The 72,089-nt window shown below is 42.9% G+C and overlaps 2 protein-coding genes across 3 annotated transcripts in view; both read right to left on the bottom strand.

Moving 5' to 3' along the window:
* The window catches only part of LOC146036024 (cytochrome P450 2A4-like), a 24,491-nt gene extending 9,785 nt beyond the window's left edge, over positions 1-14,706 (bottom strand). Inside the window, exons 1-7 of one of the 2 annotated variants that reach the window (XM_083159788.1) lie at positions 14,609-14,706; positions 10,022-10,216; positions 6,775-6,937; positions 6,526-6,675; positions 5,292-5,452; positions 4,805-4,979; positions 2,645-2,788 (exon numbers count right to left, since the gene is read on the bottom strand). In XM_083159788.1, the coding sequence (XP_083015914.1) occupies positions 2,645-2,788; positions 4,805-4,979; positions 5,292-5,452; positions 6,526-6,675; positions 6,775-6,937; positions 10,022-10,198 (970 nt within the window). In that variant the 5' untranslated portion in view covers positions 10,199-10,216; positions 14,609-14,706. Of the gene's footprint in view, positions 1-2,644; positions 2,789-4,804; positions 4,980-5,291; positions 5,453-6,525; positions 6,676-6,774; positions 6,938-10,021; positions 10,217-13,124; positions 13,149-14,608 lie in introns of those variants that run through there. The other variant, XM_083159787.1, reaches the window with a different exon arrangement.
* Positions 14,707-20,457: 5,751 nt separating this feature from the next.
* On the bottom strand, positions 20,458-68,243 carry LOC146036025 (cytochrome P450 2C23-like). The gene is made up of 10 exons (XM_083159789.1): positions 68,165-68,243; positions 48,565-48,759; positions 47,449-47,611; positions 47,200-47,349; positions 44,550-44,710; positions 43,869-44,043; positions 42,588-42,731; positions 25,363-25,550; positions 24,019-24,160; positions 20,458-22,737 (listed from the first exon to the last, which is right to left on the bottom strand). The coding sequence occupies exons 2-10, from the start codon at positions 48,739-48,741 to the stop codon at positions 22,547-22,549; spliced, it is 1,491 nt and encodes a 496-aa protein (XP_083015915.1). The 5' UTR covers positions 48,742-48,759; positions 68,165-68,243; the 3' UTR covers positions 20,458-22,546.
* Positions 68,244-72,089: the final 3,846 nt, after the last annotated feature.

The following is a 72,089-nucleotide window of genomic DNA, read 5'->3' as shown; positions in this document are numbered from 1 at the left end:
GCTCCTCCCACTTGACTAATCTCAGGAGTCTACTACACTCATAAGATTGTATCCCATTATTCTATAAGGTTATTCTTACTCTACTTATGACATATATGTTTGATGTTGTGTGTCTGTCAGTCTAAAAATCCCCATTTTTAAATGATCATTAAAAGTTACATTTTATAAATATTCCTTGAAACACTATCTTATTGACAATTTAAAGAGTGCCCCCAAACAAAAGAGAGTACTTTTTCTTCTCTTACTTTGGTACTTAATCTTACTCTCAGGGGAGCACCGCCACGTCATCACTTACCGTACCAGCGGTTCACTACTTCATAGTGGTAATCACATCTGTTATATTTTTCTTTTGTAATATTTGCTATTACACTATAAACAGAAATTTCTAGTGTCACTTGTGCTCAGGTCATCTCTCTCCAAAATCCCCTCCCATCCCCTTCTCCCTTATCAAATACTGCTGGTGACATGATATATAACTGGCACTACTGGGGACATCTGTAATGCTGCTTTCACACTGCAAAACCTGCTTAGATCAGGTATTTAAAACGGGTCAGAGCAAGTTTAACCCCTTTCACATCGCATGTAAATACCTGGTCTAAAGCAGGTTTGCGGTGTGAAAGCAGCGATGGGGAGAGAGGGGATCAGTCACCAGAGCCCACACCTAGACTGCCAGCAGGAGTTCCCGCACCGCAGGCAGGGAGGAGAGCTGCAGGATGCTGAAAGGGTAAGGGTAAGGGGTCTGACAGTGAGAAGTAGCTGATCTACTCTGAGCCAGTGCAGCGCATATTTAATGAGCCGGCCGCTCATTACATATGCGTATATGTAATAAGCAGCTGATTACATATGCTTACAGTCACTGGCGTAGCTACGTTTTGGGCGCCCCCCCCCCCCCCCCCGCCGTTAGGGGGGGGGCGCCCCCCCATCGCCGCCGCCCCGCCGAGCACCCCTACCCCGCCGCCCATGCAAACCCCCCCTCAATCCCCCACAGCCTTACCTATCGCGCTGGTCCCGGCAGCTCCGTTCTTCTGCTGAGGACCACCAGAAAATGGCCGCCCCCATACAGCAGACAGTTTCAGAGAACTGTGTGCTATATGGGGGCGGCCATTTTGTGGTGGTCCTCAGCAGAAGAACGGAGCCGCCGGGACCGGCGCGATAGGTAAGTCTGCGGGGGATTGATGGGGGCTTAACTATAGCACCGCAGCCCCCGGCGCCCCCACATGCACAGCGCCCCCCCCCCCCGCGGTGGCGGGGGCTGTGGTGCTATAGTTACGCCCCTGCTTACAGTATATGTAATGAGCGGCCGGCTCATTAAATATGCACTGCTCTGGGGACCAATAGTGTTCACTGCTGCCTTGGTACCGTTTAGACTCGTTCAGACAGCAAAAAAAACGGGTCTGAAACGGATAAAACCCGCTTTTTTACCGTTTCCAAAATACTTTTTTGGGAAACGGAAAAATCACTCTGCACCTTTCAGACCGCACATATTACCATTTTAAAACGGTTAAAAATCGTCAAAATACCGTTTTTTTTAGTGCGGTCTGAAAGAGGCATAACTGGTACTACTGTAGACATGATATGTAACTGACACTATTGGGGACATGGTATGTATCTGGCACTATTGGGGACATCTGCAACTGGCACTACTGGGGACATGATATGTAACTGGTATTACTGAAGACATGACACGTAACTGGCACTACTGGGGACATCTGTAACTGGCACTAGGGACAGATACCATCAGATGAGCAGTGGCGGCCGGCAAAGATGCAGGAGCGCACAGTAGCGGGCACTGCTCATCGCTGACCCGTACACACTGGGCAGCTTTTGAGCTGAAAGCAGTTCAAGCAGCAAAACTGAGCTGCTTTCAGCTCAAAGTCACCCAGTGTGTATGGGCCTTAACTCTCTCTGCACATGTTACGTTTGCCCCGCCTGCAGTGCACATGGTTTTGCCCATTTGAGAAAGCTTTTGCGATCAAATCTAAAGGCCCATACATACTAGGTAATTTTGAGCTCACATTAGCCAACCTTTCCCGTTTTGAGCTACTTTGAGCTCAAAATCACAAATGTTTATGGGCGGGTGATAAGTGGTAAATGATGAAGCGTCTATATTCCAGTATTACAGGATGGATGAACCACTTTCCATAGTGTCCTACTCTAGAAAGTGGTTCACGCCCCCCCCCCCCCTTCCGTGAAAATCGCAGGGCCTGGGGAAAAATCGCTCAGTGTGTATGCGCTGAGTGATTATCGGCCAGCGATTACTATAACATCGTTCTCGTGCAGAAATGCCCAGTAAGTATGCACCTTAAATTAGGCTCAATGTCCTTTTACCGCTTAAGGACAAGACAAGGTTTTTTTATGGATTGCTTACACACCTAGTCCAACACTACTGATTATTGAGCAAACAAAAAGTTTAAACAAACTCAAAAGTCAAAGATATTTTAAATCTCTTATCTAATCTCTTACTGGCTGAGCATGTAACTATTGCAAACGTAATTATTTAAGTTTTACACATGTACTACCTCCAGCACCAGTGCACATTGACTAAATTCAAAGGTCTTAATGGACGTGGATGTGAAGTTCCTTTAAGAATAACAAAAAAGTTTTATAAACAAATACAGTATATAATACTTCTCACAATAGCTACCTAGAACGTCCGGGTACTTGAGCAAGATTCTGAAACCGTGTCTCAAAGTCATGCTGGTAGTTTCTGTGCCGGCAAAGAAAAGGTTCATCACGGTAACAAAAAGGTTGTCAAAGTGGAACTCTGTGTTAGGATTTTCCCTTTGCTGTAAAGGGAAATAAAGTCATTAAAACCTGAAGCAAGATTACGTTTGGTTTGATCCAAATATCGGCCCTGTTAATTTATATATAATATATACAGATGGAGCCCCTCTTTCATTGCCGACGCTCACCAGAACGCCTCCGCTGGCAGAGAGGGACTCCATCATTCTGGGACGCATGAGCGTATCATATGCACGCGCATCCCAGTCAGTCGCCGGCTGGGCAGCAGGACCCTGCCCATCACCGCTTCAGGGAGACGGGCAGGGTTGGGGGGGGGGGGTTTGGGGAGGCAGTGGGGACCGGCGGATGGTAGCGAGGAGATCTGCTGGAACAGGCACGCAAGCGTCTCTTACACGCATGCCCACCTTCCACCGGCTGGCAGGGGCTGGCGATTCAATCGCCAGCCCCTGAAAGCATGACAGGCGCTCTATCTGTATATACTCTGATTAATGAATGCCCTGCATATTCCCTACCACATATACACGCACACAGACATTCTAGAGTTAATTTTGTTAGGAACCAATTAGCCTACCAGTGTATTTTTGAATTGTGGGAGGAAACCGGAGTACCCGGAGGAAACCCACGCAGGTACGGTGAGAATATACAAACTCTGCACAGTTAGAGCCAGGGCTATTTTTCAGTAGACTCCAGCAGGAACTGAGGCCCTTATTCTAGTTCACTCTTTCTGACAAAATATTTATTAGATGGACAAAACCATGTGCACTGCAGTTGAGGCAGGTGTTACTTGTGCAGAGATAATTAGATTTGGGTGGGGTTTTACACCTGCCTCACCTGCAGTGCACATGGTTTTGTCCATCTAAGAAATATTTTGTCAGAAAGAGTGAACTAGAATAAGGGCCTCAGTTCCTGCTGGAGCCTGCTGAAAAATAGCCCTGGTTAGATCCATGGTGGGAATAGAACCCATGACCTCAGCGCTGTGAGGAAGTAACCATAACCATTACACCATCCGTACTGCCCAAAGTGAAGTAGAATACACATCTTAGTAAATTTCCCCCATAGTGTGTCTGTTGGCTACAGATAGTGGAGACAATTTGTTGGAATTTTGTTACTGTAGGAACCAGTGGCATCTCTAAGGAGTTTGATCCTATTGAATAGAAAGGTTGAATTGTTCTAGGCGCTGGTTTTGTTCAATTCACAGCACAGTATATTGGTGCACTTGAGAAAACAAAATAATCCAATAAAACCCAAAGTGCAGCTATCGCTGTGTTAACAGAGTCAATGTCCCAAAAATTACTGAGAGGTACAAACGTGATGTGGTGAAAGTGAATACATAATTATTTATTTGTTGGTTTCCCCAAGAGTGCTTATGTATCTGTTCACTTTCACCAATTGCATGTTGATGCACTTAAGACCACTTTACAAAAAAATGATCTGAAATAATAAAAATACCCAAAATTAAACTGGTATCGGGATTATAGGTCAGTGTCTAGGTTGACAGTCAATAGGCTGACACCAAAAGGTTGACACAAGTAAAAAGGTTGACATGTCAATGAACAACACATGAATAGGTCGACATGAGTTTTTCACAATTGGTGGGCGCGTGCAATGGACTACAGCGGTTCCATCTGTACATTAATTGTTGACCTATTACATGTCGAGCTTTTGTCAATGTTGACTTATAGACTCTTGATGTAGACACTGTTGACCCTTTGATCCACACCCCTTAATCCAGGGGTGACCAAACCTGTCATCAAGAACTACCAACAGTTCAAGTATCTCAGGCCACCTGTGGATCTATAGTAGGAATGATTTCAGCACATTTGAAAATGTGACATTTAGACAATGACTACAGCTGTGCACCAGCTCGATGATTTGGAAAACGTGGACCATTGGTAGATCTCAAGGTACAGTTTAGCCAGCCCTACCTTAAACTATACAATGTAGTTTGATGTGTAGATCAATGCTGCTCATTTTTAGTCAACAAATAACCAAACTCTACCATTACTATTTGACTGCCAAATAGCCACAGACAATAATGTGATTGAGTCTATCTTACGTCCCTCTGCCATCTTTATAAGGAAGCAATCTATGAAATCCCTGGGGCAGGTATTGTCCAATGTCTTCTGATGTTCCATCACTTGGTCCATCACAAATGCTTTTATAGAGTTAATATTTCTCAACACTTTCTGGTGAGGTCCAGGGATGTGATGGAAAAGTTTTGCAAAAGAGTTGAACAGCTTAAAAAAGAAGAAAAAAAAACATGACAATATTATATTTTCATTAAATTATATTGTAGATCATAGAAATTGGTAGGTATTATCTTAAAGCTTCTCTACATTGTAGTGTCCATTCATGGAGCTCCTTTGTATTTTATTAAGAATTAATGTTTTTGAATATTTCAGGTAAGGTCAGTATTTTTTAAAGCTCCATCCACATTTGTAACTGGTTCTATTTAACTAAAATGTAAAATATTTCTTAATTATGACTTAAATATTCCTTAATAATCCACAGGCAAGTATAAAAAAATATGTATAAATGTATGTTCTTACCTGCCCAATAGATGAATTCATTATCCTGATGGATTCTTTCATCATGTCAAGAAGACCAAGGAATTTCTCATCATTGTATTTAAAACGCTCTCCAAAGACAATAGAACAGATGACGTTGGAAACAGCCAAAGTTATGAGATAAGAGGGGTCAAAAGGTGCACCTAGGATGTGGATAAAAGTCCTTCTAATGTCACGTGGGGTAATTAGAACTTTAAAGAGTAAAATAACAGATCCTTATGAAAACTTTTAAATAAAAAGATACCACAACATTTTTGAAAGGGACAAAAATGGAGTTGTACCCAATGAGTGCTGAGAAGATGATGACATGATAGGGTGTAGATTGGATTGGAAAGCCATGTCTACATGCTGACACTTACATGCTAACTATACACAAAAACATAATCTATTCAGTTCACTTCGCTCGGACGCGTGTACGGGCTGAAGCGAATGTACCAAACCGCGCCTAACACATGGATCGCCCGCGCCGCACATTCACACGCTGAATTTGGCCGCTGGGTATGCGAACGGATGTTTTATGTGAACATTCATTCGCATGCCTGTGGGAACCTCCCCCATCATTCGATGGTCACCGAACATCTAATGATGTGGAAAGCGCTCGCCCATGTACGAGTGGTCTAGACACACTGGGGATGTTTGTAATCTTGCTACAGTTGGATCTATGGGCCTGATTCAGACCTGTTCACAAGGCTGCGATGACTGACCATTGAATTATTTTTTTTCCCATTGGCTGATAAATGTCAGTCTAAAATTACTTTTATCCTGGCCGGAGATGGCCGAATTTGGGGCGGGTGCTGACAGCCGCCCTCCCCAAGCAACATGCCTGCGTTCGGAACGCCCACCATTTTTATTGGCTCACCAATAAAACGCTAGGCGTTGCCCTGGAACTGGATTGAGAACCATTGCTTTAGCTAACCGTTTCCTCAGAGGCTTGAATTTGAATCAGGGACACAACCACAACTGAAAGCAGCAATAAATGTGTTTTCTTCCTCGACCACATGGAGTCTACACATATTCCAAATGCTCTTTTTAATGTAGTGTGGGATAAATACGCCCAAAGACACATGCACATAATTTAAATATGTATGCGCATTTATAGACCTTGATAGAAATGAAGTTTAATCCTTTGTTTTGCTCTAATTTCTGACCATACTTTCATCTATCTCTGCTTTTATAAATTGAACCTAATATAAAATATATTCAATTTTAAAATGACCTTTTTGTTTTCTAAACTCATCTCCAAGACATTGACACTCCTCCTGGATCCTCTCCTCAATGCTCCTCTTCCCCATTCCAAAATTCCTCAGGGTGGTGATGGAGAAGCGTCGGAGCTGTTTCCAGCGCTCCCCATTGCTAAGAATGATTCCTGTGAACAGAAAGATCATCTCATTTTCCATCACATTATGTTACATTAGAACTGTGCTTGTGCTGTTGATGTAAAGATTTAGGAGGATTCGTTACCTACCGTAATCTTTAAACAGAAAATCTACTGCAGGAACTTTGCCTCTGTGGCTGAAAACATTGGCTTTCTCTACTAAGGCCTCAGTTACTGTATCATATCCATGTAGGACGACCACGGTCCTGGTCCCCAGATGAACAGTAAATACATCTCCGTAAATCTTGGCGAGCTATGGTAAGACCAACACATACATGTAATAGTGTTTACAGGAACATTTAAACTCACTTTCTCCTAAAAAAAAGCAATAGTTTAATTAAATGGGTTGTGTTTGTCAAATACATTGTAAAAACATATGAAAACACAATAAAAGATGCTTTGTGATACTTTTCTGCGATTGTCATTAGTACCTTATAACTCTTTAGTCATAGAGTATCATTAGCAATTACTGTACACTGGGGGCCATTCAGCACCATTTGGAATGGTGCTAATTCGGCCCTGTTCCGATGGCGAGGGGGTCTGTGCATTCACGTATTTGTGCATTCGCAGACCACGGGAATGAACGGGTTCGGCATGTTTCACAGTCGCCGAGCTGTTCGCTCTAGAGGGAGTGGTCAAGGGCAGACGATGGGTCAAATCAGAGGAATACCCAGCATTTTATGATCGTCCCCATGAAAATGCTGGATATTCCCCTGGGAACGCGGACGGGCTGATGCCTGCCGGTGGCGAGCGGCTGATATCACACAAAGTCAGCGCCCGCCCCCTCTTCATCAGACACTGAAGGTAATTAAAATCAGTCTAGACTGACATTTATTTCCAAAGGGGAGAGAAATCATTCGTTGGTCAGCGACCATCGAATGATTTCTACCCCCTTTGGCGGCATGTGAGGGGATGTGTTTTCCCCTCGCAAGATACTGAGGGCTTTGGAGGCAGGGAGGGAGGGGGCAGGCATTTGTGCAGCCCGGAGCTGGGCAGGGGGATGCTGTGAGCAGGCGTGGGGAAGCAAAGAGGTGGGCAGAGGACGCTGTGAGCGTGTGGGAGGGGCGTAGAGAGACCATTTATCCCATGCAAAAATCGTATGTGGGCCCTCCCGGGGAGCTGCCAGGGACATCAGGTCCGACTTGTTCTTCGGACATGTCGGCCTAATGTACGGGGGCCTTAACTCTATGTCCACTTGGATGGTACAGTATGAAAAATCACCTTTAAAAAAAAAAAAAAGTGAAAAACTCATCTTTATGAAAATACACATATATTATAGGAGATTTTAATTTATCATGTCTCAGTGGAAAAAAATGACTTTCATTGTTTGGCCACTCAATGCTCAAAGGGGGCAGCTCTGCTGGCTGAGTATGGGGAGAAAGCAGGAAAAATATTCACTCTGAATGAGGCTTGTCCCATGTAATTACCCCATCCAGGAATAGTGTTTTGTTTTGATTTAATCTAAAATTCTAGTAAGAGGAGCTCATCCCTGTTTATGTAAGAAAAGAGATATGGGGGGAGGGGAGAGAGAAGGAGCAAGGAATTAGGAAAGTGAGGGTCAAAACAGAGTGTAAATGATATTATGGGGCATCTTTATTAGTCGATTCTGACCGGAGAACTACAGCAATGATTATGTGATTCTGATTATGGTAATTAGTTTAGTTCCAGTTTACATTACTGTCTCACAATACCTTTGATAAAGCTGTATTTTTAGACAGCGAAACACGCGTCAGTTCAAACAGTTGACCCCCATATTCCATAATTTGCTGATACGGATCTGAACCAGCCTGCCCCTCGTCTTTCTCCATCATCATTGGATCACTATTGGACTTCCTCTTGCTAACCACCAAACCGCACCATAGGAGGACTCCTGCTGCACATGCTTTCCTTGAAGGATTAATTACCTCTAGCGGCCTGGTAAATATGTGTGAGGACACTCATAAAATCTGAGTTAGTACCCCTCTTTCCAACAAGTGGTTCCCTCAAAGGATTATCGATTTCAGGCGGCATAATAGGAACAGAACTCTATCAGCAATATTCACAATATCGGTCCACTCCACACCATCTGTTGGCATATTTTTGCATCCCTATTTTTTTTTTTAAATGCATTTTTAATTTTTTTTTTTTTACTTGTGATTATTCATTATTAATTCTTATTTCATTAAATACTAATTTGGGTACTTGTTTCCTAGCACGGCCACAATCGTATGGATCGTGTACCTTTAAGTTAAGGTACACGATCCATACGATGGACCCGATTTCCTTTGAAATCAGGTCCATTTGGCCGGCTAGGACAAAATATCGGGGGCATCGCGTCGGTCGGGACCGTTAACAATGGTCCCGACGCGACCGACGCGATGCCCCCGATTTCCCCATAGGCTTCAATGTTAAAAAATATTTTAACATTGAAATAGTGTCGGGAAAGGTAAAATATCGGGGGCATCGCGTCGGTCGGGACCATTAACAATGGTCCCGATGCGATGCCCCCGATTTTTCCATAGGCTTCAATGTTAAAATATTTTTTAACATTGAAATAGTGAAAAAATGTGAAAAATGTTAAATGGGCCAATATGACCCATTTCACATTATAGATGTCCCCGTCGTCACCCCACGATAGACGCCAACCCGAAGCGTGGCGAGCGCAGCGAGCCCGCGAGGGGCGGCGGTGCGCGTCCTCCGACCTTTTCATTCCCCTACTATCCACGTCGGTGTGGAGTTGAGAATAGAATAGTGTGGCGAGCACAGCGAGCCACCGAGCCCGAAGCGTGGCGAGCGCAGCGAGCCCCGCGAGGGGACGCGTATAACTTCACAGGTATACGCGTCCCCTCGCGGGGCACGCTGCGCTCGCCACGCTTCGGGCTCGGTGGCTCGCTGCGCTCGCCACACTATTCTATTCTCAACTCCACGCCGACGTGGATAGTAGGGGAATGAAAAGGTCGGAGGACGCGCACCGCCGCCCCTCGCGGGCTCGCTGCGCTCGCCACGCTTCGGGTTGGCGTCTATCGTGGGGTGGGGTGTACGCCGTTAAATTTGGGGGGGTTGGGAATATTTTACATTGAATCCCAAAAAAAAATCGGGTCCAAAATCGGTCGGTCGCGTCGATCGCATCGCATGCGACCAAATCGCATGCGATGCGATCGACCCGATTTTTCCGACACGACCACCCCGATGTAAATCGGTGTGGCCGTGCTAGGAAACAAGTACCCTAATTTGCATGTTCAGCGCCACTTCTCTTTTGTTTTGACTGTCTCACAATACTGTCAATACCATATCTCTTTAACCAGAATATAATTCAGAGTTTATTACAAGTGGTTTGTAAGAGAGGAATTTTTCTTACCTTTAATAATGACTGAGGCAACTCTTTGATGTTCACCTGTAGGATGTTTCCCAAGAAAGGAAGAGGCATAGGCCCAGGTGGCATGTACTTACGCTTGTGTCTGATGGCCATGATGAGGTACATGAGGCAAGTGGCACAGAGAACCAGAATAAGCATTCCAGTTCCACTGATGTCCATTGTCACAGTTGGGTGTCCCTGAGTAACAGTACAATATAAGTTATGAGTTGGGTGTCCCTGAGTGATAGTACAGTATACTGTAAGTTATGAAACAAGCAGAATACATTCCCTTAAGACCTTCCTGGATAATCTCATGTTGTAACTTTATCCCAATATTTTCTCCGTGAATCAACGAATGTACCAGTAATAACTGCGCAACTGCATTCCTTATTCCATAGCCTTATTTTATTAACCCTTTGAGTGCCAACATCTCTGTGAGAGACGTTTAAAATATCCGCTAAAAATGCCATCGTCACTCACATTTGTTATATAAAATCGAACAAAAAATGTTGTGCTAAAAAGTTTATATTTCCTATATAAGGTAAACATTACAGGTTCATTATGATGAATAAAAATGTTTGATTGCCAATTTTACCACTTTTTATTTATTTTTTTAATCCACTTGGCACTCAAATGGTTAAATATTCTTTATTCTGTTATCTCATGTTAAAAAAGTGACCTTGTAATTTGGCAGAGATAGTAGAGTGTATGTATAATATGCAGCAGTGAAAAGTAATTCATCACTCTCCTAATGTGATAACAGGACTCAGTGACGGGGCTGCCATGAAGAGATTTCAGATTTCTCTCCAGTGCTTCCATACACTAGTGTGGAGAGATTCAGAGAGGAAATATAGGTCCAAATGTAATAGGGTGTGAGAATCATTGTTTTAAAAGTGGCAATCAATTACATGGCAAAATCAATCTGGTTTTGAAGTGTATCTGATTGCTGCTTTAAAATTTTTTAGAAAACTCTCCCAAAATCTCGAACTTTCTGATTCTCACCCGCTATTACATTTGGCCCCACATTTACATTTCACTTCTCAATTACATTCTGCCATCAGGAGATGACTTTCAAAACCCCATCTGCTACCATCTCCAACTGTCCGGTGTTTTGCAAACTGCGTGTGTGGATTCTGAGGTTTCCATTGCTCTTCGCTGGTTTACGCTGCTCTCTGCTCATTTGCCACATTGTGTCTTCCAATGGCATTCTCCAGCCAGTTCTCCCTCCTGAGCACCACCATCTTGGAATGGTCAGCTGAGTTGGATATCCGAATTACATCTGCCCCTGGACATTTGATTCCAGCCCCAATTGGGGTCTGGTTATGGTATAGCGGATCGACGGTGTCTAGATCGGCCATATTATGTTCGACCACTCTTAGTTGAAGGCATCTAGTTACACATCTAAAGATAGTCGACAGCATCTAGGTCAACAGTAACAAAAGTTACACACAAGTGTTAGGTCGATGGGAACGGGATTGACAATCACAAGATTGACATGAGTTTTTCACTTTGGACACCAAGGGTGACATTTAAAGGGATGAGATATCTCAACATTTGTGAATTTTAGTCAAAAAATAATCAGAATCTGAGCATTTCTCCGAAATCGACAACTTCATAGGATGCGAATTGCGCTAAAAATCACACTTTTTGAACTGTCAATTTTTCAACACATTTCAATTCGCATCCAGCTGTTTTCCCATTATAAAGTACACAACTTGCAAATTTAATAGGATGCGATTATGGGAAGACTTTACCAAAATTCGCAACACAAACAGGTTCTGATAGATTTTGATCTTAAAAAATATGTAAAAGTTAAAATAAAAATAAAAAATGGCGTGGGGGCCCAGTTTTTTTGTCCACCGTATTTTTGGAACCAGGACCGGTCCAAGAGTCGCGATGGTTTCAGAAACACCGGGAACCCCTACGCTTTTTGTCCCTCGTATTTTTGGAACCAGGTCCGGCTCAATGAGCTTGGGGCTGGATATGCTCAGGAGGGGGGACCCCACGCCATTTTTTTCACTAAATACCGCACACTTTCATGGCTTAAATCAAATGTGAAAAATTTGCACATTATCTTTACAAAAAATTTGCACATGTCCACTAATTCGCACATTTTCAAGGTATGAACCAAGTCGGTCTAAAGCCAAAAAAAAGCGAAAAAATTATGTCAACCTTATGAGCGTCAATCACGTTCCCGTTGACCTAAAACTTGCATCCAACTTTTGTTACTGTTGAGCTGTATGCTGTCGATTATCTTTAGGCATCTAAACTAGATGCGTTCAACTAAATGTGGTCGATTATAATATGGTAGATATATATACCGGTGATCCGCTATAGCATAACCGGCCCCTAACTTTCATTACTAGATGCATTCGATTAAGTATGGTTGACCATCCATCGACCGGATATATCAAGGACCAGTAGCATCTACAGTATAAAAGACTTGCTGAAGTATTGCCAAGTTTTTAGTGCAATGTTGCTCTTAGAGAAGTCACCCAGCTTCACATCTTCTTGGTCAGCAATCAGCTCTTCTCTTCTTATACAGCACTACTGGCCTGAGACAGAGAATTATTTCCTGTTCCAGACTGGTCACTTTGAAGCACTACTGCTCTCAAAAAGTCCAGTTTAAGCCTGGTTCATTTCAAATGCACTACTGATATCAGCCAGTGAATCTACCTCCTGTTCAGTCCTGTTAATCTCTGTACCACTGTTGGTCCCAATGAGCCAGTAAATCTACCTCCAGTTAAGCCTGGTTATTCTCTGCAGCAGTACAGGTACCAGAAAGTATAGCAACTTCCAGAATGATACTTGTTATTTTATGCAGTTTTCATACTATTATCAAGTGTACTGCTTGATCAGTCAGCCCGGAACCAAGCATAGCAGTTCTGAGCCTGGTACCTTGTGTAGCTGGTTTAAGTCCGATACCCTGTGCAGCTGGTTACAATTGATAGATCTACAGTATCTAGCTAGATGGTCAATAGGTCCAGGTGCAATACAGTAGCTTGACATGCAATAAGTCTACATGGTCAAAAGGTCGACACTTAAAGCGGTCAACATTAGATTTTCACAATTTAAAAAAACATTTGGGACTTTTATCATACTTTACCATCCACATGGAACTTCATTTGAGAACAGTAAAGTGTGCAGGATGAAATTCCAGTGGAGCGAGGCACCAAGCCTGAAACATGGTGAGCAAATTATGGGGGTCCTTGTTAACACAATTTGTTTTTAAAAATCTAATTTTGACTATTTCATGTGTTGATATTTTACATGTCAACCTTTAGACCATGTCAAACTTTTGTCCATTTTGACCTTTTTCACATTGACCTTTTGACCAAAGTGACCTACTGCATGTCGACCTTTTGGTGTTGAACTATTGACTGTTTATCTAGACACTACCTATCTAATGATTCACACCCTTGCATAGCTGGTCCAAGCCTGGTACCATGTGTAGCTAGTCCCAGTCCCAGTCTGATACCCTGTTTAGCCAGTCCCAGAGCAGTATTCTATTTAGCCAATACTAGCCTGGCATACTGCATTGCTGGTCCAAGCCCTGATGAGCTCATTCCATAGTTCCTGCTAGGGATGGCCATCGACGCTATTACCATAGATGGTTGCCATTGATAGTGATAGTATGCTACCATCAATTGTCATTTGCACTATGTGATGTATGACCACCAATGGTTTTAACTATAAATGACCATCCATTTTATTTGATAAGAAACTGGGGGTGGGCTTTACGAGTGTTGGGGCAGAGCCATTCTCCTGGCCCCTTGGGTAAGAAAAAAAACTTTTGGTTAAGCTTTGTCATTAATGGAGGGAAACCATCTGGTTCTCCCCCATCAATGGCAAAACTATTCTACTTCAGTCATAACCATCGATAATTTTGAATCATCAGTAGTCAATGGCTGTCCCTAGTTCCGGCTTGATTCTCAAGCAAAGGAATTTCAGAAGAACTGCCAGCTTCTTACACTCAAACTCCTCACCAGTCTCCAACCCTAGTCCTGGAACACAATCTTTGCCAGTAAAGACCATAGCAAACACCACTCTCCCTACCAAAGTACTTTATCTTCAGCTCATTTTGCAATGAAGTTCACTGCACCTGCTTCTTCTCCGTCACTCTGCCCCGTGTGTCCAGAGTACATTGGAAAGCAAGACATTCTCGGGGGGCATAATTACTGTACAGAAACCTTAGCAAACTTCTGATTACGTCAGTATTCATTTTCTAGGATCGCTAGATGCAATTCTTACTATCTGTTCTAATTCTCAAGGATCTAGGAGTAAATATTTATTCAGAATAAGTCATTAAGTTGCATAGTATACATTATTATTACAGTCAGTACACTTGGCATGATAAGGGTTGTAGTACTCCAAAGACGGCATCCGCTGCTAGCGAAAATGAACTGGCACAACAGCAATACATTGGGGAGAATACTTTAAAATGTGGCCAACTATACAAAAGATGGTGAATTTTCATAATTAGAAGTCAGACACTAAAACTATTGTTACTTTTTGCCCAGGAAACAGCTGAAGTTTTAACATTTCTTCTACTCATTCCCTTGCTCTGCTGCCTACACTTATCTTGTTTACCTGCTGCGTTGCTGGTCACCTCAAATGCTCCCTCGTTCTGTGACTTGCTCTCTATTTCCTGCTTAATATCTATGTACTACAGATTGCCAGGACCGCCTCCACTGTGTAACGGCCTTTAACCCAAAACACAGCACATCCAGGAGTGTAACTATCACGCCTCCTCCACTCACTCTGTATATAAATCACAAGTGGCAGAACACAGGTTTGTATACATGTAGTGCAAAGGTGCAGGGCTTGAGTCACACAAGCCCAAATGTAGATCACATACAGTGGCTCTGAGAGGGAGGTACTAATAAGCCCCAGATGGTTGGAGGGGCTCTTGTGCCTCCCTCTTGGCGCCACTGTACTGTACATGAATCATCTATTTTTGAAATTGTGTGAGTCAAAAAGGAGAGTGAGAACTTCTCTTTGTCTGCTGTGTTGAACTACTCTGGGTGTAGGGCGGTTGCTGTCACTCAGTGCAGCAGTCTCCTCTGCCTGCAGGGGGGTTAGGGATTACAATGGTTGCACTCCCATGTTTATAAAAAGGGTGTGTGGTCAAACCTGCGGCCAGGGGTCTTCAATCCATGGTCTGCTGAGCTGAGTATCAGTGAACCCCCTTCTGTAGCCTACATTGTCTTAAAGGTTGAATACCCCTTATTTAGACCATGCCTCCTGCTTTAACGAGGAGCATCTAGGCTATCTACAACCCTGGTCAGAGGATATCTGCATGCAGTGCATGTGCTGCACCATGTATACACGTACAGATGGAGAATGACAGTGTGAAAAGACTGATGGTGACAGTATGATAACACAGACCTGATACCTCTATTGGGAGTGCCATCGGCATGTAGGACAACTTCTGTGCTCATTCGTAATATGAAGGTGGAGTTGGGACACCTGCTCAAAGTGGATCTTCTGCACACAGCATGTGGAGATTGTAAGTCCCCATACCTACAACATCATCTGTGCTGCATGTTGACTATATAGTCAATGATGCAAACTAGAAGTGATGGGGCATGGGGACACCACTGGACAATTTTGGTGATGATATCATTTAAGGCCCCCGTACACAAATAGTGGGCCCAGAACATGCTCCCCTTACACTCACTCTGGGGCAGATTTATTAAGCTCGGTGAAGTGATAAAGTGTCCGGTTTTTATCACCGGCCAATCAGCTCCTAACTGTGAAGTTACAGGCTTGGTTTGAAAAATAACAGGTAGGAGCTGATTGACCGGTGATAAAAACCAGACACTTTATCCCTTCACAAGCTTAATAAATCTACCCCTCTGTCCCTCTGCAACCCTCCCCTGAGGCACTGGCAATGGTGTCTATGGGAGGCCCACATGTGTGATCAGAGGCAGGTTTATTAGCTAGGCACATATCTTAAAAAAAAAAAAATGAATGTAGAAATGCCCTGCTCGCCAAAATTAAATCTCTTGAACTAGTTCACAAATCCGCACTTGCCTCTGACACATACGTAGAACTCCAAAACGTGCGATCTGCACTTAACAGTTTGCTCAGTGACGGAACCTGGAGGGCATTTTGTTGACACAAGTATTATAGATGGGGGAATAAACCGGGAAAACTTTTAGACCGCACCCTCAGAGCCCAACGATCGCTTACATACATCTTTAAGCTTAAAGATGCCCAGGGAGTTACCCATGCCACAGACACAACGATTGCTAAAATATTCCATGACTATTATAAAGAGCTGTGCAATTTGACCTCCCAGCATTCAATCCCAGCCCAAACAGTACATGAACAAGTAATACGATGATATTGCTTTCCCTACATTGCCTGAAGGAGTTACTCAAGCCCTAGATGAACCTTTTACAAATGAGGAATTCTTAGCCGCTCTTTGGTCATCACGGACAGGTAAAAGTCCAGACCCTGATGGTTTTACTATAACATATTACAAGGCATTTCAGGACATAGTTCTCCCTCTCTTGCTGCGGGCCTGTAATGCTGTTCATCTGAAACCCGTTTCTCTGACCAATCCCTTGGGGCCCATATCACTGTTATTCCAAAGGATGGCAAAGATCCGTCACTCCCATCAAGTTATAGTCCAATATCCTGTTAAATGTGGATGTTAAGTTGTGCGCCAAACTTATAGCCAGCCGCCTGGGGCCGTTGCTGTTGAGTGCTGTCCACCCTGACCAAGTTGGCTTTGTTCATGGCAGAGAGGTGAGGGAAAATACTACCAGAGTGTTTGACTTGATTGCTCAGGCTCAAGCAAAGCAAATGCCCTTAATGCTTCTCTCAACGGACGCAGAAAAGGCATTTGATCGGGTGGACTGGGCCTTTATGGAGGCGGTCCTGAGGCGCTTGTGAAATTTTTTTTGCAAAAAAATATCCATCGGCCCAGGTCAGAGTAAAAGGGACACTCTCAGAACCCATACGCATCACAAATGGTACCAGACAGGGTTGCCCCCTCTCGCCTCTGATCTTTGTGCTGTGTATGGAGGCACTAGCGAGAGCAATTAGGGGGAACCCTAACATCACTGGCCTGCAAGTGGGTAAGTTAGATTGGCACGCTTTCCTCTGCTTTACCGCTCCCTGCAACCTGCACCCGGAGCCCCAGAAAGCCTGCACCAACACCAGCATAACCCCAGCAAGCCTGCAGCGTCCAGCTAAGGTACACCCAAATAAGACGAGTGAATGAGTGAGATGCTCACATGCCCCTGCCAACTCCACCAGAAAGTGCAATATGGCTTGCTGGTAGTCTGGCTGAGAGCGGCTCCATCTGTACATGCAAATGAACAAAGCAAACCAAACAGTACAATAATATTATTACCAAACTAAAATCCCTTGATTTGCCCCCACATTCTTGCATACAGAGCTTAATTTACCTCACACCACATCACACATACACTTCAGTTTCCCCCATTGTGGACTAAACCCAGAATCTGCTACACAATCCCAAATACCCAGTGGCGTAGCTACGTTTTGGGCGCCCCCCCGCCGTTAGGGGGGGGGCGCCCCCCCCGTCGCCGCCCCGCCGAGCACCCCTACCCCGCCGCCCATGCAAACCCCCCCTCAATCCCCCACAGCCTTACCTATCACGCTGGTCCCGGCGGCTCCGTTCTTCTGCTGAGGACCACCAGAAAATGGCCGCCCCCATACAGCAGACAGTTTCAGAGAACTGTGTGCTATATGGGGGCGGCCATTTTGTGTTGGTCCTCAGCAGAAGAACGGAGCCGCCGGGACCAGCGCGATAGGTAAGTCTGCGGGGGTTTGAGGGGGGGTTTTACTATAGCACCGCAGCCCCCGGCGCCCCCACATGCACAGCGCCCCCCCCGCGGTGGCGGGGGCTGCGGTGCTATAGTTACACCCCTGCAAATACCCCATCCAGGTAGACCACAATACAAATCCATCTCCTAAAACAATACATTAATGCTTCCCTCAAAAGTCGACCTCCGGAGGTCACTAGCAATCCCGTAATTAATTTCACCTGTTCAATTTGGAACCAGCGTATTAGAAAATATAACATACTGTACTGTCTGAACCATCTCCCCTTACCCTACTATGGAATAATAAATCTTTTGAACAGGGGCGGGCAACAGCTATATCAGCAAAGTGGATTACCAAAGGAGTTATTTTTGCAGCAGATGTCCTCCAAGGGGGAAAGTGTATGAGTTTAGGTGATGTGCAAGAAAATATTCTTTCCCAGAATGGAATGCCTTCACGTTCCTACAAATAAAGCACTTTGTAGATACCCTTCACTTCCCCACCCAAACTCTAAAGTCTCCATTGGAACGACTATGGGGTTTATTCTAGTTCATTCTTTCTGACAAAATCCTTCTTAGATGGACAAAACCATGTGCACTGCAGGGGGGCAGATGTGACATGTGCAGAGAAAATTAGATTTGGGTGAGTTATTTTGTTTCTGTGCAGGGAAAATACTGACTGCATGATTTTACACTTCAATATAGATCTCACTTTGAAGAAAAACCCCACCCAAATCTAATTCTCTCCGCACAAGTGACATCTGCCCCACCCGCAGTGCACATGGTTTTGTCCATCTAAGAAGGATTTTGTCAGAAAGAATGGACTAGAATAACCCCCTATGTTTGGTTGAACCCCTCATGAAGGGAATGATCTCCTCATTATATAATTTAATATTACATTCATCAGAACCCCCCCGCTCCCAATTTTGAACGTCAATGGGAGGTAGATTTAGGAAATCCCCCAGATGAAAATTCTTGGTCCCTAATTCTTGAGAGATTATCTAAAAATGCAATCTCTACTCTGATTGAGGAGAATGCATATAAAATGTATTATTGCTGGTACTTGGTTCCAGTTAGACTAAATAGAATTTATAGCTCTGCTTTACCTCTATGCTGGAGAGGCTGTGGTGAATCGGGCACTTATTTGCACATATGGTGGACTTATTAGAAAGAAGTAGCAAATTTATTGAGTAAAGTGTTACTAAATAATGTAAATAGAGATCCATTGTCTTTCCTGCTAATAACTTACCTAGACCCTCTTTCAGAAAACTTAGCAACCCAGATATTAAGTGCTGCAAGATGTCTAGTTGCATCACACTGGAAAAGCCTGGACCCCCCTTCTGCTCAAACATTGTCAAATAAGATATGGTTTGTGGCTTCAATGGAGAAGATAACAGCATTTCTACAGAACAGATCCATAAAATGTATTCAAATTTGGAATCATTGGTTTGTTTATACACAATCACTATATGGCGGGAAAAAACTTGCCCAACTTGAAAAGTACTGTATGTATTCTGAATTTTAATTATGACCTCTTCCATGGTAAAAAAACATCACTTAACTGCTGATTTCACTATAAATTCCGCCCGGGCAAATATTGTCTTTATTTATTTTTCTTTTTTTGTTGTTGTTGTTTTTTTTTTTTCTAATGTAAGAGTAAATATGTATATAACACTTTTGAAAGCTTCAGGAACATGTCCCAAAAGATAAAGTATAATACAACACTTGTGTCATTTCACAATTTTAGGTTAGTTAAGAACAGAAATCGCCTTGCTCTTGAATGTGGCAGTGTTCTTTGCAAAATTTGGAAAGGTGATTATTCCGTTTTAAGTATGTATGTATATTTTTTTAAATATTGTAAGCTGTATATCAAAAGTTGAATTGAATAAAATATACTGATTAAAAGAAAAAAGGGATCATCACCAAAAATAACCTTCTAGAAATGACATATATTGTGAGATCTGGACACAGAGCCGGCCTTAGGCAAAGGCAAACTAGGCAATTGCCTAGGGCATTTGGAATGCCTAGGGGCATTAGCAGCTTCTGCTGATTAAAATGATATGCAGCATGCCTATATTTTGTGTGTGAGGGAGGCTGTATCTGCATATGAAATAGTGTAATCATGGAAATCACTGTAACATAGCATTCTGTATGCAGGTACAGCCACAGTCGCACACAGAATATAGGAATGCCGCATATCATTTTAATCATCGGAAGCTCCTTGTGTTTCCTGGTCACATAACAATGCAAATAAGACGAATTTTCAGCAAAAAAGGCACCCAAAGTTAGCAGAACAAGCCAGGAGCTGCATGGCCTATTGAGGCAAGATGTATGAGGAAATATCTGTATCCAAGCAGAGGCAGAGGTCACAGTGTTAGCGGCTGTGCGAGTGCTTTCTGTGGGTGGGTTGGTTGTGCAATAGTTTATTGAGCAAAAAGACTGACCTAGGTCAATCTATTAGAGCGCCTCTATATGGGTATGTTTCCTTATAGAGCAGCCGATTCAGGGGATGGTCAATTCCCCAGGTAAATAACAGAAAACAACAAGACAAAAGGAATCGGCGCTCGAAGAAATACAAATTTAAGAGCTTGCATCAATTTAAAATATTTAATAGAAAATATACATAATAAATTCCTCACAATATAATCAAAATAGACAATAAAAAAAATATAAAAAACACATAGGTAGTTAATTAAGAGCAATGGACCTGTTATGGAGGGTTTTAGTATAGTCACCAATAATAGTTGATATGACCTGCTCTGATCCAGGGGCTTGTGTCCATAAGATGGTATAGGAACGTCCGTATTGATAGGGCCGTATACAAGTTAGTAAGTCCTGTATGTTGCCTTGGAAGTCCGCCCGTTGGCAATAGATTGGTTATAGCCAGCCCGGGGTATCCATAGATAGAAATGGCGTTCAGGATGAATAGGCCTCTTACGGTTCCAGTGTAGCAAATGCTTTGGACAGGATCAGATAAATGATGCAGCAGGTGGTCAACCAATCTTCAGGGTGAATCCCTCTCTCCAAAGGTGGTCCAATAAACACCAACGCGTTTCGCTGTGTTGGCCCACAGCTTTATCAAGGTGGTATTTTGTGTGTGAGTGAGGCTGTATCTGCATATGAAATAGTGTAATCATGGAAATCACTGTAACATAGCATTCTGTATGCAGGTACAGCCACAGTCGCACACAGAATATAGGCATGCTGCAAATCATTTTAATCATCGGAAGCTCCTTGTGTTTCCTGGTCACATAACAATGCAAATAAGACGAATTTTCAGCAAAAAAGGCACCCAAAGTTAGCAGAACAAGCCAGGAGCTGCATGGCCTATTGAGGCAAGATGTATGAGGAAATATCTGTATCCAAGCAGAGGCAGAGGTCACAGTGTTAGCGGCTGTGCGAGTGCTTTCTGTGGGTGGGTTGGTTGTGCAATAGTGTTCGGCATATGTGTAAGGGGCATTATGTGTGTCATGAATAAATGCATTAATAATGTGCGACATGTGTAACAGGCATTATGTGTGTCATGTGTATAAGGGCATTAATAATGTGCAACATATGTGTAAGGGGCATTATGTGTGTCATTATGTGTATGAAGGGCATTAATAAAGGTTGGCATAATGTGTAAGGGACATTAATAATGTGTGTCATGTGTAAGGGGCATTACTGTGTGGTATTATCAGGGGTGCCGAGAGAAAGGGGTAGGGGGTACAAATTACCCAGGCCAAAGTCTGATGGAAGGGCCCAGTGGGGGCCCCGGGCCCCCTCCCCTTAAGTGACAGCAGCAGCTGCAGCTCTTCTCCTCTGCCCATCACACACTGCTTTGTGCTGGGTTGCAGTGTGGCCATGGAGGTGATTAAAATACATTATTTTCTCAGGATTTTTTCTAAGAGTATAATGTGAATAATGTACATAAGGTAAAGTGGTACTACTGTGTGATGTAACGTGAATAAGGGACACCATCGCATGATATAATGTGAATAAAGTTGCACTACTGTGTGGCATAATTTGAATTGGGGGTACAATTGTGTGGCCATGCCTCTTCTCAGCAAGAACACACCCCTCTTTGGGCTGCACACCGAATGTGTGCACTGTTTCTATTTAAAATATTGCGGGTAGGAGCACCAAAATGATGACTGCTATGATGAGGGTTGATGGTGCTGGGAAAGGGGAGCAGGGTCAGAGGCGGAACTAGTGGCGGTGTTAGGGGGCACCAGCCAAAATCTTGCCTAGGGCATCATTTAGGCTAGGGCCGGCTCTGTCTGGACACAGCATGGTGCAGTAGACAACAGTGTGCCCTTATATACACAGTCACTATACAGAGAACAGTGAATACAGCAGAGTACAGCACAGCACACTGTGGCATTCAGCATGTCCCCACTCAGTCCTTTTAGAGAGTACAAACAATTGTGAGACTGGGGTCTCTGGATATAGCACACCCAATGCAGCAGAGTACAGCACAGCATACCATGTCCCCTCAGATTTACTCTCAGCACATATACAGCAGACTGCAGTGCATCATTCATTTGCATTAAATGACGCCAAGTTATGTCTGCTGCGCCGTATATAGAAACAAGTCTCGCAAGAATCCGACATCGGGAAGATAATGCTCGCCAGCCTCACAGCTGGATCCAAATCTGGCGTGAACACCCGAGCTGCCGCATGGGTGGACGTGGATCCCTAGCAGTCAGAGTGGCTCAGATCCCTTGGACTCCAGACAGCTCATCTCTTGTTAACGTGGGAATCGTGGCATAAAACTTATTTCCTGCGGGCGTGGGATAATGCTGCTGGTGTTGGGCAGAGGGGATATGTCAATTTCTGAAGGGTCCTCACTAGTTTTTATGTTGAAGTTCTGCAGGATGAATATGAGAAAAACAAATATCTCCATTTTGGCCAACCCTTCTCCAAGGCAGATCCTCCTCCCTGTAGAGATGGGAAATATAAGATCATCACTAGTTTTGAAAACGGTTTTTGAATGGGCAAAATGAAATCTGTGTGCAAAATATGGGATGTCGTCAAAATTATGATATTTGATAATGAAGCCATCACAATCAGGGGCGTAACTATAGCACCGCAGCCCCCGCCACCGCAGGGGGGCGCTGTGCATGTGGGGGCGCCGGGGGCTGCGGTGCTATAGTTAAACCCCCCTCAATCCCCTGCAGACTTACCTATCGCGCTGGTCCCGGCGGCTCCGTTCTTCTGCTGAGGACCACCACAAAATGGCTGCCCCCATATAGCACACAGTTCTCTGAAACTGTCTGCTGTATGGGGGCGGCCATTTTCTGGTGGTCCTCAGCAGAAGAACGGAGCCGCCGGGACCAACGCGATAGGTAAGGCTGTGGGGGATTGAGGGGGGTTTGCATGGGCGGCAGGGTGGCGGGGTAGGGGTGCTCGGCGGGACGGCGACGGGGGGGGGGCCCTAACGGCGGGGGGGCGCCCAAAACATAGCTACGCCACTGATCACAATGTCAACAGTTATGAGGTCAACATTGTTAAAATGTTGATATTGAACACTTTGGCATCTGTAGAATATCAACATTTGAAAATGTCCATATGTGAAATTCTGACACTCTGCATTGACCAGTTGTTTAGGGTTAGAATTAGGGTGCAGGAGAGGAGTTTGGGTTAGGTATTAGGCTTACTTACTGCTACAGGCAGAGGCAGAACTCTGGGAGGCAATGGAGTCATCTGCCGCCGGGCTCCTGCTCCCAAGGGGGCACCTCTCCTCCCCATGCAAGTTTAAATCAGTTATTTAAAAGCCAACGTATTGCTTCTGTGGCTGAGTTCTGAAATATATATGTGTTCTCTATGTCTCTATCAATATTTATTAAAATAAATATATATTTTATATAAGGTTATATAAGGTTATAAGGTGTGTGTGTGTGTGTGTGTGTGTGTGTGTGTTTGGGGGGGGTACCAATATATATTTTGCCTCCGGGCAACTGGAACGAACTTACGCCACTGGCTACAGGTGACCCTGTGTCCAGAAGAAGTCATCATCTGGTTACAACAACTGGACCCGGTAGACCCCTCTAAAGGCCCACTGCACAGTTATGTCACTGCTAGACCACCAGGGATAATTTGTTGACATTTAAATCATGAAGACATTTATCATTGTCAACATAATGTATGTGGATCAGTTCAATGTCGAAGAATACATTTCGTTTAATTGTCATCTTCTGGCCTTCTGAAAATGATTCATACCTGTTGAAAATGGCAAAAAAGCTTCATTCTTCTGGAGCCTGCCATTGCCATCTAGAAAGTGACCTGGATCGAATATTGCTGGGTTTCGAAAGTGTTTGGGATCCTTCAGAACAGAGGTCAAAAGCGGAAACACTGTGGTTCCCTATACATAGATAACAATAGAGGAACACAATAAGGAGGTTATTTTGATTGACTCACAGAGCAAAATAATCGCTGCCAGCCACCCACACGAATGGGCACCCCACACTGGCTCGCCAATTGTCCCCACAGGCATGCGAATGGTTGATTTGCATAAAGATCTATTCACAGCCTTGCAAACGGTGCCGAAATCATTGGATGGTCATCGACAATCCAATGATTTCTTAGGTGCTTGCAAATCTAATTCACTCTCTGGTGACTCAGATTTGCAGCACCCAAGTCATAACTGCCATGTTACAAGCTGTGTTTTAAAAATGACAATTAGGAGCAGAGTGGCTGGTACTTTACCAGAGTGGCTGGTATTTTAAGTGCCTCTTCACTTTATCTCTCTCCAAGCTTTGATAAAGATATCCTATTGTTTTATATGTGGTCACCAATATAGATTATCTTACAACATACAGTAGCAGAACCAAGTCAATCTTTAATGAGATTTCATTAAACTCCGAACTGACGTTTATTGCCAGCACTTAACACAGCAAGTCTGGTTGGAATTTTATCATCACACATTGCTGTCACCTGTAGCCGGTATTCAATTAACTGCAGTATTTTACCACAAATAATTGATCCTTACCGGGCTATTCAATTGTCTCTGCCAGCAATCATCAGGGATTTTGATTTGCCTGCCTGAGGAAGGTGAAGCAAAAATTGTGATGATTGACCCAACAGTACCATTTTTGTTTTTTAGGAAAACAGGTCAAAGAATGTGTCTTGGATCCTTTGTGTTGTCGCACGAAAATGGGATATTTTTCACATTACAGAAGAAAAAACAAAAGTATAACTAAATAACCCAAAGTGAAACATTTGTTAAAAATCGCAATAACCATGGACAAATTAATACCCAACTAGGGTAAAAAGGGCTTTTTAAATAAAGAATTACATCTTGAACGAAGTCTATGTTTCATTGTTGAACATCAGAATCCCGCTTCAGAAGATATATGATTGTGATATCATGCATATTATTTATATGTACTAGGTGGTACTGTTAGAGCGCACTCCAGACAACCCCTCTTTTCTTGTATCTACTTTTTGTCTCTCACTAACAGGAGAGACGTTCTGGAGTTGCGACTCGTTATTGGATGAGCGCAATACCTAAACCATACCTTGCCTTATACATTTTTTTAAGTAATAAAAAAAACTTTTTCCAACCTTGGGGATCGTGTAGCCTCTGAAGTAGGTGGTTTCAGATACTGCATGGGGTACACTCAGAGGCGCAACATCTGCAAACCTCTGTATCTCATGTATGACAGCATCTGTATATGGCATTTTGTCTCGATCCTCTATGGAAGGAGGGCGGTCCTGGCCAATCACCTGGTCAATTTCTTCCTGGACCTTGGCTGAGAAGAGAAGAATAATTGTGTAGGATAAGATTATTTGCCATTCCAAAAAGTTCTAGAAACACTCTTTTCCAAATATAAAATGGTTACAGTACATTTTTGGGACTGGTATTACTTTAGTACAGGTTGAGTATCCCTTATCCAGATATCTGTTTTCCAAATTATTCTGAAAACCAGTTTCCAGAATGTATTTTTTGCAAAAAGCACTACTTTGGACATGATATCTAACCCGCAATACTGGGGACATGATATGTAACTGGCACCACTGCTGACATGATACTGTATGTAACTGGAACTACTTGGGACCTCTGTAAATTGACACTACTGGGGACATGCTATGTAACAGGCACTACTGGGGACATCTATAACCAGTGGCAGCTCCTGCAGGACTGCAGCCCTTCCAGTTGAAATCAGACTGTGTAAGCTGCTACTATTGGAAGCTGCTACTGCTCATTATACACAGGACTGGGAACCCCTCCCCCTCTTGGGATGCCATTACATGTTGAATAACAGCAATAGCTTCCAACAGGATATGATTTGTAACTGGCACTACTGGGTAAATCAGTAACAGTCACTACTGGGGACATAATATGTAACTGGTACTACTGGGGACTTCTGTAGCTGGCACTGTGGACATCTGTAACTGGCACTACTGGGGATATGATATGTAACTGGCAGTACTGGAGACATATGTAATTGTCACTACTGGGGACATAATATGTAACTGGCACTAATGGGGAAATCTGTAACTGAAACTACTGGGGACATCTGTAACTGGCACTACTGGGAAAATCTGTAACGGTCACTACTGGGGACATAATATGTAACTGGCACTACTGGTGAATTCTGTAGCTGGCACTGGGGACATCTGTAACTGGCACAACTGGGGACATGATATGTAACTGGCACTATTAGGGACATGATATGTAAATGGCACTACTGGATACATCTGTAACTGGCACTACTGGGGACATGATATGTAACTGGCAATACTGGTGACATGATTTGTAACTGGCATTACTGGGGACATCTGTAACTGGCACTACTGGGGACAAGATCTGTAACTGGCACTACTGGGGACATGACATGTAAATGGCATTACTGGGAACATCTGTAACTGGCACTACTGGTGACATGATATGTAACTGGCACTACTGGGGACATCTGTAACTGAAACTACTGGGGACATCTGTAATGGTCACTACTGGGGACATAATATGTAACTGGCACTACTGGTGAATTCTGTAGCTGGCACTGGGGACATCTGTAACTGGCACAACTGGGGACATGATATGTAACTGGCACTATTAGGGACATGATATGTAAATGGCACTACTGGATACATCTGTAACTGGCACTACTGGGGACATGATATGTAACTGGCAATACTGGTGACATGATTTGTAACTGGCATTACTGGGGACATCTGTAACTGGCACTACTGGGGACAAGATCTGTAACTGGCACTACTGGGGACATGACATGTAAATGGCATTACTGGGAACATCTGTAACTGGCACTACTGGTGACATGATATGTAACTGGCACTAAATAAATATAAATATTTGCATTCAAATATAGGCCCTTATTCAGGTCTGATTGCAGTACAAATTTGTTTGGAAAATGGGCGAAACCATGTGCACTGCAGGTGGGGCAGATGTAATATGTGCAGAGAGAGTTATATTTTGGGTGGGGTGTGTTTAAAACTGAAATCTAAATTGCAGTGTAAAAATAAAGCAGTCAGTATTTACCCTGCACAGAAACAAAATAACTCACACAAATCTAACTCTCTCTGCACATGTTACATCTGCCCCACCTGCAGTGCACATGGTTTTGCCCATTTTTACAAACAAATTTGTACTGCGATCAGATCTGAATAAAAGCCATAGTGCCTGAGATAATACACAAAGTTTGGGGCTGATTCAGACCTGTTTGTACCGGTCTGAATTGGGCCCCTTCTCCGATGGTGGGGGTGTGCGCATGCGCATAGTCGCTCATGCACATGTGCATGTTTTTCACCCACAGGGGCGTTTGCAAATTGAGTGACAGGCAGGGGTCTGTTGCTGCTGTCTGCCTAGCGTTCCATGGGCGTGCCAACAAATTGGTAGGCATACCCATAGAAACGCTCGGAGGACCCCCCAAGTCGCATGAGAATATAATATGCAGACTAGTGAGCAGGTCTGAATCGGGCACTTTGTTTCAGGTTTTAAAACCTTGTTTCACGCAAAAATAAAATATATTTCTGTATATTCTGTGTTTGATTTGTTTATGCAACACAAATGCATAAATATTCCAAAATGCCGAATAATCTGTTATCCAAAATGCTTCTGGACCCGAGCATTTTGGAAAAGGGATACTCAACCTGTATCATTTTGTTTCTGTGCAGGGTAAATACTAGCTGCTTTATTTTTACATTGCAATTTAGATTTCAGTTTGCCCAATGTGTATGCACAGCAATGATGGGGAAAATCGTTTAGTGCATACACACTGAGTGATTTTTGCCCGTATAAGCGATTTTCCCGCTTAGCAGGACACTATGGAAAGCCGTACACCACGTTGCTCATCTTCTGGTAATACCAGCAGATGAGTGGTGGCGGACAGAGATGATGCAGAAACGTGCTCACCGCTCATTGACGGGCCATACACACTCGGCGGCTTATGAGCTAAAAGCAGCTCAAACAACAAAACTGAGCTGCTTTCAGTTCAAAATCATCCAGTGTGTACGGACCTTGAAAGCCCATATACAGTGGGTGACTTTGAGCTGCTTCCAGCTCAAAGCCGCCCAGTGTGTATGGCACGGCGATGAGCTGTGATGCGCGCTCCCGCATCATCGCAGGGAAAGCTGCTCATCTGCTGGTATTACCAGCAGATGAACGGCTTTGAGGACGGCTTTGCATAGCGCTGTGCTATGCAAAGCCATCCCCCCCCCGCGCACGCTGACCGCGCCGGGCAGGGGGAAAGCCACTCAGTGTGTATGCACTGAGCAACTTTCCCCCCGCGATTACAGCGGTCACCGCTGTCCATACACGCTTAGCATAATCGCCCAGTGTGTATGGACCTTAACTCTCTCTCTCTGCACATGTTAAATTTGACCCACCTGCAGAACACATGGCTTTGCACATTTGAGAAAGATGTTGCTTTTACGACAAACTCTAAAGGCCCTAATGTTGAGCTCAAATTAGGACTCAAGAACAAGACAAGTTTTTTAATGTTCACTCACACACCTAGTTCAACAATATTTATTATTAACCCCTTCCCGACATTTGACGTACATTTACGTCATGGTCGGGATGTACTTCCCGACACATGGCATAAATGTACGTCATGCCATTAAACTGTCACCGCGTCTATAGACGCGGTGACAGAGGGACGATGTCTGCTGTCCCTGACAGCAGACATCTTCCCTCATTGCCCAGGGGGGGCAGCTATGCCCCCACCCATCGGCGATCGCTGTGATTGGCTGTTCAATGTGAACAGCTAATTACAGCGTTTTCTGTGTACCGGCGAATAACGTTCGCCGGTGACACAGGGATCGGTGGTGATTGGTGCTGTTAAGTACAGCACCAATCATCACCGGGTGTAAGGGTGTCACTGGTGGTCACCCCACCTCACCCCACCTGCCCCCAAAGGCTGTGATTGGTCCGTCGGACTGACGGACCAATCACAGCCATTACACCTCAAATGAAATAACGGAGACAGCCCTGCAGCCGCCATTCCGGTTAGGAACAGCGTGCAGAGCGGTCTCCGTGCCCATCTGTGCCTATACTGACCTGATCAGCGTTGGTGGCATCCGTGCTGCCAGCTCCTGCTGTGCTTGTGTTGCTGGTGCTGCTGCTGCTGCAGCAGCGTCATTGTGTCAGAGATTTAAATTGTGTGATATAATTTTGTATCTGCTGCCCTCTGCTGCCCCCCTTTTGTGCTGATCAGTGTAAACTAACTGATCAGCATTTTTTTTGGGGTGCAGGTTTTTTTTTTTTTTATATATACCCTGTCAGGTTGCACCCACAGTTGTGTGCCTGCTGCCCCTCACTGCTAATCAGTGTTGCATCACTGATCAGCATTTTTTTTTTTTGAGGGTGCTGTGGGGGTTTTTTTTTTTAATTTTTTTACACCCACGGTGATTTTGTGGGTGTCCTGTGCCCGCTGATCAGTGACGTACATCACTGATCAGCATTTTTTATCTAATTTTTTTTTTTGGGATCAAATTCCTGTTGTCTTTGACTCATCAGCATTTTTTGAATTTTTTTTTTTTTGGGAGGGTGCTGTGGAGTCTTTTTTTAAAAAAATTTTTTACACCCACGGTGCTTTTGTGGGTGTCCTGTGCCCGCTGAGCGCTGATCAGTGACGTACATCACTGATCAGCATTTTTGATCTAATTTTTTTTTTTTGGATCAAATTCCTGTTGTCTTTGACTCATCAGAAGTTTTTTTAAATTTTTTTTTTTTGGAGGGTGCTGTGGAGTCTTTTTTAAAAAAATTTTTTTAGGTACTTGTTTCCTAGCACGGCCACAAATCTTGGCCATCAGGGGTAATTTGAGTGGCCTGCGACGCGACCGACGCGATGCCCCCGATTTTTCCATTGAAATGCTATGAAAAATCGGGTCGGTCGCGTCGTGTGCACCAAAAAATGCTAAAATGGTCCAGACGCGATGCCCCCGATTTCCCCATAGAGAACAATGTTAAATGCCTCAATTTACCCGCGATGACCACGATTTCTCATAGGAAACAATGGTAAATGGATCAATTTACCCAAATCAGCATAGGAACAATAGTAAATGGGCCAAAAACACCCCTGAACATTGAAATGTCCCCCCAAAAGTAGTTGACGCCACCCCGCCATCAACGTGAACCCGAAGCGTGGCGAGCGTAGCGAGCCCGCGTGGGGCGGCGGTACGCGTCCTCCGACCTTTTCATGCCCTACTATCCACTAGGGCGTGGAGTGAGAATAGAATAGTGTGGCGAGCGCAGCGAGCCACAGAGCCCGAAGCGTGGCGAGCGCAGCGAGCCCCGCGAGGGGACGCGGATACCTTCACAGGTAAACGCGTCCCTTCACGGGCTTCCCAGGTGTCCGCGTCGCCATGGACACCTGGGAAGCCCGCAAGGGGACGCGTATAACTGTGAAGGTATCCGCGTCCCCTCGCGGGGCTCGCTGCGCTCGCCACGCTTCGGGCTCGGTGGCTCGCTGCGCTCGCCACACTATTCTATTCTCACTCCACGCCCTAGTGGATAGTAGGGCATGAAAAGGTCGGAGGACGCATACCGCCGCCCCTCGCGGGCTGGCTGCGCTCGCCACGCTTCGGGTTCACGTTGATGGCGGGGTGGCGTCAATAACTTTTGGGGGGACATTTCAATGTTCAGGTATGTTTTTGGCCCATTTACCATTGTTCCCTATGATAATTTGGCTAAATTGAGCCATTTCACATTGTTTCCTATGGGAAATCGTGGTCATCGCGGGTAAATTGAGGCATTTAACATTGTTCTCTATGGGGAAATCGCGATGGCGATGGCCCCGATTTTACCCCCGATGACCGCGATTCTGATCGGTGTGGCCGTGCTAGGAAACAAGTACCATTTTTTACACCCACGGTGCTTTTGTGGGTGTCCTGTGCCCGCTGAGCGCTGATCAGTGACGGACGTTACTGACCAACATCTGTGCTCAATTTTTGGCGCAGGAGCTTTTTTTTTTTCTTTTAACTTACACGTGTTAAAGCACTACATACACACTACATACCCCCCGTGTTGAAATAAAGTTTGTACCCCCCCCCTACACTATACACGCCTACACAAAAATAAAAAAAATGTCCCAATCATCGCAAAGACTGTTTTCAGCGGAGGAGGCATATGCCCTTATTGCCTCTGACACTGACACAGCCAGTGAAGAAAGTGATGAATTTGCATTCGTCTTAAGCTCCTCTTCCTCCTCTAGTGATGAGGGACCCCCTCAAAGACGCCCCCGTAGAGCAGCTGAGACCCCCCCCCAATGATTGATCTCGTATGGACCCCACCACCAGACAATTTTGAGCCCCAGGTTCCTGAGTTTTTGGCCAACCCAGGAATCCAATTTGATACTACAGGCCTCAAAGAAATTGACTTTTTCAAAGTCTTTTTCTCTGATGATTTTATAAATTTAATGGTGGACCAAAATAATTTATATGCCCAGCAGTTTATTGCCCAAAACCCCACGTCATCATTTGCTAGGTGGACCCCTGTAGATGCAGTAGAGATGATGACGTTTTGGGGTCTGGTGTTACATATGGGCATAGTTAAAAAGCCAGAAATTAGGCAATATTGGAGTACAGATGTTCTGTACAGCACCCCACTTCATCGTATGGCCATGACCCGGACTCGTTTTGAGACGATCCTTACATTTTTGCATTACAACGATAATGCACAGTGCCCACCCAGAGATGATCCCACCTTTGACCGGCTATTCAAAGTCAGGCCGGTCATTGATCATTTCAGCGCCAAATTTGCTGAGATGTACATCCCCCAAAAATTCATTTGTGTGGACGAGTCACTTATACATTTTAAAGGAAGGGTTAAATTCCGCCAGTACCTTCCCAATAAGAGGGCAAGGTATGGCATAAAAATGTATAAGCTGTGCGAAAGTACCTCAGGGTACACCCACAGGTTTAGGGTATATGAAGGGAAGGACACAAGAATTGAACCGCCAGAATGCCCCCCCTCCCTCGTAGGTGTTAGTTGAAAGATTGTCTGGGATTTAGTGCACCCCTTCCTGGATAAGGGTTATCACCTCTATGTGGATAACTATTACACCAGCATCCCCCTGTTTAAGGCCGTTGGTTCAAGAGGTACAGCAGCTTGCGGTACTGTGCGCAAGAACCAAAGAGGCCTCCCAAAAACGCACGTTGCCCAATTACTGAGAAAGGGTGAAAGCAGGGCAATATGCACCGAAAATATGTTGTTGGTCAAATATAAGGACAAGAGGGATGTCCTTATACTGACAACAATTCACGGAGACAGTACCACCTCCGTCCCTGTACGAGGTACCAGTACCCACACCTCAAAACCTATTTGTATCCTAGATTACAATAAGTACATGGGCGGAGTGGATCTTTCAGATCAGGTACTGAAGCCGTACAGTGCCCTGCGGAAAACAAAAATATGGTATAAGAAGCTGGCCGTGTATATCATCCAGATGGCACTGTATAACGCTTACGTACTATTCCGTTCTACCAGCCAGACGGGGACATTTATGCACTTTCAAGAGGAAGTCATAAAGGGCCTAATATTTGGGAACCAGCAGGCAGAGGGCCCCAGTACTTCTAGTACTGGCCCCAGTACTTCTAGTACTGGCCCCCGTATTGTATCAGGGCAGCATTTTCCTAACGAAATCCCCTCCACTGGAAAAAAGGGCAGGACACAAAAAAGGTGCAAAGTTTGCTATACATAGTTACATAGTTACATAGTAGATAAGGCTGAATAAAGACTTGCGTCCATCTAGTTCAACCTACGTTTTAATAGCATATCCCTTGTAAAAGACAGAATATGGTTCCTATTAGTACCCCTGGATATTTTTATCCAATAAATGCTTGTCCAACCTTATTTTGAACGTATTTATTGTATCTGCCAACACCACCTCTCCAGGAAGAGAGTTCCAAAGTTTGACTGCTCTGACCGTAAAGAAATTTTTTCTTTTGAGGGAACGAAATTTTCTTTCCTCTAATCTAAATTCGTGCCCTCGTGTCCTAGTTTCCTTTCTTGCAGTAAAAAGAGTGCTTGAGAGTTCCTTATATTGGCCCCTGATATATTTGTACATGTTGAGCATGTCCCCCCTTAAACGTCTCTTCTCAAGTGTAAATAGTCCTAGCTTGCTTAATCTCTCCTCATATAAAAAGGGAATACGAAAGCAAACTATTTTCCACTGTGAAACTTGTCCCGACAAACCCGGCCTATGTATGAAGGAGTGCTTTAAAATATACCACACATCTATGGATTATTAGGTTCATCATTTCACCGTGCTTCGGGGGTCTTGCTAATGCGACATAGCACCCACCATTCATTCCACCAGAATGTGTGCTGCAAAATCCAAATATCACTCCTTCCCTTCTGAGTCCTGCCATGCACCCAAATGGTATTTTTTGGTCACATATGAGGCATTGCCGTACTCGGGAGAAATTGGGGCACAGATTTTGTGGTGCTTTGTCTCCTTCTTTCTTGTGAAAATGAAAAATTTTGAGCCAGAACTGCATTTTTGTGTTAAAAAATGTAATTTTTCATTTTCACAGCCCAGTTGTACCAAAATTGGTGAAACCCCTGGGGATTTGAAATGTACACTATACCCCTAGATGAATTCCCTGAGGGGTGTAGTTTGCAAAATGGGGTCACTTGTGGGGGGGTTCCACTGTATTGGTGCTTCGGGGGTCTTGCTAATGCGACATAGCACCCACCATTCATTCCACCAGAATCTGTGCTGCAAAATCCAAATATCACTCCTTCCCTTCTGAGTCCTGCCATGCACCCAAATGGTATTTTTTGGTCACATATGAGGCATTGCCATACTCGGGAAAAATTGGGGCACAGATTTTGGGGTGCTTTGTCTCCTTCATTCCTTGTGAAAATGAAAAATTTTGAGCCAGAACTGCATTTTTGTGTAAAAAATGTAATTTTTCATTTTCACAGCCCAGTTGTACCACAATTGGTGAAACCTCTGGGGGTTTGAAATGTACACTATACCCCTAGATGAATTCCCTGAGGGGTGTAGTTTGCAAAATGGGGTCACTTGTGGGGGGGTTCCACTGTATTGGTGCTTCGGGGGTCTTGCTAATGCGACATAGCACCCACCATTCATTCCACCAGAATCTGTGCTGCAAAATCCAAATATCACTCCTTCCCTTCTGAGTCCTGCCATGCACCCAAATGGTATTTTTTGGTCACATATGAGGCATTGCCGTACTCGGGAGAAATTGGGGCACAGATTTTGGGGTGCTTTGTCTCCTTCATTCCTTGTGAAAATGAAAAATTTTGAGCCAGAACTGCATTTTTGTGTAAAAAATGTAATTTTTCATTTTCACAGCCCAGTTGTACCACAATTGGTGAAACCCCTTGGGGTTTGAAATGTACACTATACCCCTAGATGAATTCCCTGAGGGGTGTAGTTTGCAAAATGGGGTCACTTGTGGGGGGGTTCCACTGTATTGGTGCTTCCTCCGACCTTTTCATGCCCTACTATCCACTAGGGCGTGGAGTGAGAATAGAATAGTGTGGCGAGCGCAGCGAGCCACCGAGCCCGAAGCGTGGCGAGCGCAGCGAGCCCCGCGAGGGGACGCGGATACCTTCACAGGTAAACGCGTCCCTTCACGGGCTTCCCAGGTGTCCGCGTCGCCATGGACACCTGGGAAGCCCGCAAGGGGACGCGTATAACTGTGAAGGTATCCGCGTCCCCTCGCGGGGCTCGCTGCGCTCGCCACGCTTCGGGCTCGGTGGCTCGCTGCGCTCGCCACACTATTCTATTCTCACTCCACGCCCTAGTGGATAGTAGGGCATGAAAAGGTCGGAGGACGCATACCGCCGCCCCTCGCGGGCTGGCTGCGCTCGCCACGCTTCGGGTTCACGTTGATGGCGGGGTGGCGTCAATAACTTTTGGGGGGACATTTCAATGTTCAGGTATGTTTTTGGCCCATTTACCATTGTTCCCTATGATAATTTGGCTAAATTGAGCCATTTCACATTGTTTCCTATGGGAAATCGTGGTCATCGCGGGTAAATTGAGGCATTTAACATTGTTCTCTATGGGGAAATCGCGATGGCGATGGCCCCGATTTTACCCCCGATGACCGCGATTCTGATCGGTGTGGCCGTGCTAGGAAACAAGTACCATTTTTTACACCCACGGTGCTTTTGTGGGTGTCCTGTGCCCGCTGAGCGCTGATCAGTGACAGACGTTACTGACCAACATCTGTGCTCAATTTTTGGCGCAGGAGCTTTTTTTTTTTCTTTTAACTTACACGTGTTAAAGCACTACATACACACTACATACCCCCCGTGTTGAAATAAAGTTTGTACCCCCCCCCTACACTATACACGCCTACACAAAAATAAAAAAAATGTCCCAATCATCGCAAAGACTGTTTTCAGCGGAGGAGGCATATGCCCTTATTGCCTCTGACACTGACACAGCCAGTGAAGAAAGTGATGAATTTGCATTCGTCTTAAGCTCCTCTTCCTCCTCTAGTGATGAGGGACCCCCTCAAAGACGCCCCCGTAGAGCAGCTGAGACCCCCCCCCAATGATTGATCTCGTATGGACCCCACCACCAGACAATTTTGAGCCCCAGGTTCCTGAGTTTTTGGCCAACCCAGGAATCCAATTTGATACTACAGGCCTCAAAGAAATTGACTTTTTCAAAGTCTTTTTCTCTGATGATTTTATAAATTTAATGGTGGACCAAAATAATTTATATGCCCAGCAGTTTATTGCCCAAAACCCCACGTCATCATTTGCTAGGTGGACCCCTGTAGATGCAGTAGAGATGATGACGTTTTGGGGTCTGGTGTTACATATGGGCATAGTTAAAAAGCCAGAAATTAGGCAATATTGGAGTACAGATGTTCTGTACAGCACCCCACTTCATCGTATGGCCATGACCCGGACTCGTTTTGAGACGATCCTTACATTTTTGCATTACAACGATAATGCACAGTGCCCACCCAGAGATGATCCCACCTTTGACCGGCTATTCAAAGTCAGGCCGGTCATTGATCATTTCAGCGCCAAATTTGCTGAGATGTACATCCCCCAAAAATTCATTTGTGTGGACGAGTCACTTATACATTTTAAAGGAAGGGTTAAATTCCGCCAGTACCTTCCCAATAAGAGGGCAAGGTATGGCATAAAAATGTATAAGCTGTGCGAAAGTACCTCAGGGTACACCCACAGGTTTAGGGTATATGAAGGGAAGGACACAAGAATTGAACCGCCAGAATGCCCCCCCTCCCTCGTAGGTGTTAGTTGAAAGATTGTCTGGGATTTAGTGCACCCCTTCCTGGATAAGGGTTATCACCTCTATGTGGATAACTATTACACCAGCATCCCCCTGTTTAAGGCCGTTGGTTCAAGAGGTACAGCAGCTTGCGGTACTGTGCGCAAGAACCAAAGAGGCCTCCCAAAAACGCACGTTGCCCAATTACTGAGAAAGGGTGAAAGCAGGGCAATATGCACCGAAAATATGTTGTTGGTCAAATATAAGGACAAGAGGGATGTCCTTATACTGACAACAATTCACGGAGACAGTACCACCTCCGTCCCTGTACGAGGTACCAGTACCCACACCTCAAAACCTATTTGTATCCTAGATTACAATAAGTACATGGGCGGAGTGGATCTTTCAGATCAGGTACTGAAGCCGTACAGTGCCCTGCGGAAAACAAAAATATGGTATAAGAAGCTGGCCGTGTATATCATCCAGATGGCACTGTATAACGCTTACGTACTATTCCGTTCTACCAGCCAGACGGGGACATTTATGCACTTTCAAGAGGAAGTCATAAAGGGCCTAATATTTGGGAACCAGCAGGCAGAGGGCCCCAGTACTTCTAGTACTGGCCCCAGTACTTCTAGTACTGGCCCCCGTATTGTATCAGGGCAGCATTTTCCTAACGAAATCCCCTCCACTGGAAAAAAGGGCAGGACACAAAAAAGGTGCAAAGTTTGCTATACATAGTTACATAGTTACATAGTAGATAAGGCTGAATAAAGACTTGCGTCCATCTAGTTCAACCTACGTTTTAATAGCATATCCCTTGTAAAAGACAGAATATGGTTCTTATTAGTACCCCTGGATATTTTTATCCAATAAATGCTTGTCCAACCTTATTTTGAACGTATTTATTGTATCTGCCAACACCACCTCTCCAGGAAGAGAGTTCCAAAGTTTGACTGCTCTGACCGTAAAGAAATTTTTTCTTTTGAGGGAACGAAATTTTCTTTCCTCTAATCTAAATTCGTGCCCTCGTGTCCTAGTTTCCTTTCTTGCAGTAAAAAGAGTGCTTGAGAGTTCCTTATATTGGCCCCTGATATATTTGTACATGTTGAGCATGTCCCCCCTTAAACGTCTCTTCTCAAGTGTAAATAGTCCTAGCTTGCTTAATCTCTCCTCATATAAAAAGGGAATACGAAAGCAAACTATTTTCCACTGTGAAACTTGTCCCGACAAACCCGGCCTATGTATGAAGGAGTGCTTTAAAATATACCACACATCTATGAATTATTAGGTTCATCATTTCACCGTGCTTCGGGGGTCTTGCTAATGCGACATAGCACCCACCATTCATTCCACCAGAATGTGTGCTGCAAAATCCAAATATCACTCCTTCCCTTCTGAGTCCTGCCATGCACCCAAATGGTATTTTTTGGTCACATATGAGGCATTGCCGTACTCGGGAGAAATTGGGGCACAGATTTTGTGGTGCTTTGTCTCCTTCTTTCTTGTGAAAATGAAAAATTTTGAGCCAGAACTGCATTTTTGTGTTAAAAAATGTAATTTTTCATTTTCACAGCCCAGTTGTACCAAAATTGGTGAAACCCCTGGGGATTTGAAATGTACACTATACCCCTAGATGAATTCCCTGAGGGGTGTAGTTTGCAAAATGGGGTCACTTGTGGGGGGGTTCCACTGTATTGGTGCTTCGGGGGTCTTGCTAATGCGACATAGCACCCACCATTCATTCCACCAGAATCTGTGCTGCAAAATCCAAATATCACTCCTTCCCTTCTGAGTCCTGCCATGCACCCAAATGGTATTTTTTGGTCACATATGAGGCATTGCCATACTCGGGAAAAATTGGGGCACAGATTTTGGGGTGCTTTGTCTCCTTCATTCCTTGTGAAAATGAAAAATTTTGAGCCAGAACTGCATTTTTGTGTAAAAAATGTAATTTTTCATTTTCACAGCCCAGTTGTACCACAATTGGTGAAACCTCTGGGGGTTTGAAATGTACACTATACCCCTAGATGAATTCCCTGAGGGGTGTAGTTTGCAAAATGGGGTCACTTGTGGGGGGGTTCCACTGTATTGGTGCTTCGGGGGTCTTGCTAATGCGACATAGCACCCACCATTCATTCCACCAGAATCTGTGCTGCAAAATCCAAATATCACTCCTTCCCTTCTGAGTCCTGCCATGCACCCAAATGGTATTTTTTGGTCACATATGAGGCATTGCCGTACTCGGGAGAAATTGGGGCACAGATTTTGGGGTGCTTTGTCTCCTTCATTCCTTGTGAAAATGAAAAATTTTGAGCCAGAACTGCATTTTTGTGTAAAAAATGTAATTTTTCATTTTCACAGCCCAGTTGTACCACAATTGGTGAAACCCCTTGGGGTTTGAAATGTACACTATACCCCTAGATGAATTCCCTGAGGGGTGTAGTTTGCAAAATGGGGTCACTTGTGGGGGGGTTCCACTGTATTGGTGCTTCGGGGTCTTGCTAATGCGACATAGCACCCACCATTCATTCCACCAGAATCTGTGCTGCAAAATCCAAATATCACTCCTTCCCTTCTGAGTCCTGCCATGCACCCAAATGGTATTTTTTGGTCACATGAGGCATTGCCATACTCGGAAGAAATTGGGGCACAGATTTTGGGGTGCTTTGTCTCCTTCATTCCTTGTGAAAATGAAAAATTTTGAGCCAGAACTGCATTTTTGTGTAAAAAATGTAATTTTTCATTTTCACAGCCCAGTTGTACCACAATTGGTGAAACCCCTGGGGGTTTGAAATGTACACTATACCCCTAGATGAATTCCCTGAGGGGTGCAGTTTGCAAAATGGGGTCACTTGTGGGGGGGTTCCACTGTATTGGTGCTTCGGGGGTCTTGCTAATGCGACATAGCACCCACCATTCATTCCACCAGAATCTGTGCTGCAAAATCCAAATATCACTCCTTCCCTTCTGAGTCCTGCCATGCACCCAAATGGTATTTTTTGGTCACATATGAGGCATTGCCATACTCGGGAGAAATTGGGGCACAGATTTTGGGGTGCTTTGTCTCCTTCATTCCTTGTGAAAATGAAAAATTTTGAGCCAGAACTGCATTTTTGTGTAAAAAATGTAATTTTTCATTTTCACAGCCCAGTTGTACCACAATTGGTGAAACCCCTGGGGGTTTGAAATGTACACTATACCCCTAGATGAATTCCCTGAGGGGTGTAGTTTGCAAAATGGGGTCACTTGTGGGGGGGGTCCACTGTATTGGTGCTTCGGGGGTCTTGCTAATGCGACATAGCACCCACCATTCATTCCACCAGAATCTGTGCTGCAAAATCCAAATATCACTCCTTCCCTTCTGAGTCCTGCCATGCACCCAAATGGTATTTTTTGGTCACATATGAGGCATTGCCGTACTCGGGAGAAATTGGGGCACAGATTTTGGGGTGCTTTGTCTCCTTCATTCCTTGTGAAAATGAAAAATTTTGAGCCAGAACTGCATTTTTGTGTAAAAAAATGTAATTTTTCATTTTCACAGCCCAGTTGTACCAAAATTGGTGAAACCCCTGGGGGTTTGAAATGTACACTATACCCCTATATGAATTCCCTGAGGGGTGTAGTTTGCAAAATGGGGTCACTTGTGGGGGGTTCCACTGTATTGGTGCTTCGGGGGTCTTGCTAATGCGACATAGCACCCACCATTCATTCCACCAGAATCTGTGCTGCAAAATCCAAATATCACTCCTTCCCTTCTGAGTCCTGCCATGCACCCAAATGGTATTTTTTGGTCACATATGAGGCATTGCCGTACTCGGGAGAAATTGGGGCACAGATTTTGGGGTGCTTTGTCTCCTTCATTCCTTGTGAAAATGAAAAATTTTGAGCCAGAACTGCATTTTTGTGTAAAAAAATGTAATTTTTCATTTTCACAGCCCAGTTGTACCAAAATTGGTGAAACCCCTGGGGGTTTGAAATGTACACTATACCCCTAGATGAATTCCCTGAGGGGTGTAGTTTGCAAAATGGGGTCACTTGTGGGGGGGTTCCACTGTATTGCTGCTTCGGGGGTCTTGCTAATGCGACATAGCACCCACCATTCATTCCACCAGAATGTGTGCTGCAAAATCCAAATATCACTCCTTCCCTTCTGAGTCCTGCCATGCACCCAAATGGTATTTTTTGGTCACATATGAGGCATTGCCGTACTCGGGAGAAATTGGGGCACAGATTTTGGGGTGCTTTGTCTCCTTCATTCCTTGTGAAAATGAAAAATTTGGAGCCAGAACTGCATTTTTGTGTAAAAAATGTAATTTTTCATTTTCACAGCCCAGTTGTACCACAATTGGTGAAACCCCTAGGGGTTTGAAATGTACACTATACCCCTAGATGAATTCCCTGAGGGGTGTAGTTTGCAAAATGGGGTCACTTGTGGGGGGGTTCCTAACTTTTAGCATCTTATGTTGCTTAGAAACCTACATGGTGCCTAAAAAATAATCTCATAAAAAGGAGGCTCCAAAATCAAGTAGGTGCTCCTTCTATTATGAAGCCTGTGGTTTGGTCAACGTGCACACTAGGGCCACATATAGGATATTTATGAAAACAAAAGAATTGGGGGAATCAATTTTTAGTCACATTTCTCTAGTAAAATCTACTGTGTTCCTTAGAAAAATGTATTAAAATTGAAAATCTGCTAAAAAAATGAAATTTTGAAATTTCACCTACACTTTGTTTTAATTCCTGTGAAACACCTAAAGGGTTAACAAACTTCCAAAATGCTGTTTTGAATACTGTGAGGGGTGCAGTTTTTGAAATGGCATCATTTATGGGGGTGTCTCACATACAAGTCCCTCAAAGTCACATCAGAACTGAACTGGTCCCTAAAAAAATCAGTGTTTGAAATTTTCTTGAAAATTTGAGAATTTGCTATTCATATTTTAAGCCTCCTAGTGTCCAAAAAAATTAAAAGGAGGTTGAAATAATGATGGAAACATAAAGTATACATATGGTCTTTGTTAGTTCTTAACTATTTTGAGTGGTATGATTATTTGTCTCACAAGCAGAAAATTTAACATTTTGCAAATTGCAAAATTTTCAATTTTTTTACGACATTTTGGTATTTTTCACAAAAAAACACAGACTGTATCGACCAAAATTTACCACTAACTTGAAGTACAATGTGTCACGAGAAAACAATCTCAAAATCACTGGGATAAGTAAAAGCAAAAAAAAAGTTATCCCCACTTAAGTGATACATGTCAGATTTGAAAAAAAGGGCTCTGTCAGGAAAGCAAAAACAGGCTGCGTCGGTAAGGGGTTAAGGAAACAAAAAGTTTATACAAAAAAACCCGAAAGTTAAGATTTTTATTAAATCACTTACAGTATATAATCTCTTACTGGTTGATGTAACTATTGCAACCTTAATTATTTAAGTTTTATGGTACTTATGTACTAACTGGGCTGCCGATTTTGAAACCGGGTCCATCGCATCGCATCGCATCCGACCATATCGCATGCGATGCGATGCAATGGACCCGATTTTTCCATAGGATTCATTGTTAAAATGGACTGAGTCCATTTTAACATGGAATTCAATGGGGAAAGGGGTCCTTTTCATACCCCTACTATCCAAGTGGGCATGGAGTTGGATAGCGTGGCGAGCGTAGCGAGCCCCGCGAGGGGACACAGAATACCGTCCCCTCACGGGGCTCGCTTCACTCGCCACGCTTCGGGCTCGGTGGCTCGCTACGCTCGCCACAGGTTTATATCCAACTCCATGCCCACTTGGATAGTAGGGGTATGAAAATGACCCCTTTTTCCCATTGAATTCCATGTTAAAATGGACTCAGTCCATTTTAACATTGAATCCTATGGAAAAATTGGGTCATCGCATCGCATCTGATTGTATGCCTTAAGTTAAGGCATACAATCAAAAAATCGGCAGCCCAGATAATACATAAGTACCAGTTTTACACATGTACTAACTCCAGCACCAGTGCACATTGACTAAATACAGAGGTCTTAATTAACGTGGAAGTAAAGTTCCTTTAAGAAAAATAAAAACAAATATATAATACTTCTGGTAATAGCTACCTAGAATGTCCGGGTACTTGAGCAAGATTCTCAAACTGTGTCTCAAAGTCATGCTGGTAGTTTCTGTCCCGGCAAAGAAAAGGTTTGTCACGGTAACAAATAAGTTTTCAAAATGGAACTCCGTATCAGGATTTTCCCTTTCCTACAAAGGGAAATAAAGTCATTAAAATCTGAAACAAGATTACATTTGGGGTGATCTGAATATAGGACCTGATTCAGACCCACATACTAAGCAACGTATAAGCGGCCGCCTGATGTCCCAACGAATGCCCGCTGCCAGCACTGCCCGCGTTCCTTCGCTTGCATGCAAGGGGATGTGTAGGAGAACACATCCCATCGCATGCGGCCGAAGGGGACAGAAATCTTTTGATGGTCACCGACCAACAAATGATTTATTCCCTATTCGGTAAAAGAAGTCATGTGGTTAGCCAACCACCCCAACCAGGCATCACCCCACCTACACTACAAGGGAACGCCCAGCGTTTTCATGGTGACGCCCATAAAATGCTGGATGTTCTCCTTCTCCAGCCCAAAGTCTGCCCAAGGCACTCTCTGTAGGAACCAGTGGCAGCTCTAAGGCATTTCGTCCTATTGAATAGAAAGGTTTATTTGTCCTAGGCACTAGTTTTGTTCAAGTCACAGCATAGCATGTTGGTGCACTCAAAATCCCTTTACAAAAAAACAACCTCAAATAATAAAATGATCCAAACTTAAACTAGGATCCGAATTATAGGTCGACAGTGTCTAGGTTGGCATGTCAATGGTCGACCCAAGAAAAGGTCAATATGAGTTATTCACGATTTTTATTTTGTTTTTTGGACTCTTTCATGCTCTACGGTCCACATTGACTCAGATGGAAAAATGGTAAAGTGCGCCAAGAGCAGCAGAGCGAGGCACCAGGTCCAAAGTTCGTAGCACAAGGGTACACACTACAGTAATTGGGGGTCCACATACTCCGGTGTTGACATTGGTACAAACAAATGCGAAAAAACTCATATCTAACTTTTTATGTGTTGACCTTTTCCTTGTCAACATTTTGCTTTGTCGACAATTTGTCAATGTCAACCTTGTGCATTCAATGTTGAAGGTGATTTGGAAAACGTGGACCGTTGGTAGATCTCGAGGGTTGGTTTGGCCACCCCTGCCTTAAACTATACCATGTGGTTTGATGTGTAGATCAATGCCGTTCATTTTTAATAAACAAATAGCAAACTCTACCATTACTATTTCACTGCCAAATACTCATAGACAATAATGTGATTGAGTCAAGCTTACGTCCCTCTGCCATCTTTATAAGGAAGCAATCTATGAAATCCCTGGGGCAGGCATTGTCCAATGTCTTCTGATGTTCCATCACTTGGTCCATCACAAATGCTTTTATAGAGCTAACATTTCTCAACACTTTCTTATGAGGTCCAGGGATATAATGGAAAAGTTTTTCAAAAGAGTTGAACAGCTTAAATAGGAATAAGAAAAAAAACATTAAAAAAATTGTATTTTTATTAAATTATATTGTAGATCATAGAAATTGGTAGGTATTATCTTAAAGCGTCTCTACAGTGTAGTGTACAGAGGTGCATGCTATCCATTCATGGAGCTCCTTTGTATTTTATTAAGCATTAACGGTTTAGAACATTGCAGGTAAGGTCAGTATTGTATAAAGGGTACTTATATGTTAGTTGGGCGCCCACTATGGTTAGTACGCTCATACCCCACTATCCATGTCCGTGGGGAGTTGATTTTATATAGTGTGGCAAGCACAGCGAGCCACCGTGCCCGAAGCGTGGCGAGCGGACACGTAAAACTAAGCAAGTAGAGCTCCATTGATTTGCATCAATCTCTTACCACAGTTTTACCTGGTTCTATTCAACTAATATGCCAAATATTTCTTAATTATTCCTTAAATATTCTTTAATTAGCCACAGGCAAGTAGAGAAAAGATGTCTAAATGTATGTTCTTACCTGCCCAATAGATGAATTCATTATCCTGAGGGATTCTTTCATCATGAAAAGAAGACCAAGGAATTTCTCATCATTGTATTTAAAACGCTCTCCAAAGACAATAGAACAGATGACGTTGGAAACAGCCAAAGTTATGAGATTAGTGGGGTCAAAAGGTGCACCTAGGATGTGGTTAAAAGTCATTCTAATGTCATGTGGGGTAATTATTTATTATCAGTTTGTTATATAGTGCACACATATTCCTCAGCAGAACCTCAAAACATGCGCGGAATCTTGGTGTTGTCCTGGACAGTGGCTTGACACTTAAACATCAGATATCAGCCACAACTAAATCCTCATTCTATCATCTAAGGAATATAGCCAGAATCAAGCACTTTATTCCCTCAGAAGACCTGCCTAAAGTCATACAAGGTGGCACCTTGAAAAAGCTGCAGGGGAGCGAAATGCGTTCGCAAGTGGTACACCCATCCAGCTGCCTTCTACAACCCTTTCCAGTACAAGCCTGCCAGCACCATCCCAAGTTTGGGAAATTTACCAGAATTGCTTCCACCACCTTAGGTGCGGGATCCAAAGGACAGGCATCATTCGTTTTGTGGAGGAACGCCACCTCTCTAATTATTGCCAAGTCAGGATCCCCATCCACAACTCTTTTCACATTCATTATGGAATAACTCCATTTACCATCAATTGGAGGCAATACAGCGAGGAAGCATCTCACCCCATTGTTTCCCTAATACAACTGGAATATCATCCTTTTGGGCCCAAAAGAGGACAGGACACGTCTGGATTAAGGTGACTTTTTGGGACATCACCCACAAATTCAAATACCGCAACACCCTTTTATTTTCATGTATATCCACATTTTATGCTACTAAGCTATATAGCTTGATATATATTATCCCCCCCACCCCCCTTTTTTAAAGGAAAGGAATTCCTTCATTTCAAAATAAAAATAAAATAATAGTTTTTATGATGCGTATAACACCTGTTACTATTTTATAGCGCAACCATCCTTCCTTTCTTTCCATTTACTGTAAGGGGGTGACACCCCGTTTTTCAGGTTGCAGCTTGGCAGAGCACGCCCTACAGGCGCCCTTTACAGATACCTAGGTATCTATTTTTCCCGCGTGTCTATCACTGCCTACTGGAGCGTGTCTATCACCATCTACTGGGCGTGTCTATCACTGCATTCTGGGCATCAATACAAACTAAACAGATGGTGACTTAATTATGTATATGGGCTTCAGAATGAGTCCCCCCTCCACCACCACCACCACCACCATATACACACTGTAGAAAGAGGGACAGGGCACGCCGAAGGCAAGCATCAAAAATGTACACCGTAATGCCCATTACACATTATACCACACTCCGTAATGCCCATTACACATTAGGCCTCATTTCGTAATGCCCAGTAAACTTTATTCCATACTCTGTAATGCCTATTACACATTATACCAAACACTGTAATGCCCATTACATATTATGCCACATGCTGTAATGCCCATTACACATTATGCCACACACCATAAATCCCATTACATGTTATACCACACACTGTAATGCCAATTACACATTAGAACACATGCCATAATGCCTATTACATATTATGCCACATAAGTGCCGGACATAGAGTGGGGACAGTGGTCAGACAGAGAGCGGTGGGCAACTTGCCCAATTACCTTGATACATCACATGGGATCCCTTTTCCCTGCTACTAGGAGGGGTCCAACCTGGAGACCATACTGTACGTGCAGAATGTATGGTCTCTGGGTCTGATCCGATGCGGAACAGAACGGACATCAGACACATGCTATTTGGGCCAATTTCTCATGAAATCTGGCCCAAATTGCATAGTGTATGAAGGCTGTTAAACTGCCACATCTTACATATGATTATACAATCCTTAAATATTTATTGTCCATCCCTCACACAACGCACCCTAGTATATATACTGTATGTAATTTACTTTTCCCACCCTTAACCTTATAAAATATATTTAATGCTTTGATAAACTGTCCCTCACAAAGCATAGGCAGCTTCTTAAACCTCCAGCTCCGGGTGTCTCTATAAGTACCTGCTGCTGCCGGGAGTCTGCTCTGCTGTCTGCGGTGAACCCTGCTGCAGCCACATGGATGGTACCAGGGCGGCACTTGTGTCATGACAGCGCGGCCATGCTACAGAGAACTAGACTGTGGACTGCAGTGCTGCACAGAAAGCAAGTCTGTGGGCAGGCCGGGGATTAGACGAGATCGCATATATTGGGGACAGCACAGCAGCCAAAACCCGAGCGGGCCAGTTCTACTGCATGCAGGTGGCTCAGCTCAGAAGCATAAGCAGAGCCACCGCTGTCATCGGGCACCCTACTTCGCCGGTAAAAATGGCACTGCATGCAAGCGTAAGGGGGGTGCACCCCCAGCACCTCCCGTGCACACACCTATGCTCATTCTGTAAATGCTCTTTTTAATGTAGTGTGGGATAAATATACACAAAGACACATGCACACAATTAAAATATTTAAGGACACTTATAGATCTTGATAACAATTCAGTTTAATCGTTTGTCTTGCACTAATTTATGACCATACTTTCATCTATCTCTACTTTTATAAATTTACCCTAATATAAAAATTATTCAATTTTAAACTGACCTTTTTGTTTTCTGAACTCATCTCCAAGACATCGACACTCCTCCTGGATCCTCTCCTCAATGCTCCTCTTTCCCATTCCAAAATTCCTCAGGGTGGTGATGGAGAAGCGTCGGAGCTGTTTCCAGCGCTCCCCATTACTAAAAACGATTCCTGTGAACAGAAAGATCATCTCATTTTCCATCACTTTATGTTACATTAGAACTATGATTGTGCTGTTGCTGTAAAGATTTAGGAGGATTCATTACCTACCGTAATCTTTAAACAGAAATTTTACTGCAGGAACTTTGCCTCTGTGGCTGAAAACATTGGCTTTCTCTACTAAGGCCTCAGTTACTGTATCATATCCATGTAGGACGACCACGGTCCTGGTCCCCAGATGAACAGTAAATACATCTCCATAAATCTTGGCGAGCTATGGTAAGACCAACACATACATGTAATAGTGTTTACAGGAACATTTAAACTCACTTTCTCCTAAAAAAAAACAATAGTTTATTTAAATGGGTTGTGTTTATCAAATACATTGTAAAAACATGTGGAAGATGCTTTGTGATACTTTTCTGCCATTGTCATTAACCTTTTGCAGTCCAATTTTTTTTTTTTTAGCAATTCAAACAGTCTGGTTTCAATATTTATCTTAATTGTTTAAAAATGGACTATATTGAATGTTGAATGATGATAATGTTCTTATTTTAAAGTGGCTCCCCATAGGATCTGCTAATAGCGCTAGGGCTGTTGAGCCTCACTAGATGTTGAGTTTGAAAGGGTTAGTACTTTATGATTCTTTAAACTGAAACATTAGTCAGACATTATCATTAGCAATTACTGTACACTGAGGGTCATTCTGCACCATTTGGAATGGGGCAAATTTGTCTCCGTTCCGATGGTGGGGGGGTCTGAGCTTGCATGTATTTGCAGACCCCTGGAATGAACAGCTTAGGTGATTTTCACATTTGCCAAGCTGCTCGCTCCAGAGGGGGCGGGCAAAGGTGGACAAGGGGTTGGATCAGGAGAACGCTTGGCATTTTATTTTGCGTCCCCATGAAAATGTTGGGCATTCCCCTGGAAGTGTGGGTGGGCTGATGCCTACAGGGGACAGATGGCTGACGTCAAATGACGTCAGCACTCATCCCCCCTTCGGCAGATACCGAAGGAAATAGAAGTCATTCTAGCGATGTAGGGGGCATTTTCTGAGTGATGTAGTAATATTGCTCAGAAATAGCCTCACATCAGTAAGTGTGTAGGCCACATTAGTTTAGTTCCAGTTCATATGACTGTCACAACATTGTCAATACCATATCTCTGTAACCAGTAGTTAATCTAGAATTTATTACAAGTGGTTTGTAAGAGAGGAACTTTTCTTACCTTTAATAATGACTGAGGCAACTCTTTGATGTTCACCTGTAGGATGTTTCCCAAGAAAGGAAGAGGCGTAGGTCCAGGCGGCATGTCCTTACGCTTGTCTCTGATGGCCATGATGAGGTACATGAGGCAAGTGGCACAGAGAACCAGAATAAGCATTCCAGTTCCACTGATGTCCATTGTCACAGTTGGGTGTCCCTGGATAATAGTACAGTACAGTTATGAAACAATCTTAGATTCCGTGAATGTTGCCAGTATGTGATTGGTCCTGATTGTTGTGATCAGGAGGGGAGGACAAAATGTTTAACACAACAGGTTGACTGCTGGTTGAAAGAATATTTACTTGTTTAAAAAATGGTCTGTATATGAAAACAGTACACATATACACATATACACATATGCAATGCAATGAAACATATATTAAAAACAAAATTGAGGCAAGATTAGAGCTCAATTATAAAATTAAAACAATAAAGATATTAAAAAAAAGGTAGTGGCTCATTAGTATTGATAACGAGAAGCTATCTGTCTTACACTTTGAAAAAGTATAAAAGTTTGAAAGTTTATGTGTCCATCAAAGTATTGGTGCAGACAGTGGCATCCCATCACTTGCATCCAGATATTAATTATTAATTGATTGCATCCAGATGATATTAAAGGGTCAGTCAAATTTCTTTTTTTTTTTAAATTCGGTAATTTTTATTGTGTTTTTTTCATTAAACATTAAACAAACATACATAACCCCGACATATACATATAGTGTAACATACCAGACAGCAAGATATCCACATATATCAATATTATGCCACAGGATAGGCGTATAGTATGTCAGGTAAAACATAGAATGGCAATAGTGGTATAATGGTAGTGAGAATTCACAGTAGATTAGTAACCAACCATATGTGCAGAGATACCATATAGGATCGGTATAGTAGAGGATATGAAAATTTCCTACAGCCCAAAGGCGCCATCTGGGCTCCAGGAATAGGTGGCACAGAGCACGCATGGAGGGAATACAAGCCCCCATACCAATATATATCAAATCGCGTCACTGCCATTAAGGTATTCTAATCTAACAAAATATTTACCTCATACAGTAAGGAAAAGTAAGCCCTGCACTAAACAATGTATATAGAATATTAGTTAGCATATCATGGACACTCATCTGGTTGGCTTAAGAAAGTAGCTGAAATAAACTCTAAAGTACCCATCCAAAAAAGAAAAAAAAACCAAAGCAACCCGCCTTCATAACCCCCCACCCTGTACAACCCATCCCCAACTAGGCGTACCTGGATCCCTTAACCGTAACCCCCCATTATCTAAACTACCTATCTATTCACCCGCCCCCCCCCCCCCCTCCAACCCCCCCCCCCCCACGTATACCACATAGAAGGAGAGCAATCGGATAATTGCCAGGGCAGATATATCAGGATATTAAATGTTAAATATTTGAGCTTGGGTACCAACAGCCTTCCTCCATCAAACATAGGTAAAAGAGAGGATAACGTCCCCCATAATAGAGCATGTTAAAGTATCCAGTTTAGATCCGATCCAGAACACAGAGAATCAGTGTGAATAGACAATATCAGAGTTAGTAAGGCTTCATATAAGGAGAGATAACGTTTGGACGTATGTGTATTGCTAGTATGGCCAGCGTTCAGTCTCGTTAAAGGACAAGAGGATTTTCCTATAAGTAGGGTCAGATGCATGCTGACTGATAGGGTAGTATCCGGAATACATATAATGCCATGCAGGGAAGGCAAATGTAAACTTCAGGAGGGTGTCAAGGATCTGAGGGCAAACAGCAATATCAGCGATGCATACATGGGGAGTATCCCAGCCCCTCATATATTTGTGTAGATCGGCCGAGCAGTATGGGTATGTTAGGGTATTTAGACCCACATCAGGACAGTCCAAAGGAGATATAGATGCATAGACATCCCGTGCACTGGTCGCAACATATCCTGCAGATTTAGAGAGAAAAGGTGGGTCTACCCTCCCGATATTGTGCAGGGTTATACAGTTCAGGGTTGTATCAGGAGGCTCCAAAGGCTCGGCTTGAATAGGGATATCTCCCACATCGGCCATGTCGCAATTCTCAGATGTAGATAAGAAAGGTGGATCTCCCACTCGTAGGTTATCCAGTTGTCTACATAGTCTGGTGGCGGAGGCAGGATATATTGTATAGAGAGGGCCATATTCAAAATCAAAGTCACTGGTAGAAGTCCTCCAGGTCACAGATAGGCACTTCACAAGTATATAGTCCAGTAGCTACGTTTAAGTACAGTGTTCCACTATAATAGAGACCTCACCCCACGAGCTCCGAGCAGGTCAGGGGAGTAAGTCAGCGCAGGTACCTTAGCACATGCGCCAGGAAGGCAAGATGGCGCCGGCGTCTCTGTGCGGCCCGAGCAGCGCGCCTCAGAAAAGACGACTCCCACTCTCCACCGCCAACCTTCCAGAGGGTCACCAGGCACCTCACCCCCCGAGACACCCGCCGGGGCACCAGTACATTCAGGGCTCAGAGGCACAGAGGTCCAGCTACAGCCGCCGGAGGATCCAAGATGGCGCCCGCACGAGTGAAGGAGACACTCACCACAGCAGGCAGCCAGATTGATCTCCGCACAACCACTCAGGAGTATCAGCAGAGATGCAGGGGGCACAGGAGCAGTTCCGGAGCCAATGGGGGTAAGTATACAGCGTGCAGGGGTCCCGGGGTAGGATATGTATAAAGGATTATGTCGGAGCTCTCACTCCCCGCACCCGCTCACATTGCCGGTCAAGCCACGCCCCCGGGTCAGTCAGATTTCACCTGGGATATTGTATCCTAGCTGCCCGGGTAGGACTGTGGGGGAGGGGAAGGTAATGTGAAGCTGTGTCGGTCCAGACCTAGCAGCCGCCCAGTCAGCGCAGCCGCAGCGCTCCCTTGGTGTGATGCCTGGTTTGAGTGACTGAATGTATGTCTTGGACCGGCCGTTCACGGGGTCTGCAAGTTTCAATCTTCAGTTTTGCCGTATTACTTATGGTTAACGCGGCAAGGTGAAGTCAGTTAAGACAGTACCGCCATCGTTAAAATGTAAAATCACATAGATCACCGTCCCATAAGTCTTAGTGAAGCTACACGGGTGAATGCAAAAAAATAAATAAGGTGAATACACTAGGTATATAAATATATAGATATATATATATATATAAATATATATATCAGGTATATTGGTAAATTATTAATCATGAACCATGGAAAGTGTGACATTGCTATCATGCTTAAATTAATTGATGCCGTCGTATTTGGGAGAGATAATGTAGCAACTCTTACAGTGCTACGTGTATTATGTAATGTATTGTCAGTATGTGACAAATCAGCCAAGAGACAGGAATCTCTGTGTTTCGTTTTATTGTGGATTGCCAGAAAACAAATGTTATATATGCATCCTGCTAGGTTTAGAATGAATTCCAATTTTAGAATGTCTGGAAGATATTAATTCTGTAGTTCATATTCTGACATTTGAACGTGTGATTTTGTGTCCGTCTTAAGGTGCCCATGCACTGGTAAGGTCCAAGCAAATGGTCAGCTGTCATTTGCTCTCATCCATGGCCAGATTTTTGTTCTGACCGGACAGATCTACCTGTGTATGGCAACCTTTGTTGGGCACAGAACTGCAGCTGTGCACCAATACGATATTGGTAGAGGATATCGTATTATATTATATCTCTGTCTGCAGACAGAGAGGAAAATACTTTAGACCAATTTAGACCAATTTGGTGCTAGGGTGATTACGCTTGTTTATCCGCCCAATTCGGTAGACGTATAGTGAAGTTTTTATTGATACAGCCACAATGATTGAATATCTCTTCATTTGGGGGGCAAGCAGATTGTATGCCAATTGGGCATTCGGAATAATGCAAAACTCTAATTTTGTTCAATACTGTGATGCATAGTGTTGAATTGATAAATTAGCAGATGCATTATTACCCTTGGGGTGGGTAATTGATTTGTCCTGTTTTATCTGGCTAAAACAGAAGATCTAGGGAGTAGATATGACAGACCATCGAAATCGCACGTGAAATGTTTATGTAACTGATATGAATATTCACCGACAGTTAAGGTGCATTGCCTGACAGCTCATATTAGTTATTGGTCTTCTGCAAGTCAGAAAGATATATTCCCTCTAATGCCGCAATGTGTGTCAAAACCTCCAGAGCATTGTTTTATGTAATAGAAAAAAAATATTATCAAATTCAACTAATGTGATATGGCATAATGGTCTGCAAATACATTGGCAGGGATGGTGTATCTGGCCAGTGCACCCCCCCTTCCTCGGCTGATACTAATGCCTGTGTTGTAAATGGTTAAAAAGGGGTTAAACCCATCATGCTTGAGTTTGGCATCAGTGCGGTAGTACGAGGGAACATTTAACATAGATTCATTGAAGATTTAATGCAGAGTTATTGCATGTAAAGGAAAAAAAATCAACAGATTGAAATAAAACACGGAGTAATACCCCGTCCGTGATTTTACAGGATTCTAGGGTTGGACGGACCAGCCAGGATGGCCGCTGTGGACTCCCTAGAACCAAGTTGATTTGATATATATATATAAATATATATATATATGTGTTAAAATAAAGAACAGGAGGGGCGCTCCATAGTGTATCACACAGACGTTTTAATAGTAAAAATACATCCAGGTTAGGCAACAAATGGACTCGTACCAAGAAAAACACTGCTGTGGGCTGGGTACCACAAGATTCAATACATGAAATGCCAGGCAACCTCCTACCGCTGATCCGGGGCTCTGCTGGAGACCACGACCTCCCGCTGGGACAAGCAGCGTGCCGGGACAACCACACAGGAACAGACGCGGTGGGGGAGCTGTACAGGGTAAGAGATGTCGTCACAAGCCCCGCCCTAACGCGTTTCGTAATGCAACTTCGTCAGAGGGCGTGGCTTGTGACTGACAGCTCTCCGTATTTAGCACACTGATCCACCAATCAGGGCGCAAAGGCGCTACTACGCACCTGTTAAGTGTACAATCAGTGCGGCTGTCTAAGGCAAGCCCGCAGTGATAGTTCCACATGGAACCCTATATGGATAGTTAAAAAAAATTTTTTAAACTTTAAACAAACATAAGTCTTTTCAAAAAAGTATATAACTGTCCCGTAGGACCAAGTAGATATATGGAAATGCGCAAATAAACAATTATATTGAAGCGCTAACAATTTAACTGTGTGCAATGTAAAATGGGGTTATACCGTTGTGGCGCAAAAATAGGTCAGCTTAACACTATAACCTGATATTACCCACCAGGTTATACAATATAGACACAAAAAACAATAATAGTGAAGCGCCCTGATGTTGGAATGACTTTAAATATTGTACATCATACCATCCAATAGTGTTGAATGTCCATGGATCTCCAAAGTCCAGTTGACATAAAAAGTAAAAATACAGAATGAAAGAAATTAGTCCCACAATCAACTGGGCCGAATATTCAATTTCGAAACAAATGTCCAAAAAGGGGAATGTTTAAATTTCCTTTCGTCTAGCCAGGTGTTCTTTTTAGCTTTAAGGGTCACCGCGTGCTCTCCAAAAGACGTAGACTTACATCTGCTTACATAAATCAAATATATGACAAAACCTATCAAGGTATCTTTACTGTAAATACATGTCCATGTCACAGGGAAATCTCAAAGAAGTGCTCACATGTATGCTTACTTGAGTAAAGCAGGTGATCCTCTCATCAAGGTTTCTTTTACATCCAACAGGATCAGAAATGAATCTCCCATCCAGTGGTGCAGAAAAACTTTTTATTTTACACAGCAACCACACTTACAAAAAAGGATTAAAAAGAATGTCCTCCTTTGCACCTTGTCTGTCTCTGGGGGAGTGTGTTATTGACCCGGGTTACCTCACCAGATCTAGAACAAGGGCATCGGATAAGGGCAACTTTAAAATACAAACGGAGGTACCCCACCAACGCGTTTCGACCGGCTGGTCTTTTTCAAGGTGGTACCTCCAACCATGCCCAGGTCAGGTATATATACCTTCCTGGTTAACTCCTCCCTTTCCCCTCAATTAACCATAATGAAACATAAAGAAGCATTGTACATACAACAGGTTTAAAAGGCTCCTATGTCCTGAATGCAGCTGCATAAACCTTGCTCTCTCACATGTGTAAAATCGCATTTAGTATATTGTAAAATCCGTTTTTTTTTTATAGTTTAAATTAATTAATTGCAGCTGCATTCAGGACATAGGAGCCTTTTAAACCTGTTGTATGTACAATGCTTCTTTATGTTTCATTATGGTTAATTGAGGGGAAAGGGAGGAGTTAACCAGGAAGGTATATATACCTGACCTGGGCATGGTTGGAGGTACCACCTTGAAAAAGACCAGCCGGTCGAAACGCGTTGGTGGGGTACCTCCGTTTGTATTTTAAAGTTGCCCTTATCCGATGCCCTTGTTCTAGATCTGGTGAGGTAACCCGGGTCAATAACACACTCCCCCAGAGACAGACAAGGTGCAAAGGAGGACATTCTTTTTAATCCTTTTTTGTAAGTGTGGTTGCTGTGTAAAATAAAAAGTTTTTCTGCACCACTGGATGGGAGATTCATTTCTGATCCTGTTGGATGTAAAAGAAACCTTGATGAGAGGATCACCTGCTTTACTCAAGTAAGCATACATGTGAGCACTTCTTTGAGATTTCCCTGTGACATGGACATGTATTTACAGTAAAGATACCTTGATAGGTTTTGTCATATATTTGATTTATGTAAGCAGATGTAAGTCTACGTCTTTTGGAGAGCACGCGGTGACCCTTAAAGCTAAAAAGAACACCTGGCTAGACGAAAGGAAATTTAAACATTCCCCTTTTTGGACATTTGTTTCGAAATTGAATATTCGGCCCAGTTGATTGTGGGACTAATTTCTTTCATTCTGTATTTTTACTTTTTATGTCAACTGGACTTTGGAGATCCATGGACATTCAACACTATTGGATGGTATGATGTACAATATTTAAAGTCATTCCAACATCAGGGCGCTTCACTATTATTGTTTTTTGTGTCTATATTGTATAACCTGGTGGGTAATATCAGGTTATAGTGTTAAGCTGACCTATTTTTGCGCCACAACGGTATAACCCCATTTTACATTGCACACAGTTAAATTGTTAGCGCTTCAATATAATTGTTTATTTGCGCATTTCCATATATCTACTTGGTCCTACGGGACAGTTATATACTTTTTTGAAAAGACTTATGTTTGTTTAAAGTTTAAAAAATTTTTTTTAACTATCCATATAGGGTTCCATGTGGAACTATCACTGCGGGCTTGCCTTAGACAGCCGCACTGATTGTACACTTAACAGGTGCGTAGTAGCGCCTTTGCGCCCTGATTGGTGGATCAGTGTGCTAAATACGGAGAGCTGTCAGTCACAAGCCACGCCCTCTGACGAAGTTGCATTACGAAACGCGTTAGGGCGGGGCTTGTGACGACATCTCTTACCCTGTACAGCTCCCCCACCGCGTCTGTTCCTGTGTGGTTGTCCCGGCACGCTGCTTGTCCCAGCGGGAGGTCGTGGTCTCCAGCAGAGCCCCGGATCAGCGGTAGGAGGTTGCCTGGCATTTCATGTATTGAATCTTGTGGTACCCAGCCCACAGCAGTGTTTTTCTTGGTACGAGTCCATTTGTTGCCTAACCTGGATGTATTTTTACTATTAAAACGTCTGTGTGATACACTATGGAGCGCCCCTCCTGTTCTTTATTTTAACAGATTACCTTTGCTTCTCCCGTGAGTCCTGGGAGTATTGGAGGTGGCTGCATCCAATTTATGGATCAAGTGTCATCAGCTACAACTATCAAATCTATTGGCTGATTTTCCTATTGCTGGTGTGGTTTTTAGCCTTACCCTGCGCCGTATATCCACCCATCTTCTCTTCCATATATATATATGTATTAGATAAAAGTTTGCAGGACATCTGTTGATATGTTACAGACAGTAATATTCATATTAAAAGAAAAAAAAAAAAAGTTTTTTTTGTTATTTGGAACTGTGCCAACTGAACCGGCTGCTCTAATGTGATGTTCTAATGATGTTAAAGGATTTACAGAGACAGGGTATATAGATGGTTTGTGTAACGAGCCAGCATATGTATAACATGTATAGATATGATTTACTTAAACATATGCACGGAGTTTGAGGGGGGAAAAAAAAAATTATCATTTTTTTTCTCCTTTTCTGGGCGCAACGCCATGATCCGGGCGTGATGCCAGGGCCGATCCCTGAGATCTCCAAGGGTGGGGGACCCTGCTGTAATGCTGAGTACAGCGTACAAGTCATACTGTGCATTATAAGTTGTACTAAGCGGCTTCAAATTGTGCTGAAAAATAAGAAAGCAGTACTCAGCATATCATTAATTGCTGGATTATCATCAACAGCTGGAGTTTGTATATGAGTTAATATCTACCTCACGTAAAGGAACTTTTTCAGAACTTTTCAGTATTTTAGTGATGAGGTGTAATTTGACCCCATCCTAATGTGAATCATTCCAGACACTGCATATTCAAGTGATACACAGTGAGACCTACAGAGCAGACCCCAGCATATGTGTTACATAGGGATCTTGATATTAATTTTGTTTAATGTGATTGTAATTTGCGTTTTATTCTTGCAGGTATCCTAATACTATAGGATTGATGTGCTACCAAGTGAGGAATCGGTTGCAGATTCTAACAAAATTGTGTTTTCTTTCAGATGCAGAAATATAAAAAGTATTTTTTTAATTATTTGGCACCAGGCCAAAATTACTTAAACCCTCAAAGGGGGGGGGGGGGGGGTCTTAAATGGTTAAACATCCCTTGCCTAAGTAATAGCAAGAAGTTTAAACAAAGGGTACAACAATTTATTCCATAGAATAAATTAAATTGAATCAGGAAAAATGAAACACATACAACTTTACCAAATTATAACAAGTTTCAGGCATACTGTGCTTACTAATGCATACTAATACTAATGACACTGTATTAGGGATTGTCAATATAAATTCATGATGGCATTATCATTACAATTGAATATTTATTACGTTGCAAGAGATGAAAAGAAAAGTATTATCTGCTATACATGGCTGAGAGCCATTGCTATTGGTTGATATTACCTTAGATTTGTTGTGGAGACAACAAGAATTATATTTTTAAAATTTCTGCATGCAGTCACACAGATGCCAAACAATGCACAAACAGAACATGTAGTATTGAAAGGAGGTGTTGTTTATGATTCCTTTAAACAAACCCATACACACATGCATAGAAGCAAGGTATGGCATTGTGCCAATTTATAAAACACTGGTTAGGCCTAATAGAGTTCAGGATGCAACTCTGAGTTATAACAGTATAAGACTGGAAATTGTCCAGCAAAGAACAACAGTAATTAAAAGCTGATTTTGAATCCTCAGAGTGATTCCTATGGAAATTATATATTACAATGAGGATCATTAAGGTTTAAAAATCTCTCTGCTATAGGTACTACTGGCAGGCATTATCAATGCATTTAAGAATGGTTTTAGCAAGTTTTTAGCAGAAAACAACATTTAAGGGTACATCATATGTTATGAGTAAAGGAAGGTCATTATTTGACCAGTTGCATTGCATATATATAAATATTCATAGAATGGGAAGAAGAGAGATCAATGGGTTCACTCCACATGATGTCATTAACAGCAGTAATAAAAAAAAATATGTCATATTGCTGAAATAAATTTGCTAAGACAATATTATAAGAAGTAGTAGTGCAAGAGTTTGGTGTTGATTGGAAGCATCATAATGCACATTCACAAACTGTAATAGCATTGATGAAACAAAGTATGCAGTTATTAAACAGTTATGACAAAGTAAGCAGTTTCTAGGGGTAACGAATGATTGGTTGATTGAAATTGAGGGAGGTCCCTCCCATGTCATGACACATACAACATTCAACATCAATAGGAGTTGTCTTAACAAATCTGATATTTTATTCAATGTTATAAGTACATATATGGGATAAAGTCAGAAAATAAAGGAATAATCAGAATAATTACCAAGAGTTATAAAAATGAATGTATTTATAGGTATAAAAGGTACAATTTGTTTAAGAAATAATTAACCCCTTCCCGACATTTGACGTATATATACGTCATGGCCGGGAAGTACTTCCCGACCGTTGACGTATATATACGTCATGGCTTCAAACTGTCACTGCGTCTAGAGACACTGCCCAGTTGTATCAAAATTGGTGAAACCCCTGGGGGTTTGAAATGTACACTATACCCCTAGATGAATTCCCTGAAGGGTGTAGTTTGCAAAATGGGGTCACTTGTGGGGGGGTTCCACTGTATGGGTGCTTCAGGGGTCTTGCTAATGCGACATAGCACCCACCATTCATTCCACCACCAAAAATCACTCCTTCCCTTCTGAGTCCTGCCATGCACCCAAATGGTATTTTTTGGTCACATGTGAGGCATTGCCGTACTCGGGAGAAATTGGGGCACAGATTTTGGGGTGCTTTTTCTCCTTCATACCTTCTGAAAATGAAAAATTTTGAGCCAGAACTGCATTTTTGTGTAAAAAAATGTAATTTTTCATTTTCACTGCCCAGTTGTATCAAAATTGGTGAAACCCCTGGGGGTTTGAAATGTACACTATACCCCTAGATGAATTCCCTGAGGGGTGTAGTTTGCAAAATGGGGTCACTTGTGGGGGGGTTCCACTGTATTGGTGCTTGGGGGGTCTTGCTAATGCAACATAGCACCCACCAACATTCCACCAGAATCTGAGCTGCAAAATCCAAAAATCACTCCTTCCTTTCTGAGTCCTGCCATGCACCCAAATGGTATTTTTTGGTCACATGTGAGGCATTGCCGTACTCGGGAGAAATTGGGGCACAGATTTTGGGGTGCTTTTTCTCCTTCATACCTTCTGAAAATGAAAAATTTTGAGCCAGAACTGCATTTTTGTGTAAAAAATTTAATTTTTCATTTTCACTGCCCAGTTGTACCACAATTGGTGAAACCCCTGGGGGTTTGAAATGTACACTATACCCCTAGATGAATTCCCTGAGGGGTGTAGTTTGCAAAATGGGGTCACTTGTGGGGGGGTTCCTAAATTTTAGCATCTTATGGTGCCTAGAAACCTACATGGTGCCTAAAAAATAATCTCATAAAAAGGAGGCTCCAAAATCAAGTAGGTGCTCCTTCTATTATGAAGCCTGTGGTTTGGTCAACGTGCACACTAGGGCCACATATAGGATATTTATGAAAACAAAAGAATTGGGGGAATCAATTTTTAGTCACATTTCTCTAGTAAAATGTACTGTGTTCCTTAGAAAAATGTATTAAAATTGCAAATCTGCAAAAAAAATGAAATTTTGAAATTTCACCTACACTTTGTTTTAATTCCTATGAAACACCTAAAGGGTTAACAAACTTCCAAAATGCTGTTTTGAATACTGTGAGGGGTGCAGTTTTTGAAATGGTATCATTTATGGGGGTGTCTCACATACAAGTCCCTCAAAGTCACATCAGAACTGAACTGGTCCCTAAAAAAATCAGTGTTTGAAATTTTCTTGAAAATTTGAAAATTTGCTATTCATATTGTAAGCCTCCTAGTGTCCAAAAAAATTAAAAGGAAGTTGAAATAATGATGGAAACATAAAGTAGACATATGGTCTATGTTAGTTATTACTATTTTGAGTGGTATGATTATTTGTCTCACAAGCAGAAAATTTAACATTTTGCAAATTGCTAAATTTTCCATTTTTTTACGACATTTTGGTATTTTTCACAAAAAAACACAGACTGTATCGACCCAAATTTACCACTAATTTGAAGTACAATGTGTCACGAAAAAACAATCTCAAAATCACTGGGATAAGTAAAAGCAAAAAAAAGTTATCCCCACTTAAGTGATACATGTCAGATTTGAAAAAAAGGGCTCTGTCAGGAACGCAAAAACTGGCTCTGTCAGGAAGGGGTTAAGAGACAATGGTACTTAATAAGAGAAATTCAATTATTAAGTTAAAATAGTTGTCCCATTTGTAGAGGTTGCAGATCAAGATTATTGATTTTATTCAGTACAGAAAAGAAGGTTTTTGTATGTATATGAAAGTGTTTATATGTTAGAGGCGTTACCTAAAGCGTCTGAAACTAAGCAGTTTACTGCCAGAAAAAAAAGATATTCCAAGAATTGGTATGTAGATATGGTTTATCAAGTGTCATAGAAAATGACCAAGGTACTATAGGAAATGTTTTTCAAAGAATGTGTGAAAGGATGGGAATAGAATCAATATAAAGATATCGGATTATCCAAGGGTGGTTAGGAAGGTTTCTTACAATGGAGAAAGGAATGGCATGACCGGAAGCACTGCAATAGTGATTCATAGTATTCATACCACACCTGTACCTTCACTTAACCTCTCTCCACATAAAGTCGGATGGCAGACCAGATACAGTACTAATCTAAAGACTGACTTTTAAATTGCAACATAATTTTACTGTTAAATATGTTATCCACCTATCTAAGCAGTTACAAGACCTTTGTTAAGTCAACAGGAGATCCATTCTACTTCTTCATTTGGTCCAGAGCACGATACACAGCTGGGAGAACATGTTATGCAGTTACAAGTCCTTCGTCGAGTCAACAGGAGATCCATTCTACTTCTTCATTTGGTCCAGAGCACGATACACAGGCTGGAGACCATGTTATGGTGAGAAGTTTCTTGCATTCAGGTTCCCTTGCAGATTGATGGGACTGTCCTTGACAAGTATTGCTGACAACAGATACGGCTATAAAAGTTATTGAGAAGGACATCAACCTGGAGTCGCAGGTCGTATGGAAGTATTGCTGACAACAGATGCGGCTATAAAAGTTATTGAGAAGGACATCAACCTGGAGTCGCAGGTCGTATGGAAAGACGGTGAGAGATTCAAGTTTACAAAATCACCAGAGACTATGTTGTGTTCCAGTTTACAAAATCACCAGAGACTATGTTGTGTTCAAGTTTACAAAATCACCAGAGACTATGTTGTGTGCTTAAACAGAGACTTATATGATATTAATAAGAGTTCTTCAATCAAGATGGAAAGCATCACTTTTAACTGACTGTATACTTACGGGACAATGTTAAGGAAAATATTCAAGTCATTTGAGTGGAGTAATCATGGACATCATTGCAGCATTTATAATGATCTACCTTGGAGAGAGGCCTAGTCGAGGTTATTGGTCTGAGTTCCTGTCCAGTAGCATGGATAGGGGTTATTTCACTAAGTCCAATTCCTTTGTCCCTTCTAAGCAGGTCAACACGAACATTTAATAACGTTTATAAGGAATTGGGTACAATACCCTTTGAAAGATGAAGTGGTGATCGTATCAGAGGAGAAAAAGATATACTCTGATGTATGGATAAAGTGGTATATTATTCAAAAGAATTTGTAAGTCAACAGTATCATTCACTGATGGGATACTGTAGGTAATGAATGCAACTGATTGTTGCGTATGCATTAACACACCATTGATGAGTGATAACATGCCTATGTCACCATATGTTTATATAATGAAATAACTAAATAGTTACTTTAGAAAATTAGTGAAAAAGGATTGTGATTGATATAAGATATCATTATTTTGTTTCAGCAAAATCATAAGTGAGATGAAACCAGATTTAGGTAAACAGAATGTATACACTTTCACTATCAGGAAGAGCCATACAAGATGAAAGCTGATGCAGGATATTGCGACAAAATTGTCACAATGCATAAGCCATATGTTCCGCAATGCGCTGAACAATGTGAAACTAACTTTCAAGGTTTTAAGTTTATCACATGCACCCTAGATTGAAATGATAAATTATTTGAGTTTACACTAAAAAAAAAATGAAGGTTAACATAAAATGTTCCAGAGTTCAAATTTATAAGTTAGGAATAATGGTTTACACCATAGTTCTTAAGTTTGATGTTTTTTTTCTTATGCTAAAACAATATTCGCCATATTGGGGGAAATGTGTTTTGAAATGATTACCAATAAAGTTTGAAGGTTTTACTATTTGGGAATAAAAGAAATACGTACCAAAGTTTTATACAATAACCCATGATGAGTTGAAAGGAGTCTTTTCACAGGTTAATACTACAGTTTAAAAGACTTTATTCCGGCTATAAGGAAATATATTCCATTTATCGATTCTCAAGGAAAAATCATATGGATACCACCTTGGCAAATATCTATACGTATGGAAATGGTGGTTATTTGGACAATCAACAAGAGATTATTGACTTTGCACAATTTCTGGACAATGTTACTAAACTTTACAGGACATTTTTAAATATGATGGACATGATCTAAATGCTAAAAGCAATGGACTATTTAACAATACAATCCGGAGAATATTGTTTAAATGTTTGAAAGTAAATGTTGTTGTAACTATTTGACTGATAATGTTACAAAGTTCCTGATATGAAGGAGAAACATAGAAAATGATATAATGATAGAATACTATAAATGATACATGATAGTCATGGGTAGATCATAGGCCATGTTTCCCAAGAATAGAATAATGATGTTCAGTGACAAAGTTTATTCTTGTGATAAAATACCAATTTTGATAGTGATAGGGAACATGTACACTATAATGTCCCTGATCAAAGGGTGGAATTGTTAAAGGTATATGATTCAAGCCATTCTATAATCATGTATCTCCCCAGCTCTGGATCCTGGTGGACCAGATGACATGCATCTTTTAGTTATCTAATGAAATCCAGATGTTCTGTTGAAAACAACAGGATATGTTATGTAATACTTCTAGAACTTTCTTGGGAACTTAGCCTTTTGCACACATACAGATAAAATGGACAAATATCCATAATCTGTGCCAAACTTCTCTACACGCAGTTAAAATTACCTTACATGGACATGCATGACGAGATAGCTGTGAGAGTGTCCACCCTTATCCTCAACTTATAAAACTAGTCACAACTGCACCCAAGGTTCAGATTGTCGTATGGTGGTCGTGCGTGTCACATAAGGAGAGGAGTGAAGCTGTGATGGGGAAGCCGAGACATGAAGATGTCTTGTTATGTGGTATTGTATTGAATTACATTCTTGTGTATGAGGATGAATAAATATTTATATCTTTTATAATACTTCTGGTAAATGTCCTTCTTGCATGGGCATGGCAATAGCACTATGTGGGGTAAAACAACATGCTTCAACATATTTTATTATCCTAGGGTGTATTTAGTCCAGGCCAGGAGTTTTACTATTTAGGTTCTGTAATCTATTTTTTATTATTTCCTCACTGTAACATACAGTATGGGAGTAATCAAGAGCCGAGCATTTAATCTGTGGTAGATTCTTCCCTTGTAAATACTGAAGCAAAAAAATGTATTGAATAATTCCCCTTTCTCTTTTCCTTCTAACACCAGGGTACCCTGCTTATTTTTTATTGGGCCAATATTTTCCTTCCTTAAACATTCCCCATTTATATACTGTAGCTGTAGAATTTTTTGGGATTAGATTTGCTATCTGCGGCTATTTTACATTCAGTTACTAATTTAGCCAACTTGATTGTATTTTTTAATTTCTTATCACATTCGTTGTATGCAGCAAATTATTTGGGTGTACCATCTTGTTTAAATGATTTAAATGCCCTCTTTTTTTTAGCAATTTCAAATTTATCAGTGCCCTCCTGCATATATTTTTTTAAAGTTTACCACCTTTTAGTAGTATCCATACCTCTAAATAATTCCTTTCAGTTTATATCCTTTAAGGACTCCTCAAACTTACCAAAGTTTGCTTTTCTGAAATTTAAGGACCTAGTTGCTCCAATATACAGATGGAGCCACTGCCATCTATCTCTATAATAGGATTAAGTGAGTAATTTGAATTACTCTTCTAATCCCCTACTCTATTGTTCTATGTATTGTATTGCAGCTCAGAACAATAGGATAGCCATGGCTAGCCATCCTGAGCCATGGACTAAGGAAGATAGATGAGATGGGCTCCTACTGTATATGGCTGCTTTTCCCACCTGTAGAAAGAGTTTTTTTTTCCCTCCTCTGCATTTATGTTGCTTGGCTTATAATATGTTCCTGCTATAAATTTTTTAGCCCCTTTAATATTACCTGTGATTTCTACCCATACCAATTCTACTTACTCCATTGTGCTCTCATATATGTCTTCCCTTATGTATGGTTATAAGGATGGTATATAAACATACGCCCCCTCCCCTTCTACCTACTGTAATCTATTTTTTCTAAACAGACTATAACCTTCTATGTTAGCCTCCTACTCATTTGATTTGTCCCACCAAGTTTCGGTAATACCTATGAGATCAAAATTTTCCTCCAAAAAATAGGGTCTGTAGTTCCACTATTTTACCAGTTATACTTCTAGCATTCAGATAAAGGCTTTACATGTCTTCATTTTCCTTTGCCCTTGTCATGTTACCTGTTACAGAAGGTTCCTGAAAAGATAAATCAGTAACATGGACAATATTTGTATTTGGCTGTGTTTCTCATACACTTTTCGTATACCTTGTTCTCTTCTTCCTCCCTTCCCCTTACTTCCTCCACAATGTAGCTGTCTTTGCCCTCTAGACTACACTCATTTATTGGTTTAAGGTTTCTTGCTATACCCTCCCCCCACCCGCCTACTTTAAAATCTCCTTAAGCCTTCCAACCATTCTACCCCTGAGCACCCCTGCCCCCTCCTCGTTAAGGTGCAATCCATCGCGGCAAAAGAGATGACCAAGAAGTCCACCCAGTTTTCTAGGAACTCAAATTCCTACTTCCTGCACCAATCTTTGAGCTACACATTAACCTCCCTAATCTCCCTGTCTTCCTGGGCTAGCTTGTGGCACAGACAATATTTCTGAGATTATTACCTTAGATGTCCTCGCCCTAAGTTTATTGCCTAGATCCCTAAAGTCTTTTTTGAGGACATCCCATCTGCCACTGACTTTGTCATTGGTGCCAATATGCACCAAGACCGCTGTGTTTAAGCATTGTTTGGCTGCGTTGGACTTGCGGGCCCTCAATTACACTACTCAATCATCCTGTATTGGTGCAGCCACTAGCGCGGCGGCAGATGGGCTTCCAGCACATGCCATTCAAGAAATGGTGCAATGGAAGTCCTTCATATTTATCTCTTATATACGCTTAGATAAGATGTAATTTGTGCCTGTTGCGCATGCTCAAGTACTATTGTTTTCACTTACTTTTGGAATGGCCAGCATTCCAAAATTGAGGGTGTGAAGGAAATTTTTCCTCCGAGTTGACTAATTACAATTGGCTTCCCCCTCAAGTCCACCGGAGGTTTTTTAAAGGTTTTCACCTTCACTTGGGTCCTTTTTTCTTATGTTACTAACTTTTGGTTGTGCTTCTAAAAAGCACAGGAAGGACGTAGTTAGATTAGCATAGATTATATTTCTTTGGTTTGGCAGGCTGCGGTTCTGCAGTGGTTACCCGGAGGAGTAATCTTAGAACCTGGCTGTGGGGGGAAGGCACTCTTGACCAGCAGTCATGTTGAGGTACAGGTGGTCGCTGTGTGGTATTGCCCCCCTTTGCCAGGACAGCTGGTGAGTCCTGCCTCCACAGGGGGGATGTTGGCCACTTCCTGAAAGTGTCCTCGCCATGCCATTGAAGGGGCAGTGAGATTGTTACAGTGCGGGATGTATGTTTAGATAGATAGATGTTATAAGTTAGGGCATTCTAGTTGCCGTCATTATTATCGCCCATTGACCGGAGCTGGTCTTCAAGCACTTTCCTAGCCATCCTTTTACAAACAGGGTCATACCAGTTAATAAATATCCATGACCATTTAACTAATGCAGTTGTTGTCCGTGTCATTATTTTTAGTGATAAGATGTGTCCATGGGATTTATTTGTAAAGGTAGTATAGAGTTAAGTTAGTGTTAAATGTCAGTCATTATAAATATATATGATTATAAATGTCTGAGTCATCCAAACATTGCACTGCCCTAATGCTTTATATAGAAACATCACAGTGAAATTTATTTGGCATGTAATATGCTGGGTGGAAGGGGAATGTTACCAGGTGGATGAGATATACAGTGTAGGATTAGTGCAAACACTGTGCCCCTGCAGATTCCTGGGGTTTATAAAGGACCCAAACCCACATACAGACACACAAGATGACAGAACCCCCTCCCCCTTATATCCTCCACACTGCCCATTTCATCCATGATAATAAATGACCATGCTGGGTACTGCAGCTGGAACCACAGTGATGCATTTTCTCTGTCTGCAGCATCACAGAAGTCACGCTAGGATTAAGATACCCTCTGCAAAGTGCTTGCCAATATACAAGTGAAATCAATATCAGCAGTGTTTGATTACACTGAACTCACCATTGGGTATCCTCATGCCCAACACTTTATAAACTTCAACCATAAATTAACTCTAACTTAACACTAAAATAAAGACACAGACATAAGTGCTGGCGTTTCAAAACTTATATGTCAAATTTATTTTTGACAACTTATTAAAGACTATCACTATGGTTGCGGCACCAAAGAACGGTCAAGATAGGAAAGTGGGGTTAAGCATCCCCATACCATCCATACACCGCTGGTGATCACTCTCCCAACACCACCACTCTTGCAGATGGTGCGGCCATCCCCCGTGCAGAAGCATGGCCCATGGCCCATGACAATCGATGTCGCGGAGAGTGCACCCACTATCTACAAACTCACACATCTACACAAGATGACCGTTCTTTGCCGCCAGATGGGAGGGAGGGGATTCAGAAGCAAAAGAGGAAGCTTCCTATATATCACATGCCACTTTCTATCCTGTCTACCCCTCCTTGAACCCACTGATTGGCTCACCCCTATCTCATTTACATATAACCTGATTACTAACTAAAGTGTCAGCATGTCAGCACCCTCCAGAGGTTCATGTCTCCTCATTGCTTATTCAGCATTCAGAGTTTCTTTATAAGTGGCAACAAGTTTGTTGACTGTCCCTTCCCTGCTGCTGAATGGAGACAAGTGACTGAAGAGAGGAGCTGGAGCTCAGCCACTGCCACACTCAGTTTTAAGAAGAAAAAGAAAGTCAGAAATAGAACGGGGGCATGGGCTACTACATGTGGCCCCTTTGACCCTCAAGGCCTGTCACAGGTTTCCCTCTTGACCCCCCCCCCTACCCCGTCATTGGATAGTAAGGCATTCACTGGGGGCATATGCACTGTGAAGAGGCCTTAACAAATCCCTAGATGCAATTCTTACAATCTGTTCTAAGTCTCAAGGATCTAGGGGTAAATATGTATTCAGAATAAGTAATTATGTTTTATAATATACATTATTATTACACATGGCATGGTAAGAGTTGTAGTACTCCAAAGACGGCATCCGCTGCCAGCGTGACTGAACTGGCACAACAGCAATACATTGTGGAGAATACTTTAAAATGTGGCCAACTATATAAAAGTGAATTTTCATAATTAGAAGCCAGACATAATGCACTAAAACTATTGTTACTTTTTGCCCAGGATACAGCTGAAGTTCTAACTTTTCTTTCACTCATTCCCTTGCTCTGCGGCCCTACACTTATCTTGGTTACCTGCTGCGTTGCTGTTCACCTCAAATGCTCCTTTGTTCTCTGTGACTTGCTCTCTACTTCCTGCTTAGTATGTCTGATTGCCAGGACCGCCTCCATTACGTAAAGGCCTTTAACTCAACACACAGCATATCCAGGAGTGTAATTACGCCTCCTCCACTCACTCTGTATACAAATCACAAGTGACAGAACAGAGGTTATGTGATCACAATGTAATGCAGAGATGCTGGGCTTTAGACCCACAAGCCCAAATGTAGATGGGTCACATACTGTACACTGGCAGGGCTGTTTTTACAGGGGGACAAGCCATGTAACTGCATGGGGTACCGCATGGCTTGTCCTGCTGTTCTACGGCAGGGAGCATACCTCCCAACATTTTGCCTGTAGGAAATGTTGGGGGGCATGGCTTCATGGCAAGGGGGGTGGCCTATTGCCTCGAGTGGGAAGAGGAAGAGATGCTGTGGTATTGCGGATAGGTTTGCAACCTAACCACCTAAGCGACACCGCCGCCAGGCTAGACTAATGCCTCTGGCATCTGCCGCGAGACAAACAGACAAGAAACATACACAAGACAAATCAGTATGCAATGAGGCCTGCACCCTAACCACCTCCATGACTCCAGGACGAGAGCTATGGCTCCAGCTGTCGCTGTGAGAATGTCAATGACAGATTGTAAAGAAAGGTGCGACTTCCACCACAATGTGTGGGGAAGCTGAAGGGACTCACAGAAGCTGGACACAAACAAGATCTTACACACTGGAAGCAGGGGTTCTCTGACACAGGCAGGATCTAACAGGACACCCAGCAGGTGTGCTTGCTGGAATACTTAGACACGGGCTGGAATAACCTGAACTCTGGAGTAATCTCAGACAGGAGTTTGCTAGGACTCTGAGAATCTCTGGGAACATAGAAATCACCAGGAACCAGGAATATATTAAAAGTATCATAGGAATATAACCGGCAGACTCTGAGTGCTTAAAGCATTCCTACAGTGTATACCAAGTGGTTTAGGAGGCAGCCACACCCAAAGACTAAGGTATGCATGGAAACAAGGCAAAGTGGATCAACCAAAACCTATAGTGCTGATCCGGAGAGGTACAAAACCCTCACAGAGCATGAACAACGGTGACTGCTGCGGTCGTAGCCCATGACAGTGTCCTCTGCCTTAAAGGCAGCTAAAGGACACCTTGACAAATTGGGAAAAGGACAGAACGAGTACAACAGGGCAAAACAAGATCAGAGTTGATCAAGGATGCTTTCTTCTCCTTCTCTGAGAATGTTTGGAAACATTAGGAGAAGCTGTTTGCCGAAATAATGCAAATGAAATTTGCACATCACAGTATATACAAAAATACATAGAATTTACATAAAATATACACTTAACAATAGACATAGATATAAAATTAAAATGGAAATGGAATGCAAATGAGACCACTGTCTCCACTCCCGTAACATTATTATGCCATGGGGGCTGTAGAAAGAAGAACGGATCTGTTTAGGGTGTAATACTAGCACATCATTATACACAACTCCTATATTACTGGGGTCACATCGGGCTTATAGAGTGGTCTAATTCAAGAGCCATGTTGTCAATCTAGTATACGTACACATATACAGTAGAACTACTCTATTTTCTTAAAGTGACAGCACACATCAATATTAAAAGGAACAGGTCATTGTTTATGGGTAAAACACCGGACAGGCTCCATCCATCAATTTCTGTCATTCCCGAGCTTATAGCATCAGTTCCAGGGGGTACCTGTCCGGGGAGGCTGCCTGTGACACCTGTCACAAGAGAGAGGAGGAGGGAGAGAATAAAGCCTCCTTTTATGGTCTGGACCACACAGGAAGGCTGTAATCTCCCCTTCCCCATGTCCCTGGTGATATCTATCACTGGTATCCCCCCAGACAAGACACCCCAGGACGGAACACCTCCCGGACCAGACACTACAAGCACTGGAATGCAGATTTTGATGTCTGGTCCGGCGTTCCGGAGTCTTGTCCGGGTCCTGTTTTCACCTAGTCCTCAGGAAAAGGAACATAATAAAAAGGAGAAAAGCTTCATGATAGTATATGGGTAAACAAATTTCTCAGGTATTTCACTTCTCATGGAGGTAAGGAGGAGGAAACCAAAAGGGTTAGCGATTGGTACAGATTGATAGAAGAAAATCAATGAACAAATAGAGTGGCATAAACAATTAATATATAAAAATGTAAATAAATATTTTAAAAAAATGAATTAAAGAAATAGAAAATATATAAAATAGAGAAAAATGAATATATAGAAATAACTAATACATAAATAATAATAATAAATAGAAAAAAATACAAATAAAAATAAGAACATTTTGGTGCATGATCAAATGTTTCATAGCGAATGGTTACAAGAGAATGTTTATGTTATTCAAAGTACAGTACCAACCAATTGTTCTGGTACCTTTCTTACATAGAGGGAACATTTTGGTTAACAATGAAAGGATGTTGTGGTATGGACAGAGAACAGTGGCGTAGCTACGTTTTGGGCGCCCCCCCCTGCCGTTAGGGGGGGGGGGCGCCCATACCCACCACACCCCCCCCCCCCCGGCCGCCCCGTCGCCTATGCTAACCCCCTCCCCCGCAGTCTTACCTATCGCGCTGGTCCCGGTGGCTCCGTTCTTCTGCTGAGGACCACCACAAAATGGCCGCCCCCGTACAGCAGACAGTTTCAGAGAACTGTTTGCTATATGGGGGCGGCCATTTTGTTGTGGTCCTCATCAGAAGAACGGAGCCGCCGGGACTAGCAAGATACGTAAGTCTGCGAGGGATTGGGGGGGGGGGGGGGTAACTATAGCACCGCAGCCCCCGGCGCCCCCACATGCACAGCGCCCCCCCGCGGTGGCGGGGGCTGCGGTGCTATAGTTACGCCCCTGACAGAGAATGATAATTATAAATACTGTAGGCCTAATAATGCCTCATCTAGCTATATATACAATTACATTCTATTAGGCACGCCCTGTTATATAACTGTGTAATCCTAGATTTACAGAACCAGTAATTACATGACAGGGGAGGGCTTTCCCGACTAGCCAAGAGCTGAAACACAGAACAAGAGCTGAGCCTGAATGTGACGTTGTGTTCCAGATTGAAAACACACACACACACGGTACAGTACTGCTGTTTGCCAATCTCTCAATCAGGGGTCAGCTTGTCCCAGTAACATACAGATTGTCACAACCACCATGGCTCCTACCCTGGCTCCCTATGCTGTGCCTGGCTCTGGGCCCTGCAGCAGCATGTCTCACACCCTAGCGCTCACCTCCGCTCCGGTGCCTTGTGCTGGTGGGGTGCAGGTGTCCGCATTGTCACCGCGTGGTGACAATGGTACGCTGTGCTCCGGTGCCGTGCAGGACATGAGTGGTGTGTGTGAGGCACCATGTGTGTCCGTTCCTGGATAGGCCCTGGCTGGAAACGCCGGCAGATTGCGCAGCTGCGCACACTCAATGCCGGCTGGGTTCTGTCGCCTCCACTGGCGGCCGCCATCTTTTTGGTTTCTCCAACCTGTGCTGTGCGGCTCCACCCCCGCCTGTCAAGTGGCTGTCCAATAGCCGCACAGCTCACCTCTTAAGTACTGACTGGCCAGACAGACCGGCAGTCAGTACAATGATGTCCATGCCTTGAACAGCATTGCTCTCTCCTGGCTCTCTGTAGTGTTTACTACAGTTCCTGACCTCCGGTGAAAGTCTTCTCTTTTCCTGCCGATCGTCTACTGCCTACCTGTGGACCTTGGAACCTGCTGCCGCCAATAAGGACCGGACAAGGTTAGACCCCCAAAGGGGTATTCTCTTTATCCTGTATCCTGACGGTCATTCGCCTCGGTTACTCCTGGTTCAGCAGCCAGGATCATAATCAGCAAGGACTCCCAGACTTCACCATCCAATCCTTCATCCAA

The sequence above is a fragment of the Crinia signifera genome, chromosome 9, assembly GCF_055691185.1.
Source record: "Crinia signifera chromosome 9, ASM5569118v1, whole genome shotgun sequence".
NCBI lineage: Eukaryota > Metazoa > Chordata > Amphibia > Anura > Myobatrachidae > Crinia > Crinia signifera.
The sequence above is the reverse complement of the archived record's forward strand: the minus strand, read 5'-3'. Positions and strand labels throughout refer to the sequence as shown.

Excerpts from the sequence above, each read along its gene's own strand:
- LOC146036025 (XM_083159789.1), bottom strand. The coding sequence starts at position 48,741 with ATGGACATCAGTGGAACTGGAATGCTTATTCTGGTTCTCTGTGCCACT. Across the intron at positions 47,612-48,564 it reads TGCCTCAGTCATTATTAAAG|CTCGCCAAGATTTATGGAGA; the intron begins GTAAGAAAAGTT and ends GTCTTACCATAG. Across the intron at positions 44,711-47,199 it reads TGAGTTCAGAAAACAAAAAG|GTGCACCTTTTGACCCCACT; the intron begins GTCAGTTTAAAA and ends ACCACATCCTAG.